Genomic DNA, 63,489 nt, shown 5'->3' with positions numbered 1-63,489 from the left:
ATTTGATCATTATTGATAGTCATTCATTGTTCTTTTTGCTGTTTATAACTACTGCAGCGAGCATCTGTGTACATTACCCTTAGGCATGGGTAAGTCTAGACACCTGTAAGTAGAATTGCTAACTCAAAAGATAGGTGTGTTTAAAATTTTTGGCAGGGGACACCCTGGGGACTCAGTGGAAGAAGCATCTGCCTTCTGCTCAGCTCAAGTCCCACATCCGCTCCTTGCTCAGCAGGGAGCCTGCTTCTCCCTCTGCGGGCCAGTCCCCCTGCTTGTGTGTGTACTCTCTCTGTCTTTGACTAATAAATAAAAACGTCAAAAATCAAATTTTGGGCAGATACTGACAAATTGCCTCCCCCAAAATTTATACTTACCATGAAACATCTTAACAACTGCTATGATAAATTACGATTTTGACTGGTTATTCTTTGGGTCAATGAAATACTACCCACCTTTTAAAGATGAGAAATTCAAATATTGAAATACTGTCATTTATTCAGAGCCACCCAAATACAAGAAGGTGGAATCAGAACTGAAAGACTCTTGGGTTAGCTATGGATTATTAGACTACTGAACAAAGTAATTTCTCTTGAAGTTCTCCATTGGGTGAAAAAGAAACTTCCTACTATTTTGGCGCCCTTCATCCTAAATGGAATTATCTGATCGTTTGATAAGGGTTTGTCTTTTTTTTTACGGCGCGTCAATCTGCAAATGCTGCAGCCAGCAGCTTTGGGAAGCGAGGAGTCTGCAACAAACTGTAGTCAAGAATCATGTGGGCCAGATCCTGAGCATTAGAAGGATGACCTGCTATTTTAAAAAGTGAAATGGATATTGAGAATCTGCCTTAAATGGAATAAACTTGACCACTGCTTCACCTCCTTGCTGGAGAGGGTACTTTAGGAAGAAGGTCATACTCCAAATGCATTTATAAATGCAAGTGTATTAAGAGGCTTTAAAGAGGAATTAAACTTACCCCCGTAGAGTTTCATAGACTCTCTCATTACAGGCTTCACCATATTTTTGTTCATTGGCTTTCAATTAGAGATCATCTTATAAAGGGCTCTGAACCAAACCAGTTAAGAGAATAAAAGTCCTAAATCGAAGTAACTGTTTGGTATGCGAGAATACTCCTACTAAAATTAAAAACAGGAAGCTTAATTACTACACACCCTCGGGTGCCAGTGTAATGCCCAGAAAGTTGTTGTAGAGCTAAGATTAAAGGCAACTCTGAGCCAGGACATCCAGGGCCCTCCTCACTCCCCAATCTGAACTTCAGGGAGACTCAGGCCCTGCTCCGTCATCTGGAGTCGGCTTTCCTGGGATTTGGGCACGGAGAAGGGCTAGGCATGCTCAGGCTAAGAAGCGGGGAGGCAGACCAGAGAAGAGCCCCTTATCACAAGACGACCCAGAGTTGCCATTGCTTTGGGGGCCTTCAACCAAATAAAGCAGAGCACCAGGGCAGGCTCAGAGCACACGAGTGGTAAAAGGCTCCAAGGGCTCCCGTGGTCCCTGGGCACTTTTGCAAAGGAGTGCCAAAGAGGCCCGTAGAGATTCCGCGGCTTGCTCAAGGACCAAGGACCAAAAGCAGCATCCAAACAATCTCGCAGTGCCAAGTTCACCGTAGGTGCAAAAAAATTGTGAGCTCCTTCCCCTTTCCTTTAAGGACCGCAAGAAGCAGCTGGAAGACTTTGTCCCTACTTCCTTTCATGCCTAGGTTCTCCCGCCATGGCTAGAGTTGATATGCAAGCACAGTGAGAGCACTTTTGGCCATCACTGTGGTTCTTCTCAGGACTTCCTCCTGTTTTCTGGGACTCAGAACACTTGCAGATGAAGCAAAACAAAAATCTTGCCAATCATAGGAAGTTAGAGGCTACCTGATTCGAAAGAGCCAGGAAGCATCAAAAGAATGTGTTCTGCTGGTGTGTCCTTGGGATTGCAGCATGATCTTAAACCCAAGTAGGAAAAAGGATTGCAATACACTACGTACTACGATAACTTCCGAAAAACTGTTTACCCTTGTAAATGAAATTCGCCTTCACCGAAAGATAACAAATAAGCAAGAAAATAAAAATGTACAGTTCTACTAGTCAGGCTATTATACTATGTGCCCTTCTAGATTTTTATATATATAAAATGGTATGAATAGATTTAATTTAATATATATAATTATATGTAATTTTACAAACTAAGATGAGACTTATGTGACATAAAATTAACCCTTTTGAAGTGAATGAATCAATGGCATTCAGTACATTCAAAATATTGTGTGACCACCACCTGAGTCTAGGTCCAAACATTTTCATCACCCCAAAAAGAGATCTCCTACCTATTCATTCCTCCCTCCCCTTGAGCCCTTGGCAGAAACCAATCTTCATCATCCTTATGGATTTACCTAGATATATATATATATACCTAGATATATATTCTGGATATATCATATAAATTCAATCACACATGGCCTTTGTGTCTTGCTTCTGTCACTTAGCATAATGTTTTCAAGGTTTGTCCACACTGCAGTATGTGTCAGTATTCCATTCCTTTCTACAGCTGGATAATATTCCCTGGTGTGTATGTATCACAATTCATTTGTCCATTCATCCAGTGATGAACACTTGGCCTGTTGTCCCCTTTTAGCTATTGTGACTAGTGCTGCTATGAGCATACGTGGACACGTATTTGTTTGAATCCCTATTTTCAACTCTTTGGTGTATATAGCTAGGAGTGGAGCTGTTGGATCATACGGTAACTCTAGGTTTAACTTAAGAGGGCCCACCAAACCTTCCACAGTAACTGAGCCATTTTACATACCCTACAGGAATGTGCAAGTGTTGCAATTTCTAAACAACCTCATCAACACTTCCTACGTTTTGGTTGGTCTTATTCTTCCTTCCTCCCTTCCTTCCCTCCCTCCCTCTCACCCATCTTCCTCTTCCTCCCTCCCTCCCTTCCTTCCCCCCTTCCATTCCTCCCTCCCTCTCACCCATCTTCCTCTTCCTCCCTCCCTCCCTTCCTTCCCCCCTTCCATTCCTCCCTCCCTCTTCCTTCATTCCTTCCTTCTTTCCTTCCTCCCTTAATAACAATAACCATCCTAGTGGGTGTGAAGTGATATCATAGAGGCTTTGATTCCAATTTCCCTAATTATTAATGATGTTGAGCATCTCTTCATTGCTTGTTAGCCATTTGTATACCTTCTTTGGAAAACCGTCTAACTCAAGTCCCTTGCCCATTGTTATATTTGGTCATCTTTTGGTTGTTACAGTTATTTTTCTGTTTTACAGAAATGGTGCTATGTTTGCAAGTATTCTATTTATAAACTACTTTTTGTGCGTAACAGTCTTATTAAACAAAAGTTTATGTCATCATATATTCTTATTCTGTACGGCATTATTTTAATGACTGCATGGTATCCCACCAAATGAATGCAAAATACCCTAAATGATACAGTTCATCCCATATTCTTAGGCTCTTGTGTCATTTCCGATTGTTTACTGGCCTGAATAAGGCTAAGATGTCTATCCTTCCTTTATGCCTATACCTTAGTGTCTATGGGTCCTAAACCTATTCCTCAAAGTGAAATTACTGAATCAAAGCATGAGTCCAATTTGGGGGACTTTACCAAGCTCCCTTAGGAAAGTTTTCACCCAAATGTAATAACTTTTTAAAAAGGCTATTCAGGCAGTTTTTACATATAAGGGATACAGAGTATGGTTTCTAAGGTTTTATAAAAGTTCAAGCCTACAGCCATGGGGAAAATTGTGAAAGGGGTAAACCTTCAAAAGCCAGCAGATGAAAAGCCTCGAAACCCTGGCGAGGCATTGGGTTGAAATGTCCATTCCCCCTTACACTTCTGTTATTTTACTACTTTTCAGGTTGAAGATTAACAGGAAGAGCTTTTATATTCAAGTAATTGCAGGACTGTAAAAAGAGAATATGTGGATCCGTTGGAATATGTGAAAAAACTAAAAATTTCACAAAAGCACTAGCGCTTTCTTGCTTTATATTTCATTGTATCACTGTTCTTAAACATAATCGACATAATTTCCAAAACATATTAATCATTTGTATCAGAATTCTTTTCATTAAATAAGGCAAACTGTATTTTCCCATATGATTTAAGACCAACGCATAGATCAACAGTTTTTCTGGGAAGTCCATGTCTTACTGAATAGTGGCCAACAGATCAACACAAAATTGGATTAATTTTTAAAAGTGCATCTTCTAGTCAATCCCATCGGAATCCATTTCATACACTGAGGAGTATTGGACTTTACACTATATAGCTCAAACCTGAAAAATAATATAATTTTCATGTTTCTTTTAAGGGTATTAAGGAGGGCACGTTTTGCATGAAGCACTGGGTGTTACAGGCAAACAATGAATCATGGAACACTACATCAAAATCTAATGATGTACTATATGGTGACTAACATAACATATTAAAAGAATTATTAAAAAAAAAAAAAAAAAGAACCTAGGGGCACCTGGGTGGCTCAGTGGGTTAAAGCCTCTGCCTTCAGCTCAGGTCATGATTGCAGGGTCCTGGGATCAAGCCCCATGTCGAGCTCTCTGCTCAGCGGGGATCCTGCTTCCCTTCCTCTCTCTCTGCCTACCTATGATCTCTGTCTGTCAAATAAATAAATAAAATCTTTTTTAAAAAAAAAGAACCTAAATTTTAGAGATCAACATTCTAAAACTTTATGTCATGAATTTTTATGCACTGAGCTTCTTCTACAGGTAATTATAATGGACCATTAGAAATAAATTAATTTTATTTTTAAAAATTAGAGATATGTTATTGTACAGTACCTCCATTGTAAATATAATACTTGAAGTTGTTTTTTTTTTAAATTAAACAGTAAGGTCCTGAGGGTTTTTAAAGAATTGCAGTTAAGATCAACTAACCAGGAAGAGAGAGAGAGAGAGATACAGTTTCCTTACTATTATTTTTTGCTATGTCTTCATTGTTAGGCCAAATCTAATTTTTTCTCACCTTTAGGACAACTGTTAGCATTTCCTTGATGGATGAGACTTACTGAGCGTCCCACCAAAGCTCTTCCTTTAAGATGGAACAGCCCCTTTGGAGCTCCAGGAAAAGAAAATCTGGAATCAGGTTTGCTAGAGGTAGGCAACCTGCTGTTAGGTTCAGTACGTTGTGATTTCACCACAGTAGACTTCCCAGAGTAACTTCTACTAGTTTTCAGAAATACAAAGAAAGTCCTAAAACTGTTATTCTTCCTCCTGAGGGCTCAGGAATGTGGGTCTCCATAGTTTCTGGTGTCTTTAATTCCAGGGAGGAAAGCAGGCAGGTAAGTAACAGAAATTGTCAGACAACTGTCATTACCTAGATTCTTTTCCAGGACCCAATTTTAGCCAAAAATGTCAAATAAAACCCATCTAGCATCACTCCAGAGAGTTAAGAGGAGAAAGCCTGAAGAGAACTTTTAAGAGAGAAACTAGCAAAATAGCTTCATAATAAAGCCGACCAAAATTATGGTTGCAATCTTAGTTCAAATACGAAGAAGTCTTTCCATTTTTCATAAAGAGATTTAAAAACTCTATTCAACAAAATATGGCCGCTTTAAGTGCATGATGTGGCACCATCAGGGTGTGTGTGATTTTACTCTATGGAGGTGTCCTCTTGCTAACTCGAACAGGCCTAGCATGATTTCTAAACATGATAGAAACAGGGCAAACAATCAAACGCCTTTTCCTTGAGAGGAAGTCTGAGGTATGAAAGAATGTCTCCTGATCTGTAAATTCTGTGAGGAGGTTGACTCTGGTCTCTCCTTTCCACTCAGTATGGTTCCGCTGATCCCTCCAGATCCTTCCTCCCCTGACACAAATCTCCAGAGCAGCAGGTGTCCGTGGGCACTGAGGGAGCTGGTGAGAACCTCAGGCACCTCTAGGGCCTGTGCACATCCCACGGAATTCTCCAAGGGCGTCAACAGCCATGGTAGCCATCCTCCCCTTGCCCCGCCCCGACTTCTGGACTCCAAAAATCTGTAGGCAGTGGTGTTGGAGTCCCTATCTCTAGGCACATTACCTTCAGGCCAAAGTCCTTGGGCACAAGATTTCTATTTCCTAGTTTTTATGAAAAAACCAAGGAGGGAGTAAAAAATGCAATTCCAATACTTAGTTGATTGTGACCTTGTTCAGAGGTGTGGTAATATTTTCAAAAAGGCGGTCATTTTCAGGAGGGCTGGGACGGTTACTGTCTTGCAGAGGGCTGGCTTACCTGTGTAGGTCATAAATAAGAGCATCTACGTGAAGAAACGCTATTTTCTACTCCGTGGCAAACTACAAACTCAAATATTTTGGTGCTAATACTGAACAGACACAAGTCACTTCTAGAAACAGGTTGATATAACCTACCATTCAGTTGCCTGGAAGGATTTGGGAGGAGGATAGCAAAAAATGGGGACAAGTCATTGTAATTATAAAGGAATAGGTGGTGAACTCTGAGATCTTGGGAAGAACGGACACTAATACGTCCACTACATATAATTTTTCAGTGTCTCCAGACTGTGGATATCATCATTCCATATAACTGTCATTTTTGACAAGCCTTCTCTTCTCAGCTGATTTTCTTCTTGAGTGTAAAATATTTAAGTTTAGAGAACATTTGCTTTCAGTGTTAAGACTCCTTCGGTTCCATTAATGAATAAAGGTAATTTCGTTAATGTCATTAAATCTTCCTTCATGGGCTGAATTCTTATTAAATACAACAGAAAATGTTGGATCTGTCACTAAGTCAAATTTGTTGAATTGAATTGAACTGAGTCGTTCTCAATTTTATTTTAATCAAGTTTTAGGTGAAAGTCTTCCTCTCAATGATTGCCCTCCCCAAAAAGTATATATGCAATTTTCTACTGCCTGTGGGTTGCCAGGGGTCATGAGGGGCACAGTCCTCTCCCTCCTGGTTCCACTTGTCTAACTACATCAGTCAAGTATCTGTTTAAGGACTCTTAAAAAATAAGTTTCAAGATTATATTAGTGTCACTTTCTAGTCACCCTAGAATGTAACCTTTTTAAAATGACACGAGATTACATGAAAGAGTGACAAGTGGCACCCCTCACATAAAGACACGGGAAAGACCACTACTATTTAGTCAGATCCCACTCAACTTTACATATTGGAAAATATGTAAGTCCATGAAGAACCAACTTTTTTTTTTTTTAACCCCCCAATAAATCCAGTTTCTCTCCAGAGGTTTCCGAGAACACCTCCCCTTGGGGGGAAGTGGAGAAATCCAACTCCTTTGTGTTAGTAGGCAGCGGGCTCCTCCTGGCCCCATTCATTCATTTACAAACAAGCCAGGCACTGGGTTTGGCAGGAGACAGACCCAGGGCCTCCCTCACCACGTGTCTGCGAGCTTAGAGTTTCCAAGAGAAGACAGACAACCAACAAACAAACTCTAATAGATAAGAAAAGATAATTTCAGATGCTGCTAAGGGTCATGAAGACAGTAAAACAGTGTCAGAGGGTGAATGAGAGAGCTGGCTACCTAGGAGTCTAGAAGGGTCTCTCTGGATATGGTAGCAGAAGGTCAATTCATTTATTTTCCAAACTTCTGTTAGCAGTTCTTCAGTTGTCTAGAGGTGCTCAGTGGCCCCCAGGGGCAGCCCGTCAGGACCCCGCAAGTCCCTGATTCCCAACTTCGCCAGGCCTTTCCCTGGCCCAGGGGGGCCCTACTCGTCCTCCCAGTTTTCCCAGCCCCCCTGCCCAAGGTCTGCTTGTGCGTCTTACTCCCTCAGAGGAGAGGGCTCGGTATCCAGCTCTCAGGATGTGGAGAGCTACAAATAGCACGCATAGTGGCCATTGGAGGTAGCTGCCAGGAAGCCCGCCGGGCCGGCCAAGGGCCTCCTCTTGCCCTTGTGGGCAGCCTAGCAGAACCCGCCAGGATTCAGGCCAACCCACTAGTGTAGATTATGGCTTTTATTTTCCAATTTGTGCATGCGTGATGATGGAAGGCAGGCAAAGGAGAAAAGGAACATGTGCCCTGAAACGATCTCTGTTTATCTTCAACACAGACTCAGAGGTGGCACAGCACCAATGATGACAGCTTTTGTACAAGGTGGAGGGGGACAGGTCTGAGGAGAGCTGATTCACAGGGACCAGGGGATCAAATCCAACCCTCTGTGTTCTTGGTGCATGGTCTTCTCCTCAGGATTCGTCCAGTCTGTTTACATTATCACCTTAAAATATTTTCCACCTGAGTTTTCCGCAAGTTTCAAGACTCACGTTCTCCCCTCGCCATATTCCTAAACTCAAAATTCTAAGTATGATTTATAAGGCATCATGGGAAATTCGTCTTTAAAGAAGGAAGTGCAAAAGGAAATGAAAATAGACCCCCTTGGTCTGCCACACACAGTCAGAGCAGAGATGGGCCCAGTCATGCACAGCCCCAGTCGGCCTGCCCCACAGGAAAGTGGGAGAGGGGACCCTGGGAAGCGGAGCATCATGGGTACCTACCCAGGGGCTTGACTTTCTCCAAGGCTGGGGCACATCTGCACAGGTGTGTAGCTCTGCCCCAAAACAGGAGCACTGAGCTGGACCCTGCCTGACCAGTGTGGGACCTACCTTCGGTGAGGACATGGACCACTTCCTCTGAGACCCTGCCTGGTGCTGGAGGGAGTGCCAGTCCCTTTTGAGGCTCAGGTGCCTTGGCAGGGTGGCAGGAGCCCAGGGTGTGTGCTGTCCGCCCAGTCTGGTTTGGGCAGTGGCATAGTGGGGTGCAGGCTACCTCTGAAGGAGAAATCCTGCTCTCCTGAGGTCAGTGGACTGAAGAAAAAGCACCAGGACTGAGAGATTGGCCCAGATTCTGCTTTGACAGTCGGCCTTGGTCCTGGGGGAGCTTCTCAGGGCAGTTTTAGCTCCTCTCTCCGCTTTAATGTGAAAAGGAGAAATAAGACATAATTCAGAAATGAGTGTACAGCCCCGTAATTGTCACAGGAAACTGATGCGAATGACCGTGACGCTGTGTTGTATTTTCATCTTTCTTTCTTCCTTTTGTTTTGTTTTTCATTATGCAACAAAAAACACTGATGTTTATCATCTAAACGTTAAGCATTTAGTTGCTGGTACTTAATACACGTTCCTTAGGGCACCTACCTCAAAAACCAAACCAAACCAAACCCCAAACAACTTTTTTAAAAAGCCCATGCTGATTGAGCGGAAGCCATGGAAGTTTCTATGAAATAACTAGATTGGCCATGAATGGGAAGTCCCATTACATTCGGACTCTTTCTCAATCAAATTTTAAACACACTTTAGCAAATACATCTGTTTCCTCCAGGTGGGAGTTTTGTTTCAGGTTTCCGCAGGCTGCCTTAAGAGTGCATGAAGTCTGCCCGAGATGCCCCTGAGAAAGCGGGAAATCGCAACGTGGAACGTGAACAGGAACTCTTCTGCCTGGTATGTCCATAAAGCCAGGCCTACCTCTCTTCCAGGGCCGTCAGAAACTGCTTTGGTGCGCTGTTTGGAGAGGCCTCAGCATCCAGAAGCGAAGAAAACTGAAATGACCCCATGCCCCAAAGAGTTAAGACAGTGACATCCAAAGACCTTAAAGAAAAAGAGTTTTAAGGGACTGGTTTTAAAAAAACAATTCAAGCTGAGTCACATGCTGCACAGTGCTGGCCCGCATATGGCCATGTGCCAGTTGGGTATTCCTGGCAAATATTTGACCTCCTGTGCCTCAATTTCCCCATTTGTAAAATGGGCATAATAATTGTATCAATTTCATGAGGCTTCACCAGCACGTGTGAAAATTTGGTAAAAGGATACATGTAGGGGCATCTGGGTGGCTCAGTCGGTTGAGCATCTGCCTTTGGCTCAGGTCATGATCCCAGGGTTCTGGGATTGAGTCCCCCCATCAGGCTCCTTCTCCCTCTGCCTGCTGCTCCCCCCTGCTTGGGCTCACTCTCACACAATCTCTCTCTCTGACAAAAAAAAAAAAAAAAAGAATCCATGTAATACCCCGGCACGGTGCTTGGCACTTAGTTAGAACTCAGTGAATAGTTAGCTATTTAATAATAATAATAACAAAAACAAATATATAATAACGATGATATAATAAATGATATAATAAGAATAATAAGTGATATAATAATAGTAATAAATAATATTTTAAAAATAATATAACAAATGATATAACAAATTATTAGCTTATAAAAAACCACTATTATATTCCTACCTGGTCCCATTCTTTTCCTTCTCCAGTTTGGGCTTCACCCTGAGGTCAAACATAGTGTGGTGACTTCATTAATAATTATTTGAACTTGATATCAGGTCTTCCCCATCACTTGGGTTGCTTACAAAGGTATGGATACGTGCTGCTCACCCTCAAGATTCTGACTTAATTGGTGTGGCCTGGGCTTTGGAAGTTTTAGAAACTCCCCCAAGTGACTCTTTAACATACAGTCAAGTTTGGGAATCAGTGCTTTTTGGTTGGTTCTACTCAAAAAGACAAAGAGATGTGCATAGTCTAAATCAAATTAAAGCAGCATGTCATCTGAGCTAATAATGTGACTCATTTTGCTGCACTAGCCATTCAAATCAGCCCATCAATCCGACTTATTTTTTCACCGAATTCATAAGTTTTGACAGATTTGATGAATTAATTCAGTAAAAAGTTTGATTCATTATAATTATATGGCCATAGCCTCAAGTAAATTGAATTTTCTGGGAACCAGCTATGATTGAGAGGGTATTTGGAAACTTTTAGATGATACATCATCATAGAAGTTCACATTATTTAATTCCATTCTATACATTTGCTAAAATACTAGATATTAAATAAAAATTCTGATAGTTCTGCATTGATCTGACCAACTCATTTAATAAAAATTTGATTTTTCAAACTCCTGTAGCCATAGCCTAAAGAAAATTGGATTTGTTGGGAATGAGCTAGGGTTTTAAGTGTAATTTAGAATATAAATCCCTACAGAAGTACACATTATTTAATTCCATCCTGCACATTTGCTAACCAACTGGATGTTAAATCAAAACGCTGATAGTTGGAACGAGATTAATGTTGTCTCATCCCTTTGATCTCGTCCTGGGGGCCTTTGAAGACATGTAGGTTGCTATTGGATTTGTACACTGCTGTCTGTGTATTATTAACCTCTTTAAAAAATTAATGAGTGTGTTGGTCCACTTAGTGCTTTGGTCATAATGATCCATCAGATGAATCATGAGTGGGGCAGCACTCGCAGCCTCTGTCAACATCCTGTCAACATTTTCCGTTACAGGCACCAAATGCTAGATTCAAAAAAGCCCCTGAATCTCGTACCCCAGAAGTTTTGCGTCTGGCCGTGAACCTGGGGATCATGCTCTCTCAAAATAGCTGGGCAGACCAAACCTCCTTCGGATGTACCCACAGCTGGACAAAACCAAATTCAAAAATCACTTGTCTCGGGGCGCCTGGGTGGCTCAGTGGGTTAAGCCGCTGCCTTCGGCTCAGGTCATGATCTCAGGGTCCTGGAATCCAGTCCCGAGTCGGGCTCTCTGCTCAGCGGGGAGCCTACTTCCTCCTCTCTCTCTCTGCCTGCCTCTCTGTCTACTTGTGATCTCTCTCTGTCAAATAAATAAATAAAATCTTAAAAAAAATTAAAAAAAAAAATCACTTGTCTCCAAGTATTTATATTTAAAAGAGAAAACAATCAAGTTAAAAGTCAGGCAATTTTTTTGTGTATGGGCTCCTTCCCGCACTGCAGAGCAAGGTATTTGCTTGTTAGAGCATTTATTGATAAAGTTCTCGGAAATGACATCACTAGAAAATGAAGGACATAAGAAAAGTCTTTTAAAATTTCCTTTCTTGGGGGGCCCAGGGTGGCTCAGTTGGTTAAGTGTCTGCCTTTGGTTCAGGTCATGATCCAGGGGTGCTGGGATGGAGCCCCAGGCCCCGCATCAGGCTCCCAGCTGGGGGTGGGGCTGCTTCTCCCTCTGCCTCTGCAGCTCTGCCTGCTTGTGCTCTCTCTCTCTCTCTCTCTCTCTCTCTCTGTGTGTGTCAAATAAATAAATAAAATCTTTAATAATATAAATAAATAAATTTCCTTTCTGATAGTTTTATGAAAAAAGGAATTTTGGCTAAAGAGTAAATAAAAGAAAATTCATAGTGGTTAAAAGGGTAGGATGGAATGAGTATTTAGTATATAGTAAGTGCCTATTATGTGCTGGGATCTTTTTGCACATAATCTCCTTTAATCCTTATAACCACTCCTCAGACTAAACCAGTCGGCCCCTGCCCCTTGGCCCTGGGAACACCAGGGTTCTCTCCCTTATTTCCGAAAATAATATATCTGACCATAATATATTGCCAAGTTAATGGCACTTCTAGACAAATTACTATATCCTTAGATCATGTGGGTGAAAGGTTAGCAAATGTTCCTCCTGTAGGGCCTTTTTTTAATTTTGTGGGTCACAGGATCTTTGTCACAACCACTCAATTCCTCCGTTGTAACAGGGAGCAGCCTCGGACAGTACAAACACAGACAGGCAGGGCTTTCCAAGAACACTTTAGTTACTGAAACCAGAGGTGGGCAGGATTTGTCCAGTGGATATTTTGTCCAATCCTGATGTAGATTTTTTGTAAAGAATCCTTTGCGGAGATAATGCATTTCTGAAGAAGAATTATTTCTGGAAGTTACTTTAATTGGGGTAGAGCCCGCGGGCTTTTGGAAGCTGTCTTTGGACCCATATATCGGGCAGTTAGCCATGCCTATTTGCCAGTGATCAAATCTGACTTTTCTGATCCTCCCCTAGAAGCGTGTGGCTATGGGAAGGAGCAGTATGGTATCTCCCATCACAAATTTATTTTTTATTTTTTAAAAGATTTTATTTATTTATTTATCAGAGGGAGATCATAAGGGGCAGGGAGAGGCAAAGGAAGAAGCAGGCTGCCCACTGAACAAGATAAGGGATTCGATCCCAGGACCCCGGATTCCTGACCCAAGCTGAAGGCATACATCCCAGGCGTCCCTCCCATCACAAATTTATAGTCCCTTCCTTGTCATGTTCACTTCTCTGTTGCCTTTTCAGCTTCTATTTCCAAACACCATTTAAAAAGGCATTCCTATTGCACTCATACCATGTAAACTTCAGATACACTCATTTGGGTCAACATAGCCTTTTCTTTTTAATGTGGGCTGGGAAAATATATGAGATTGTTCAATACCGCATGCCCTAAACACAGATATGCCCCAAAGAGGAGAAGTGTAGAACCAACATATCCTCAAATGCAAAAGGAATAGCGGGCATGACTTTAGGAAGTGGGCAGGATAGGGAGGAGATGTAAATTTGGGGGGCAGAGAGCAACTGGGAAGGCTTGGGCTCAGGGTAAGCCATACTGAGAGGCTGCTACATGGGCTAGCTCAGCAGGCAAAGAGGCAGGTGCTCAGCCTTTGGAGACAGTTCAGGGTCCTGAGGAGGATATAACTGTTAAAGCAAAGAAGCCACTGTGTGTTCTCAAGCAGGAGACCACGGACAGTGATCAAAATACCCCTGTAGGCAGGGTGTCCCACTGGTGTCCGCGTAGCTGGAGCCAGGAGACGGGGGCACAGTGTGGCAGTGGAAATGGGCAGAAGGGACAGGGTCCCAAAACATTCCCCAGGAATCAGGAGGATGATGGTAGTGTGACCAATTCCAGAAAAATGGGGAAGAGGGGATGCTCATTTATGAAGATGACTTCAAGTTTTAGCTTGAGAACCTGCGGTATTTTCATGCCTTTTGAATACAACTGTTCTCTGGGCAAGCAGGTGAGAGATCAGGGCTTCCTGTGCAGATTTTTTTTTTTTTTTTTTTAAGTAAGCTCTAATAAATACAGAATGCATTGCGAATTTTCATATCATCTTTGTGCAGGGGCCATGCAATCTTCCCTGTATCATTCCAATTGTAACATAAATGCTGCTAAAGTGAGCACCCTTACAGAGATGACAGCTGAGTCTGGCAAAGGGGTTCCCTATGCTTGCTTTTTTTTTTTTTTTTTTTGGCCATTTATTTCCTTAATGGCCCCTGTGTATGTACACTCTTTTGTGTTTGACCCAAGAGAAACACATTAGAACCATTGTCTCCTCTGACTTCCCCTGGCTGCCCCATACACAAACTTGCAAACAACATGCACATGGGACGCTTCTCCACGAACACTAGGTTCTCCAAATCATGGCTTTAGAGTTAACCCGTAAACTGCCTGAATCACCAGCTCTGGCAAGGGTGGGTTCTGACGAAGGGTTTCCATTACTCAGGCGTTGCTCCATCCTGGCCACACTAGTCGCTGAATTGGTGACCGGTAAGCTCGCCCTTGACTCAGGACAGCTGAATCGAGCTGCTTCTGACCCTAAAAGAGAGTCATTTAAAGATGGTATTACAACGATTAAGAATACATAAACACACACAAAGAATACGTAACTGTGTATTAGACAAATATTTAGATAACGCATGCATTAAGTGAAGCACTATTTGGATTTAATGATAAAAGCAGAATCAACTATGCACCTGAAAGCACTTCGTAATTGTTTAGTTTATCAATTTAACCCCCTAACTTCAATTTTCCAACCTTACACTTGTAAGGAAGGCATTAATATTGAAGATTACAGTGATATCCAGTAGAGGAGAATACAGTAATAAATAATTTAGCTTCTTTATGCTTCAGTCGCTTTCCTAAATTACTTATGAAACAGCAACAAATACTATGGGTGCTATGGGGAAGGCTGACATTATCCATTTCTTATTTAACAATGGAGTCATTAAAAAAAAAGGGAGCGAGAAGGGAAGCTGGGAACGAGAAACTCATTATTACATTAAATACAGATCCTGGTATCCTGAGAAACTGCATGTTTGGTTTGGCTGAGGAATATCCAAAGCCACCAGGCAAGAAAAGGACATTTGTTATAGCCAAAGTAAACAGTTTTTATTTGTTTTCCATATGCAAGCATATGAGTAGAACCCAGCATATTTTATATTTGTACATTTCGGGGAAACATGTAGAATTTTAATCATCATAACATGAACCACGTCCCTTCTGCTACTTAATGTTTCATAACTGGGAGCGCTGCATGAGCAAAACATGTGGAAATTAGGAATCCTATGACATTTCGGTACTCGTGTGCATTTTGGCAGGGCCCAGACTGGAAGAAGCACACCTAAATTGTCTCAGGTATGCGAAAAGTTATTCTATAACTGTTTCCAGAACATGTGATTCAAATATCATAGTGGTTTATCAAATATAACCTACAGTGCCAGGAAAATTTTAATGGAGCCTTATGGACACTTTTTTTTCTGATCCCAGTAGAGATGGCCATGTCTCCCACCCTCCATAAACTCCAAGATTTCCGCCCCCACTCCAAAAGAGGTGAGTTTTTTGGAGACAAAACCCCTACCCCTAGATATGAACGGAGTCAAATGCCTGCATGTCTAAAGAGGTCTTTAGCCAAAGATCAGAAACACTGAGGGTGCTTTTTTGAAATATTATTTCCCACACTCTAACAGTTATGCCTACCAGACAAGATGTTCGCAATAAACTTTATAAACTTCCATATTTTGAGAACCCAATTGTGGGTGTTAAGATGGAAATAGAAGGAATTAATTGAAAGAAGTTGCTGATAATGTAAATAAAACCTTTAACAGTGCTTGGGACATAATATGTGCTCAATAAATATAATGTTAGCTATTTTAACTTTATTTTTTGGGATATTCACAATTAATAAAAAATGGTAGCACGTCTCTACATATTTATAAATGTACATATGGATTTATGTATATAATGGGTATGTATAAACAGAGAAGTGCCTAGCTTTTCTAATTGCCAAAAATAATCTTTGCTTGTGAATTAATTCTTTGCCGTTTGCTGTTTGTTTTCGTGTTGAGAGTTGGAAAGGAGAACACAAGAGGAGGTGTGAAATGGCTTATTTATTTGAGTGAATTATTAACCCAGAAGCCTAGTCACGATTATTCTAGTCAGAGCATTGAAGCAACTCTGGCCATTGAGGAAATACCTAATTAATGAATTAAAAATCACAGAACATGCTGCCCAGTGCCACCTTTATCACAGAATAATAAAACATTAGGATCAGAAAGGCCTTTAGAAAAAAATCATGAACGACTCACAATGGTAGAGCACAGACTGAGGGGCGATGGAGGGATGTGGATGGGCGATGGGCTTGATGGGAGATGGGAATTCAGGAGGGCACTTGGGTGTTCTATGTAAATGATGAACCACTGAACTCCACTAATAAAACCAACACTGAACTCTGTGTCAACTAACTAGAATTTAAATTAAAAAAAGAAAAAAGGAAAAAAAAAAAAAAGAAGGGCCATCAGATATCATCCAGCACAATGCCTTCCTCTTACACGTGAAGAATCTGGGGCCAAAAGAGGTAGGGTGACTGGCCAGAGCACATGGTCAGTTTCAGAGGGGTCATTCCAACAGTGGACTCTTGCCTCCCTATCCAGGCTCTGCTGGCTCTCATCTCTGTAAGGCATTTCTTCCCTTGAAAAACAACAACAAAAACAAGTCTGCCTGATTACATTGAGTCCGTGTGAAGCCATTACAGCTGTATTTGCCTCCTTGGCCTCTTGTAGGTGATGACCTTATAAGCCTCTCAGATAAGGAGAACACAGATTATGATGTAAGATCGTTGAACCGAAGGGGCCCCAACAAGTATCCCTTTAACCTCACCTTTTCTGATCTGCTGTTGTCGATATCCAGGATATACCAGTACACAGTAACATCACCTCACTTTGGAATTAAAATGTCCACTGTTTTACTTTTGTTTTCCAAGTATATTTTTATGTGATATCTTTGAAATAGGTTGCAGGAATCTCTTTCTTAGATCTAGACACAGCATTTTAAAATATTTAATTTAATTTTATTTTATTTTATTAAGTAGGCTCCATACCCAGCACAGAGCCCATTGGGGGGCCTGAACTCACGATCCTGAAATCAACACCTGAGCTGAGATCAAGAGTCAGATGCTTAACTGACTGAGCCACCAAGGCACCCCTAGACACAATGTTCTTAGAATTATTGATGACCTGAAGAGATCACTTTCCCCTGATTCCAATGTTCAGAATGCATGGTCCTGTTGGGAAAATTACCTTAAAATCACACTTGCAGAATCCACAATGGAGTAAGGGCCAGAGGTTCCTAAGGCAGGATTTGGGTCTCCTTCATGGTCATATCTCCAACACTATGCACAGTGCTTGGCACATTGTAGGTGCTCAGTAAAGTTTGTTGGACAAATTAATGAAAGAAGAAGCAAATTAAATCTCTTGTTCTCCAAATTTTCCATGGCAATAGAAGAGTAGTTTCATGTGGGGGCAGGCATTGGTGCTTTTTGAATTTGTGCTTCCCAAGCCTGATGGGCTGGGGGCTACTTTGGTGGGACCAAAAAACCAACAACCAGACAAACAGAAAACCACTCTTTTAAGACTTTTCCATCTGCTTCTGGAAGACACTCCAAAGCATATTTCCATGCCTAAAGGGGCATCCTTGAACTTCAGTGGATTACCTGGGAATCGACCCCAGCACCCCTCTACTCCCTTCAGAATGCCCTGCTATTCAAAAAGGCTGGCATCTGTCTTCTGTTCACAATGGAGACCAGTTGGCCAGCTGCTGGTAGCACCTCACCTTTTTTCAGGCCGAACTATGGCAAAGGCCACATCCAAGTTTCTCACCTTAGTGGGTATGTTTGTAGTATGGTATTCCCAGGGAGAAGAAATGAACACTTGTTTCCTTACTGACATTTTTAACAGTTCCTCTTTGGGGCATCTGGGTGGCTCAGCGGGTTAAGACGTCAACTCTTAGTTTTGGCCTGGGTCTTGATTTCTGTGCCGTGGGACTGAGCCCCACATTGGGCTCCGTGCTTGGCACAGAGTCACCTTGGGACTCTCTCTCCTTCTGCCCCTCCCCCTGTGTGCACGCTCTCTAGCTTTCTTAAAATTAACAAATCTTTTTTAAAAAAGAATTAAACAATTTCTCTTTAATGAAGCTTTTGCCTCTCTGTCATTAGAGTCCCAGCCAGCCCGATTTCTGAGTAAATTTCTCCATGAAGGGGAGGAAGACACTTCACAGTGTATGCTGCTTGAAAGATGGCCATTCAGACAACCATGTGTTGTGAAACTATTTTGTGCATGCGGCCCGCTTGTCGGGAAAGGCATTCCAGCACAGACTATGTGTGTGTCAGCGCTGGCAAGAGACCACGCCAGGGCATGAATATGTATGTTTTAAGGAAGGAGCAACAGTTGAGAACGGACGAAAGACATAGCCTGGGCACCCTCCCAATCCCTATAATTACACCACTAACCCTCCTTTAGGGAAAGCTCAGTTCTGCTCATTTTCAGAGAGGTGAAACTGGCATCTGAAGAACATGTTTTTGAGATTTTGAACACTGAGGTCTCTTTACATAAGCATCGGCAATAAAACAGCTTTATGTTGACCACATTTTCTTTCCCAGAGACGTGAGAAAAGAATAGGACTTGCCTCATAGGCCTAAAAAGAACACTCCGCTTCCTCTCTTAAAACCTTCCACCGTGTTTTTCTACCTCTGGTTTGGAGTTATAGAAAGATGGATATTTTTGTCCCCAAGCCAAGAAGCCTGTATGCCCTGTGTCTTTCACATGGCAGCTGCATTTCACCAAAAAGAAGTGGTTTTTTTTTTACCTGATTTTTCCTGTGGCATTTAAAAAATCTGCCCTGGACTTTGCCACATTCATTTTTTCCGTCCCGAAAGGCACCAGTGTGAGTTGGTGGGAGGAAAAATATTAACTTCACCAAAGCCTGGAGAGAGGTCAGCGGACATGTCCGGAATCACACAGTGACTCAGAATACCTGACTGCCTGGGCACTCTCGGAATCAGCCTGACTGGCCATTTAAACAGCAGGAGATATTTACTCATTCTGGAAGCCTCTCAGGCTGTGCTTCTAAATGGTCACCATCTAGTTTGGAGGGGGGGTGTGGAAATCACTTCATTTTTACTCACTACCCCAAGTCATCAAAGTGAAACTAAAAATACATTCAAAAAAGTTTGTAGAAAGTTTCTCTCATTATAAATCTATGATTTATCTACAATTTATGATAAATCTTATGATTAAGCTAGAAAAGTATTTGAAAGATGTCACCAGCTTTACAAGTTGATTTTAGGGAGTAGGTCTGCACGCTCATGACCAACCCCATCCCCATCCCAACAGTGCCCCTGTGAGCCAAACACCCCGAGAGGTAAGACCCACATCTGAGCCCACTTGACATTTTACGATTTTTCTTACGACTGGGCAAAAGCTGACTTTCCAAGTATCTGGTAGTCACTTTTTTTGGCATTTTCCTAGATGCTTGTACTATGGACAAAATGTTAGAGAATTAACAGAACAAAAAAGCTATTTATTTATTTATTTTTAAAGATTTTTTTTTTTTTTTTCCAGGACAGCGAGAGAGTTCACAGAGGGAGAGGCAGAAGCAGACTCGCCACCAAACAGATAGCCTGATGCCGGACTTGATCCCAGGACCCTGAGGCCATCAGTGGAGCAGAAGGCAGATGCCTAACCGACTGAGCCACCCAGGGGCCCCAGAGAAGGCAATTTAACACCCTCCTTCCACATTCCTGTAGTTTGGGATACCACCTTTAGGCCAGTTTTTGTCAATAAGTCAAGTCACGGCAATTATTGGTTCTAAATTTAAAGTTTCCCCTTTTATGTTCAGCTGTGGTTGAAAATTCCTGTTTTCTTTGAATTTGCACTTCAAGTGGGGCACAATTCTCCTGTCTCCACTTTGCTCTTTGCATGCCAAATAATCCCAATTATCCCAATTTCCTAGCTCCCTCTCCAGCCCACTGTAGAACTCCTCTCTGGGACTGCTGTGAGCTTCCCAACTGGGTTCTCTTGGGTAGTTGGGAATCTCCCCACACCAGTGGCCCTCACCCTCCAAAACAAAAACAAAGCAACTCACATACATTCTCCCAGACTAACAGAAGGTGTGTCTCACCTTTCCTGGTTGGCATATGTTATCTATTTCATATGTATTAGTACATGTAGTCATCTGTGGCTTTCTTCAACCACTTACTGAGCAAACTAAAATCTAAGATAGTCAAAAGTTTAGTAACGTAACCAGAAAACTCCTAGACACCGAATCTGGCAATGAGATGAAAACATGCCTTTCGAGAAGAAATTGGCTATGACAATGACCAGAGAAGAAATCTCTGGAGTCCTTGGCAACGTTGGCAATTTAATGTTGCTCACCAAGACGTGTGGGTTTCCTTTAGCTGATGATAATCACAGGAGCTGGTTCTACTGGATGTAAAAAAAAGAAAAAAAAAAGGAGCTTGAAGGAAAAGTTTCTTTACAAGTTGAAAGTAAAAGAAGCTAGGCTGATAACAATTTCCATAGATTTTAGATAAGAAAAATTATAGATACTGGTTTCAGTTATTAAAAAGCATGAGCATAAGCCTTTTGATGCCTTAATTAAAGTTCTTGTTCAGAAAATGTGTTTAAACACAACCTTTAACAGCTCAATTTTTAAAATAGTATCATAAAAGCAGGAGAGGGAACAAATCTGTATGTAGCCGGACTACAGGAGAAATCTTATCGCCAATTACTAAAGGGAAGGGCAGGAGTCCCAGCGTGCCTGTTAAAGATCTTATTGGAGAGGTACAGGGGAGGAGGGGAGCATGAAAATGTCATTAAGGAGAATGAAAGCCTAGGCATGATTAAAAAAAAAAAAAAGAAAAAAGAAAAATACAGCATTTCAGAGCAGCCTAGCCTTGCCTCCATGTCCTCTGGAGCTGGAGACGCTACTTTTTTTTTTTTTTTTTTGTCTGTGAAGATTGCATTTGTTCCATTCCCTTTTCTAGTGCCCTTGGGGCCCTTTGCGCCTCATCTTCAGTTGCCGCCATCCTTGGCCTAAAGTAGACACCAAGTTACGGTGTGCATTCCAGGTGTCTCGATCACTAAATGTCAGTTCAGGGCAGGGAAACATCCAGTTAAAACAAAAGTGGATTTCTCACAATTATTGTGGCTGGCGTGGATCCAAGTTCAGATTTTTCACCCTTACCCCACATCCCCTCTCAACCTTCACCTTGGAGTGGAGGGATAGGAACAGAAAGGAATGGAGGACGTAATTTCTTTTTTTTTTTTTTTAAAGATTTTATTTATTTATTTGAGAGAGAGACAGTGAGAGAGAGCATGAGCGAGGAGAAGGTCAGAGGGAGAAGCAGACTCCCCATGGAGCTGGGAGCTGGGAGCCCGATGCGGGACTCGATCCCGGGACTCCGGGATCATGACCTGAGCCGAAGGCAGTCGTCCAACCAACTGAGCCACCCAGGCGTCCCGGAGGACGTAATTTCTTTTCTTTCAGGTTCTCTAAGTACACCCTGGGTTTTGGTGGACGGCATGTCAGTATCATGACGTCTGAATTCTCGTTGTATCAGAGTAGCCAGATCTTAAGGGTTTTACTTCTTTTTATTTTTTTTTAAGATTGTATTTATTTATTTGAGAGAGAGAGCATAAGCAGGGAGGAGAGGGAGAAGGAGGCTCCCTGTGAGTAGAGCTCCTGATGTGGGGCTCGATCCTAGGACCCTGGAATTATGACCTGAGCTGAAGGCCGCCGCTTAACAGTCGGAACCACCCAGGCGCCATGAGCTTGAGGTTTTTAAAACTCCAACTGCTCTGATGGGTAGTTCCATCTAGTAATGGCTACTTTCAGTGGTGCATATACACAGACTCTCAAATTAAGTTCTAACATAGCAATTTGGGTGCTCAGCACAGCCACTTGTCTGCCTTTTAGAGTGACCATCCTTGGTTCATCGCGTTTTAACACCACCTGCGTATTCACCAGTTGCATGACTGAAGACTAATGCTATGTCCAAATTAAATCGCTTATCTTGTACTTCACAGCCAAAAGTGAAATCCTCCATGTCTTCATTTGTTCCTCAAAGAATTTCCATTAACCCAGTTCATAGTTCTCAACAGGAAGTCATAGAGACTTGAAAAACGACAAAAGACAGGCAATGGAGAGCCAAAGATGAGAACAGACAGAGGTAAAATATACACATCTATCCACACAAACAGATAGGAATAAGATATTTGAGGGCATTTTCACAAAAAGTTGCCTCTTTAGAGAAGAAATTAAATTTAAACTTCTTTACCTGAATTTTCAGATGTAATGTGCTTCATAGAGTATTTGGAAAACTGAAATTCCCCTCTCATTTTTATGATAAAATTGGACTTATATTCCTCTAAAGCCAGTATTAGACCCAGAGAAGAGCTCAGGAAGAATGCAGCAAAACATATGTCCCCCGCAAAGCACATATTTAAAGGTAAGGTTATCTTTCACTGATAAATTATTGAAATTACTACTCCAACTAAGTTATGGAATATGCATGCTAAGTAGAGTTATTTTTATATTTGGTGTAAGAAGCTTAAAAGGAAAGCAATATTGCAACAGAGCAAAACAAATGAGAGACTGGGGAGTCACTTAGCTTCTGTCAAGTCTGTCCTTAATATTCCCTGAGAAGAGAATATACAGGCTGCATTTTTTTAAAAAAAATTAGCCTGTCTTGGAATTGAATGGTCAATCTTGGTTAAAACCTAGAGGAGATGCAGACACTTTGATTCAAAATACAACAGGGTATCTGAGAGCTCTCCAGCCATAGAGAGCAACGCCACAGAGCAAGGCTTGTGTAGACAGACCGGGGTTGGGCAAGAAGTCCATCTGGCAGGGAGCTAAGGTGAGAGTCAGAACAAACAAGATTGCAGCAAATTTCAGGCTACAGACAGCCATCAAATACACAAGATGTCCAAACAGGTTGTTTATATGGCCTCTCTTCCCCACCACCACCCCCAGAAGAAAAGCTCCACGTATGCAGGGATTTTTAAATTTTGTTCACAATCGTACCCCGAGCTTCTGGAACAGTTCCTGACTCAAATATTTGATGACTGAATGAACATCAACTCAGTTGCCAAAGATAGCTTTGTCAAAGGAAACTAAATTCCACAAATATCTAGTGAGTACCTAAGCAGTGCGATGTGAAGTGTCCGCGTGTGGTAACTGACACACAGAACCTTGATAGGACATGAAAATGCACAGCGCCGCGTGGGAGGAGGACAGGCCGGTGATGGCATCAAGGAGTGTCTTTGGAAAGAATGGCATTGGTACGAAAGGCTGAAACCTGTTCCAGGCCTGGGCTTGGTGCTCAGTTCCCTGAGCTCTGTCCCCTGCACAGAAACCAAGTCATCGACCGTATCCACTGTCACATACCTCGTGCTAGCTCAGTGTTCTAGCAGGTGCTCAGACAATGTGCATTGACTGAGCAGGAAATATGGACACAGGGAGGGTATGTGATCTAGCTGTAGGGTCAGCATGTTGGCCAGGCCCAGCCAGGGAATCGACCCAGGGTTCCCTCCTTGTTTCCTCCACCTCCTTCACTGGAATGACCGTAGCCAGTGCGGATCTCAGATGGTCTGAGTGAAGTCTGAGAACTCCAGTCCTAAAATTAAATATCAAAATGTGAAACCCCAGGGCTCCATTTAAGACTTCCCGAATCAGGAGCACCTGGGTGGCTCAGTCATTAAGCCTCTGCCTTGGGCTCAGGTCATGATCCCAGAGTCCTGGGATCAAGCCCCGCACTGAGCTCCCTGCTTGGCGGGAAGCCTCCTTCTCCCTCTCACACTCCCCCTGCTTGTGTTCCCTGCGTCTGTGTGTGTCTCTCTGTCAAATAAATAAATAAAATCTTTAGGGTGCTTGGATGGCTGAGTGGGTTAAGCCTGTGCCTTCGGTTCAGGTCATGATCTCAGGGTTATGGGATCCAGGCCAGCATTGGGCTCTTGGGCTCTCTGCTCAGCAGGGAGCCTGCTTCTCCCTCTTTCTGCCTGCCTCTCTGCCTACTTGTGATCTCTCTATCAAATAAATAAATACAATCTTTAAAATAAATGAATAAATACATAAATAAATAACATCTTGTGTGTGGGGGGGAAGACTTCCTGAATCACAATCCTGGGTAGGGGACCCAGAAACTAACATTTTAACCAAAGATCCAGGTAAGTCTCCCGCATGTCAAAATCTGGATTCCACTAAAGTAGGATTTTGTAGACAAGTAAAAAGATCTAATAAGAATTCTCTCTCAAGTACCCACATTAGTAACTGAAATCCCAAGGGCAAGAAAAACTAGCATTTTAGGTGGTTACTGTCAACCAGGTACTATTCAAGATGCTGTCACATAGTATAATTCAATATTCAAAAACCCAAAGCAGTAGTGTTACTACATCTATTTTTAAAGAAAGCAGCTCAAGGACAATAAATAACTTGCCTAACATTGCAAAAGTACCTGCGGGAATCCAGACCAGATTTAATTCCTGAGATCACATGCTGCCTGATGTCTTGCTGCATCTTTTGGAAATTCAGGCTCGAGGAAACGGGGACACTGTATGGGATTTGTCTTCAAGAAATGTACATAGAATCAGTTACTGATCGGATGAATCTGTCAAGATGAATTTCTGGACATCAAGATTTGAGGTTTTAACTTAAACAAGCTTTAGGCATGACTAAATTATCTATGACTATAATAATCCCAAGAAAAAGGTGAGCACTGGGTAAAGTGGTTTGTCTGTGGAAGAACCAGAACGAACTCAGGTGCACAGGGCAGATAAGTACCTGAAGAGGCAAGGCAGGGGTGAGGAAGGGTAGAGAGCAGGGGCGATGGTCCCTTCTTACATGTTTGGCTTCAGCCAGCAGACCCCTCCCCAGGGACCAGGTCTCATATTTCAAAGAAAAGCCAAATGTCCAGCTTTGCATGTGAACTCTCCTGATTTTTTTTTTTTTTAATTTATTTGACAGATAGAGATCACAAGTATGCAGAGAGGCAGACAGAGACAGAGAGGAGGAAGCAGGCTCCCTGCTGAGCAGAGAGCCCATGTGGGGCTCGATCCTGGGACCCTGAGATCACGACCTGAGCGGAAGGCAGAGGCTTAACCCACTGAGCCACCCAGGCACCCCTCTCCTGATTTTTAAATACAGATTACTAATTGAAACATTTAAAAAACTTCCAAAACTCAAAGGTCAAACAAACAGGTCTGGAAAACAAAATCTCTGGTCTAGAATATACAAATCCCAGGGAGTTAAGCTACATAGAGTAACTGGGATATTGTTATAGTGTGCAATGGTTTAGATCAGAAACGTTTCGAGAAGCTATATCCTGGCTATCACTACTGCTGGTTTAATGTGATAAAATGTGCATTGCATCATCTTCGGATTTTATATGGGCATATCAGATGTGGCCCGAAGGTCCAAGTTTTGTAATTGGACCTATTAACCTACCATCCTAGGGATGATAACCTTATCATTCCGGTTTGGGGGTGATCGTCAGTTGGCATTGGCCAATTTTAAATTCGTGATCCCCTGGTTTTCCAGCTCATTTTAAAGGACAATGAAGTAAACTCTGGGAGAAGAGCCTTCAGTTTTAGTAAGCACCCCATACTGCATTTGCTTTATGGCAAATGCATTTGTTGATTTCCTAAGCCCAACTTCTCCAGTACCCAAGCATTGATACTGCTCTGTTTCAGAGCAGAAATTCTCTTCCCCATACAGACCTAATAATGAGTGATTTACTACATAGGATATACTTTCTAAAACAGCAACTTTACAGCAACTGAGTTCTCGTCCCTATTATTATTTAATGATTTTATAATGTTAATTTATGAACGACTATGAACAAGCCAATGAGTTTTTGTCGTTTCTAACATATCCACGGTCTTAATATTCCACCCTTTTATGCGGGCATTGCCTTAGCGGACATTTTCTTATCCAATTTATAGCAAAAAGATACCCCTCTCTCGGTGCCTTTCTGCTTGCAACGTGTATGCATTCAGTTTAGGTTATCAAGTGAGGCGATGTTCACCGACCCAGGCAGAAAATCGGCATTAAATCAAGTTCGTACAATGTCACAACGTCACCAGCCTAAGGATGTTAAACGCAGCATAGACGCACGAGCATCAGTGTGAACGGATGAAAAAAAGGACTTACAAGGATGACCCGCAAAGATTCCTAGTTTCAAGACCCAACAAAAAGCCTCCAGGAAGTGAAGTCGGCAGGTTCTAATTTCACTTATTTTCATGGCTATTTTTTTTTTTAATTGTTAATTGTAGTTTTCCACTATAAAAGCAAAGCCATCAGAGGAGTCTGGTGGATTTCTGAGCAGAAAAGCCTCCCCTCTCCCGGAAGTGTGACGGAGTCGAGTTCCCGGAGCCGCGCGGCCGCGGGCCACAGGGAAGCGCCCCCGCCCGCCCCGCGCCTGCAGTCACCGCCCCGGCAGCGGCGGCTACCGCCGGGGCTGCACCGGGCTGGGCGGGGCCGGCGGACTGCTGCGGGGGGAGGCTTTTTCTGCAGTTGCACCAGAGCCCCGCGGTACTCCCCCATCCGGCCGGCCGGCTGCGGGGCTTTAGAAAAACTAGAGAACTTGCTGGGCACGCCCAGATTTTCCAGCAGCGGTGCTCGCAGTCGGGTCCCGGTCCTCCAGCCACCGAGCTGGCTCTGCGCCCTCGCCCTGCTCCAGTTCCCCCCACTCCATCTCCGCCCCGCCCCCTCTTCTTACTCACCCCTTCTTCCGACCGCCCTGGCCCTTCTCCCCACCGCCCTGGCCCTTCTCCCCCCACCCCCACCGCCTCCTTCCTCCAGTTCTGCCCCTCCCGCCCCCTAGCTCCCCTCCACGTCTCCCCCTCCTCCTTGCTGTCGCCTCCTCCTACCTCCTCAACCTCCACCTCCGCCCCTCCCCCACTTCTGACCTCCTTCTTCTTCATTTCTTCCCAGTCCCACTTCCTCGCCCACCCCTTTACTTCCCATGCCCTTCTCCTCCCACTTCCTCCTCCCCCTCCACCCCTCACCCTTTTCTTACCCCTTCTTCCTGTCCCCCCCTTCCTCACCCCATACCTCCTTTCCCTCACTTCTTCCCTCCCCTACCTCCTCCCTCCTCCGCCCTCCTTCTCCCCGCCTTTTCCCTCACTTCTTCCACCTCCTCCCCCCACTTTCCCTGCTTCCCATCTCCTCCTACCCCCACCTCCTCCTTCCTCCATGTTTGCCACTCCCCCACCTCCGTGATCTCACCTCTCACCCTCCCCCACCTCCTCCGGCCTCTCACCCTCCCCCACTTCTTTATTCCACTTCTCCCACCAGTGCCTCCCAACTTCTTCCCTCTTCCACCTCCTCCAACCCTTCCTTCCTCCACCTGTCTCTACCCCTCTTCTTACTCATCCCCTCTTCCTGCTTCCCTGACGTCTTCTTCCAAATCCCCAGATCTCCCACCTCCTTCCTCACTTCTCTCCCTCCCATCTTCTCCTACTTCGACTTCCATTATCCTCCCTTCCGCCCCTCCCCCACCTTTCACCGCATTTCCCACCTCCTGCCACAGAGGCCTCCTCCCCTCTTCCCCTGCCCAGGCCAGCGGCCCCTCCCTCGTTTCGGGGCGAACACAGATTTGTGCTGAACGTGGTCTCGAGGCCGGCAGTCAAGAATTCAGCTGACAAGACTTGACTGGCACGTCCATGGCAGGGGTGCCCCTGGAGGTGGCGTTTCGGCTCCCCTTCTCGTCTGTGCCTCGAAGTTGCCTCGCTTGTATCCCGGCGGATTGTCCCAGCTTGAAGGGCAGTGCCCTCCGCTTTTCTTCGAAGTTTAACGTTGACTCAGCTCTTGAACTTTAGCACAGATAAAAGCGCAGGGGTACTTTTTGTGTTAGGGAAATGAGGGCTCAAGAGGAGTCTGAGAGGGAGGGAGGCCAGGGGAGGCAAGAAAACTGGGGAGTAAATGGGCGCTGGTGTGCTGCTGGATGGGATGCTTTAGAGCGGAGCTTCTTATCTGTACTCCAGCATGGGGGGCTGAAGGAGGGGTAAGTAGATGTAAAGGTAAGGTGGTGGGGGAAGCAGAATCCCATGGAAGGACAGTGTGGTGTTTCCACTGATAGCAGTGATGGCCACACAGTCTTGTTTTGCTTGCCCTCCCATCCTCATCAAGTTCAGTAGATGAGGTGGGCCTCTTTTATTTCCATTTTGCACACAAGGCCACTGAAGCCCCGGATAAGCTAAGTGATTTGGCCATGACCACACAGCTCTTAGTGGCAGAGCCAAGATTCAAACCTACAGCTGTCTGACTCCAAAACCAAAACCTGGCATAGTATTTGCTGGTCTAAGACAGCTTCAGGTTCAGCTTGAACAGAGTGGTCTGGAGGACAGTTACAGAGCTTACAGTTACCGGAGCTTACAGTTCTTCCGGACTTGTGTTTCACAAGGGTCATAATCAGGGCATTTTTACCCCCCAGGATATTCCTGAGGCCTTTCATTAGGGGGAATCTCTGAATTCCCAGACCCTCTTCAGAGTGGGTACTTAAGGAACCGTTGTCTCTAGTTAACCCAAATCTCCTTTTGGCTCATTAGGGAAATTTCTTGGGCCCTAGGCTGGTATCCCAATGCAAAATTATTGGACTCCCCAATAGGATTTTTAACTATCCTCTAAATTCCCAATCTCCTACAAAGGAAATAAAAAGCAGGAGGGGGAGACAACAAGGCAAGTTAAGCTTGAGGGTTTAATGGGGCCTTTGCCACACGTCAGAAATCTCTGTTGGACTATGATAAACACCTTGGGAAAAGCTGGGATTCTCTGTTCCTGTGGTAACTGTGGAAACCGGGTGACATACTCTGGAGACTGAGGAGAGGCTTGCTTGGTGGTGAGGGTGATGGGATCTTTGTGGTTCAGCATGTATGTGTGTTCCTTTCCTGTTTATCCCCAGCAAATATGAAACACACCTGTTTTTGTTAGGCTCCTCTGATGTTTTTTTTTTCTTTTTTTCTTTTTTTTAGGTTTCAAGATACCACGAAGGATGTTTTCTGCTTCAGTTGTATTTTCATTACTAGTTGATACCTATACGGCCATACGTCATTGGAACACACCCTAATCCTCACCCAAAAATGAGATAAAGTTTTGACAAGCCCAGCCTTCCAAGAAAGTCAGTGGGACGACTGGTTCTTCAATATAATGTTCTACACATGTTCCAATGGAGTGCAGAGGGAATTGGTGTTTAAAAGGCTGTGTCGAGGAATAATACCTCAGGGTGCCATCTGATGGTTCATTTATTTCTAAACCTCGTACAGCTACCATATTGATAAATAGATCCCCCACAGGAGCGCTGGGAACTTATCCTCCTGCTTATCCTTCCTCCATTTTTAGAGATTAAGAACCGAAGCCACCAAAAGGAGGCCTACTGCATACAACCCGACTCCCAAGCCTTGTTTCTGGTGGTGCGCGCCTGAGGCAGGAGGTCTGTGGCTCCTTAGACTGACAACAGACTGAAGAGGGAAACCCGTGCCACGGGCCAGCTCTGTGAGGAGGAGTCACGAATCCCTAATCTGGAAGGCGCCTCTGGTCCTACCAGGCAGCTGCTCTGCCACAGAACCAGGCCCTTTTCTCCGGGGTGGCCATCTAGCCCTAATCTTTTTATCACCACAGGCTATGTGGTAGAAGATGAAGCGGAGGTTACCTCTAAGGGCCTCCTCCTTCCACAGGGGCTTAATGTCCTGCTTTCCTAGTACCGAAGATGGAACCATGGAACATGGTCAAAGAACCTTTGCCTTCCCGCAGGACACCCTGAGAAGCAGGGGACACTTGGGCAAGTTGAAATGAAGCAAAGCCTAGGGCAGTGACCGAAGCTGACAGGCCTCCTCCCTCCGCATATGCAGTTGATTTGACTAAGCTGCTCAGCTGGCCCTCTGAGCCCTCTGCTCCTGTGACCCTCCCCTTAGACTCTACTGGCCTGGCCAGTCAGCCACCAGGAGGCCCTGCGCCCCAGACCCCCTCCCAGCACTTGTGCCTCAGCTGGATGCCATTCCAGGTATCATTCCTAGGGAATCCGGAGGCAAGTCTAGGCGAAATGTGCTCCATGAGAAACCATGGGCATGTGTTTGCCATTTGACTGCGACCATCTACAAACAATGCTTGGATGCCAGGTCTGGCTCTGGGGCCAGGGAGCTTCAGGCCTTCCCAGTGGCAGAACAGGGAGGGAGGTACTCTGGGCTTTCAGCGCCTCTTAAATCATCCCAGAGAGAGAGCCACTTACTTCCACACGCACGGGCTGCTGCTGGCTCTGTCACAAGAAGATGAACTACAAGTAATAAAATCAAGATGAAGTTCTGTGTAAATCTTTCCAGCTCACAAAGATTGTAGAAAGTTGAAGATGAAAGGCATATTAAAGACCGTCTAGTTCTATCGCCTCAGCCCGCAGCTGTGAAACCTGAGGCCCAGGCAAGTGCGTGGACCAACCCGCCATCCCAGGGCTGCTGGCGCGCTGCGCCCTTGCCGTCCTGCCAGTCGCTAGTAGCGTGGTAGCTTTTGACTTTCGAAAACGGTTAAGGAGAAATCAGGCCTCCAGGATCTTCACCTCCTTCTCCGTTGATTGTTTCCAGCTGCTAAAAATTGGCACGGTGAAAAGTGGGTCGCCCTGCCAGTCACTGAGGGTCAGCGCTCTGGGGAGTGCTGATTTGGAGGCGCGGAGAACAGGCAGGTGATTGGAAGTGTAATTGCCAGTCTTCTCCCTGGCACCTGGGGATTTCTGTCATTCAGGTCCCTGGGTGTGTGCCTTCAGCAAATACTAACCCACAGAGTCAATTGCCAACTCCAGTCATCTGTACATTTACCCTCTGGGGATGGAAAGCTGGAGGAAATGCGATTTCCTAATCTACTTGGCCTCGGATGGAAAGATGTTTTTGCCTGATGAAAGCCCTCAGAGAGTAAATGCGTATTTAGGACCTAGCTCTCCAGGATCTTTTATGGGACCGGGTTGTAGAGAAAAAATACCTCACAGACAGTTCTGGCTCTCTCTTTGCCTCGGTTGAGACCTTGGTTGCGACAAGGTTAAGACCTTGGTTGAGACAAGGTTGAGACCTTGGTTGTGAGTGATCAGCTCGAGCTGGGTTAGGCAGTATCTCCTGAAGTCCAAGGACAAATGGCTACTAGAAGGCAGGACTCCTTCTCCAGCCTCTGTCTCTGCTTCAGGCCTCTCTCTGCAATCGGCTTTCCTTTCTTCTCTGTGGGCTAACAGCCGGGCTAAAGCTGATAGCTCCGTGGAAGAGATTAGCCACAGGCTGGCCCAGGAGAGAATGTGTGAGTGGCCCAGCCTGGATCAGGTGCACAATCAAGGTGGCCACAGGTAGGGTGCCCTATCTCCTGGGTGGCTGACGGGCAGGGCAGCCCTTCCAGACACAAGAATGAAGTGCGGTGGGCAGACATTTATAAAATGTGACTATCTGAGGCTTCAATCAAATTAGTTATAGATATAGGAAAAGTGGTATGTACGGTGCAGGTGGTAGTTTCGAGGGAGAATTCAGATGCTGGAGCCTAATTTCTTGAGTGATAAATTGTCTGGCATAGAGCTCTATCTTTTAAAATCACAGTTTCCTGGTGACTCAACTCCTATCCTTTGGGCTCTATTAAGAAAGCCCATCAAACAAACATCTTAATCTTTTATGTGACTGTCATGTATATTTTCATTCTGTTGACGTGTGCCAGCTAGCTAGATAAGAACATGAGATAAAAGTGCAGTTTTAAACGTGTGTGTGTTGAGATACATATATGTACACATACATATGTGTTTAGAAACCCAGCCTATTTCCAAAAAGGATTGGAAGCAACCGCTAATAAAAACACAGAAGAGGGGTGCCTGGGTAGCTCAGTGGGTTAAGCCTCTGCTTTGGACTCAGGTCATGATCCCAGGGTCCTGGGATCGAGCCCCACATCAGGCTCTCTGCTCAGTGGGGAGCCTGCTTCCCCCTCTCTCTTTCTGCCTGCCTCTCTGCCTGCTTGTGATTTCTGTCAAATAAATAAATAAAATATTTTTAAATTTAAAAAATTAAAAATAAAAAAAATAAACAACACAGAAGAAATATGACCAAAAGCCATTAACACTAAAAAAAAAAAAAAAAGGAAAAGCTATCTAGCAAACAGCTTGCAGCTGAACAGAGTGACAAAAGTTGGACAGGCTATAATTTTTTACTTCAACTGATTACTAAACCTAGTTCTGAACTTTCTAATATTCAAGAGAATGTTATGAATTAAATTGCTCTTATTTAAACAGTGTAAACCTCTAGGATAATTCTCAAGATACAGTCCGGGGAACATTGTGGCCCTCAAAACCCTTTCTGGGGGCCACAGATCAAAACTTTCTTCCTAACTCTAAGACATTGTTCTGTCATGAGTACCCTGTGAAGTTTTCTAGAAGCTACATGTCATGTAATACTACCACAACAGCATGCAGAAGTAGATAAACAAATCCGACTCTCTTCTACTAAGCCAGACATGCAAGAGATTAGCAAAAATTTAAAACAATGTCACTCTTCTCACTAATTTATTTTTGTTTTGGAAATCTATTTTCACAAAACATTAATTATGTTGGTATATTATGGATTTATTGCTATTATTTTAAATGAATTAGAAAATATTTAATTTTGTTTTAATTTCTAATATGTTACACATTGTGGATGTATTCCAGATAAGCAAAAAACTCAGATTCTCAACAATTTTTTAAGAATGTAAAGGGATTCTGAGACCAAATGTTCAAGAAGTGCTGATCAAGACTTATAATTCTTTATGCATCTAAGATGGTGAGTTTTTTTACCCCCAAAGTTTCTTTCTAGAAGGCATTGGTCATGGCTACATTTGATCCCATGCAAAACTAAAATCACTTTATGAACAGAAGAAGAAGTATCATTTCTTACACATACATTTTTTTTATTCCTCATTTTATCTGCTTAAGAAATATTTATTGAGCTCCTTATTCTGGGAAGATAGGGAAAGGTAAGACAAACACGGATCCCTGTCCTCATGGAGATCTGCAATCTAGTTTGCCAAGGAGAAACGATACCTTGCAAATTCAGGATCAATGTCAAACCAGATGGAATCTGCTTTTGCTTATATTCACATAAACTACCAATTTAAAAAAATACTATTTATTTTACTGAGTCTGAAGACTTGAGGTTGAAAAGTTTCCTGGTAGGAGGACGTCATTTGACAGGTATTTGATTTACTGGTGATTCAAGTTACAACGGCCCTAGTCTGTTATTATGGTGTTTAAAAGTATGATATGTTTTGAGAAAATTCAGTGTAGGTAAACAGAAATCTACATTAGAAAGCATTATACTTGCATTACATAAAGGTTTTTCATTTTGGAAATATTATACAGGACTTATAGAGGGAGTGATCAATAACCTTATTGATGGAATGAACAGTTCATTGTATACTTAAAATTTGATTCACATCAGCACAATTGATTCACAACTTTTCAGTTACATGTATAATACATTTAGGAAGATGAAATTGTATTGTACAGTTACAGTAAATAAGGAGAAAGCAAGCTTCTAGTTATCGCCAGCAACTGATGTTAGTTGAGGCTTAGGTCAAGAGGAAAAGTCCAGAACTGGCAAAAGAGAGGTGCCAAAGAAAATATGAACTGTGAGGTGTAAGTAGAGCTTCACTTTTTTGTTTGACAGCATGGTTGGGCTGGAGGGTCAAGGCAATGCATGTAAATTTCAGCATGGCATTAGACAAAAATCTTTTATAGTGTTCTTGTCAATTCATGGAGAGATGTAGGATAGATGTAGGGCAAATTAGATTGAATTGTAGTTGGTTGAACAATCACTTCCCAAAAGTCTTGAAATGGATCCATTTCAATTTTTTTTTTTTTTTTTTTTTTAGAAAGTTTTTTTTTTTTTTTTTTAAAGATTTTATTTATTTATTTGACAGAGAGAGATCACAAGTAGACGGAGAGGAAGGCAGAGAGAGAGAGAGAGAGGGAAGCAGGCTTCTTGCTGAGCAGAGAGCCCGATGTGGGACTCGATCCCAGGACCCTGAGATCATGACCTGAGCCGAAGGCAGCGGCTTAACCCACTGAGCCACCCAGGCGCCCGGATCCATTTCAATTTTGATGGAGGTCCCTAGTGACTTGCCCCAGGAAACTACATTCAGTCTCAATCAGTACAATATTGATATAAGTGATATCCTGAAGAAGTCTGATCATGACAAATATGGGAGAATAGCTTATACTTTAAGATGCTAGAACCAGGGACGCCTGGGTGGCTAAGTTGGTTAAGCGGCTGCCTTCAGCTCAGGTCATGATCCCAACGTCCTGGGATCGAGTCCCACATTGGGCTCCTTGCTCAGCCGGGAGCCTGCTTCTCTCTCTGTCTCTTCCTGCCACTCTGTCTGCATGTGCTCGCTCTCGCTCTCTCTCTCTGACAAATAAATAAAATCTTAAAAAAAAAAAAAGATGCTAGAACCAGGGTCCACAAATATTTTCAAAGATTGGAACAATGTGTCAAGTCTAATAAGATAGAATTTAATGGGGAAGTATCCCACAGTTATGCACCTAAAAATCATCCAAACAAGTTCAGGATGTTTGGAACCTGGCATGCTTAAATGAAACCAGGATCAGTCAAGTACAAAAATGTACCTGTAAAGATTTTGTTATGATTAGGCCACTACTTGGCATCTAGGATTTTTCCCGAAGCTCCATGATAACAGTAGATTTTAGTCCAGGGAACAGGAAGGTAAGGGTGGAGAAGAAACTTAGTGGGGAGTGTGGTTTAAGACTGCAATATACAAAAGAAAAAAAAAAATGACTTCTTAAAATGCTACATGAGAGGTCTTGAGTTGTATTAATAGAAATATTATGTCCAGTATAGAGGAGGAGATGGTCTGGCTCTACTCTGTCAATTAGGCCTTTCTTGGAATATTGGAGGCAATTCTGGATGACTATCTTTTATGGAGACTTTGACCAGCTAGAATATGTAGAGAAGACAGCAACTCATATGGAAGGGTCTTGAAATGATGTTATGTCCCTGCTCTCAACACTGCAAAGTGTGGCCCTAGACCTTTGAGGCCACATGGCTCCTGGCTACCTCTTAACACTCCCTTCTGATTTCTCTCCCTTCTCCATTTCTGCGTGTCTGGCCTCCTTGATATTTCTCAAACATCAAACATTATCCCTGCAGGATCTTTGCTCTTCCCCCTCACATATTCCCATCGCTCACCCTCTCAGTGCAGTCAAATCTCTGCTCAAATGTCACATCCTCATTTGGACCTCCCTTACCCAGCAATCTAAAGAAACACTCCCCTTTCCCAGTCTCTTTACCTTGCTTTTCCTTCAATATATTTATCAGTACCTAACATTATGTTACAAATTTACTTAACTGTTTCTTTTCTGTCTTCATCAATAGAATGTAAGCCCCAGTGGGCTGCCAGGTGGGCTGAGGCTCTTTGCGTCCCTGATCCATCCTTTGGTCCTTGTTACACTTTAGGTTCCCAGTGAGCCCATTTTGATGAACTCAGAGACCAACTGCAAACCCACAGTAGCCTCTGAGAGCTCCACCAAACACTAGAGGAGCTATTTCGTGGAAGAGGCCTCTTGCACCCACATGACCAGGCTAGAATGATGAGTGGGTGCTCAAGGCAAGGCACTTGGGGACTCTCAGTCTCAATATAAAGAAATATTTCTAAGAGCTGCAAAGTGTGGGCCACTTGGAACCTCCCCGCCATAAGGCGTGTTTCCTCAGGTGTGAGAAAATCACTAGTCAGAGGCATTGTGTGGGACATGAATTCAATGATACCTTGGATTTTTTTCTGTTACAAATTTTATGAGACCGTCACAGGTTAGGCCACCTCTTTCCTGTTGGAACATTTCTGAATTTGGTCTACTGAAATAGTTTTCCTATGTGAACACATTTTCAATGTTTTGAATGTGATAATGGGATTCGATTTGTAGAAACGATGCCCATTTTCTGAAATATGGTTTCGAATATGTGAGATTTAGAGGAGAAAGACGGATCTCCTGTGAATTGTGCATCATTCTGTATTCCCTGACAACATCCCCCAAATGATCAAAATGTACCTAATTTTTCTTATTCACATGCCCAGTGTGCTCACCAGCCTTATAAATAATCACAAATGTTGCTTTTTCAGTATCTTTCTAGATAAGTCATGGCATCTGTCCCAAGGAGAGTGATTTTAGCACTCAATAGCTAAGAAAGGAAATGAATTATCCCATTGTGACTACTGGGGCAATTTAGGTAGTCAGGAATTATCCTGGTATGGACAGGCAGACGAAGAGTAAACAAAACCTTGGTATGCTTTTTCAATGAGGCGAAAGTTTTCTTTTGGAAAATAGCACTAAATGTTTAACACAGAGCTCAGAGAACGCTGAGCACAGAGATCTGTGTATTTTTATAAATTAAAACAAACAGAAAAACAGAACAGGGCTTGCAGAGGACTTTGTGTTTCTCACTTGGGGAAAAAGGGACAAATTATCAGTGTGGAGGGACTCCAGGCATCTTCCAGCTAATATCTCTAGCACTGACTTACTCCCACAGTCCTGAAGCAGGCCAAAACAGATAGAGTTTGAAAGTGTGTCATGGGAATTTGTGACTGTTTCTCTGGCTGCATGATGGGATTTTTTGCTGTCTGTAAATGTCTGAGGTTGGAACCCCACAGCTAGTGTTCTGTTAACCTAAAAAGAAAAAGTCTTTCCTGAAATTCTAAATGTGCAAAACTTATTTCAAAAAGCAAACCAAAAAAGCCCAAACATAATTTCAGCACCTTAAAACAACAACTACTGAGCAGACACAGGGGTCAAACTTCTTTTTCTGCCAATGTCGGTCAGATTCTAGATCATAGTTTTGTGAGGAGGGAAGGGAAGGATACGGATGTGTGACACTGGCTCTTAGCAACTTACCAGGAAATGAATCTGGCCAGAAATGAGGCTAGTGAAGCCAGAGCAGACTCAAGATGAGAAATGGGGATGCTTCCATTCCTCTGTCCTGGGGAGGGGAATACTGGATGTTTTCCCCTGGGCATCAGCACTTGGTCATGGTCTTCTTATGGGACTCTAGGTTGTCTGGGCTGGCTTTTGGGTCCTACCTAGTGCTGCTGGCTGGGCCTCTTCCTGGAGCCTCTGGTGCCTGACAGAGTAAAGCAGTGGAATCAAGACAGCTAGCCAGGGTCGGAAATTCACTGCAATTTTTCTTTATCCTTTACTGTAGGCCTAATGCACGCAGGCAGGGCTGAGCAGTTCCTTAAGGACAGGGATGCCACTTGGGACATCCTATCCCAGTACTTAGCCCATCCCCAGCACCAAACTCAGCTCTCAGGTTTTTTTGTTACAATTAAATGAAGTGGAAAGGTCCAAAGGAATGCATGCCCACATTAACCTCCTTCTAACCAGTGGCACAGATGGCGTATTTTGGTATGTCAGCGCGGTTTTCTTCCTCCACATTGTTTTGGAATCTCCAGTAAGAGACACCTCATACCTCCTGTTCCCTGAAAACTCATTTCTTTGATGGGCTGGGTAGTGAGGGCAGGGTCTGTATCCTTGCTCACCACGGAATCTCCCCTACGGTGAGATCAATGATCAGTAAACATTTGTTAAATAAGTAAAAATACAAAAATTAAAAGAAAGAAAGTGATCGTTTATGCCCCCACTTGCACCTACTGACTACCGGTGGCTGACATTACCCAATAAATGGGCGTCTTTCAAAACACGACATTATTAGGAAACTCAATTTCCCTAAAGGGAAAAGATGTCAGGATAGCAGGCTCTTTTTCCTACTGCTTTTTGGGAAGGTGAGCACAAACATGGGACAAAACTTCCCAGGGTCCTAGTCCCGTACTGACCGATGGCCTTCCAGAGGTGATCGGTTTCACACCCCACCCCCCCTCCCCGGTCTTGCTCATGAAAGCAAAAGTCCCAGAAGGGAGAGCGGGCAGATTCAGAGGCCGAGAAGGCTCGTCGCGTCTGGCCCCCGCCCCTGCCCGCGGCTAGGTAACTGCTCTGGCTCCCGCCAGCTCCCGCCCGCTCCTGAGCGGCCACCTGGGGTCTCAAAGGTGAGGATCCGGAGAAATGCGGCGGGGGCAGAGGGCGGGGCGGCGGTGCACGGGACCCGCGCAGCCCCCGCCTCCCGGGGACTCCATTTGGCGAGTTCACGGTGGGCTGCAGAGCCAGGAGAGAGACACCTGCCGGCGGCACGCGGCAGTGCGGATCCCCGAGAGCCCCGCGGAAGGCCACGCGGGAGGCCCGGCCCTGGGAGGCCCGCGGGGAGGGGGCCGTGCCTGAAGAACCCGGAACGCAGCTCCTTGGCAAGCCATTTCTTGATTCCGTTTCCAAGGACGCAACACTATCTCTTCTCCGGACCTTCTTCGAAAAGACTTGGAAAAGCAGACATATGTTCAGCGATAGGGGAGCCCAAATGTCTCCCTGCCTTGGCCCTTCTGGACATTGTCAGCCCGCCAGCCTCCCCACACCTGTTCCCAGGGCTGCTGGGCCAAGTCAGTACAAGAACGGGCCTCTGTAATCACCGGGTCCTTGAAAGAGAGGGCAAAGTCTCACTAGGCTTTTTTTTTTTTTTTTTTTTTTTAAGTATTTATTTATTTATTTATTTTAATGGTAATCTCTGCACCCAACTTGGTGCTTGAATCCACAACCCGGAGATCAAGAGTCACATGCTTTTCCAACGGAGCCGATCAGACGCTCCTCACTAGGCTTCTTTTAACTTCACCTACATAGGTTAGCCAGGTTGCTCTCTGGGAAACACTTGCCTGGGTTCTGTGAACCTCAGGCTGAGCCCCAAACTAGAGCGCGCGTGTGTGTGTGTGTGTGTGTGTGTGTGTGTGTGTGTGTGTGTGTGTGTGTGTGTGTGTTGCATTCCTGCGTGTGTATGGAAGGGCATGCAAGGTAAAAACTGGATATGCTAGAAGTCACAACGAAAGAAGGGAGCAAAGTGCAGTAAGAACAAATAACTCACTTTGCACAGGCTAGTGGTAAAGAAAGGACTACCTGGCAAATTCTAATCGTCAACTTGGTCAACTTTCATTGCCCACCAAGTACCACAAGAAAGAACTCCATGAAGGCTGTAGAAGGGAAAAGTCTTCTGTAGGCTGCTTTTCTGGAGTGAATTCCTATAGAATGAGGGAGATTTGAGTCCTTGGAAGATATGGAGATGAACAGGGCTTTCCATTTCGGGGTCACAAACAGTGACTTAAGGTGAGATGCTAGTGGCTGAGTGGGTATATGGATAGTCCCACTGCTGGTTCTTGACAGTTCAGGAAGTGCATGGAACCTCTGGAATTCGTCTGTGGAAGCAGTCTGTCTCCCAGAAGTTCAGCCTCACCGGGGAAACCTGTCAGCAATGCAAATTTGAGGGCCCATCCCTAGACCTACTGAATCAAGTCTCTGGGGTTAGGTCCTCAGGATCAGTCTTTAACAAGCCCTGTGGGAAATTCTGATGTTCTCTAGAGTTCGGGAACCCCTGGATTGGGAAATAGAGAAGAAAGGAGCCGACTGGATGGCATCCCAGACACAAGGCTGTGAGCTCCCCGTGTATAAATAAGGGGGGGATAAAGGCATACCATTGACAGAAACAGGATATGGAACAAGGGATTCAGTTTGTGAGAGGGAAAACACTAAGCAAAGGTCATCTGGGGCCTGTTGAGATTAGTGTGAAAGCAGGTAGCCACATCCAAATTCCTCACAGCAGCTGGAAGTCAGGGCCTGCCATGGCGGGGAGAGCAGGGATGTGGTTCCCTGTATACAGTGGATATGAAAGAGGGGTTCAGATCGCTGTGATCAGATAGACAGTGGAGGACAGAGAGTCCAAAAGCCTACAGGGAAGGGGTGGTCAGAGAGGAAGGGGAAAAAAAATCAGTGTGGTGCCACTGAGACAGAGGAAGGAAAGAGATTCAAGAAGGAACAGGCTGAAGGGAGAAGACATTCAATGTCAGCTGGCCTCAGGCAGGGTTTTCTCACCCATTAGAGGGCTGTGAAGCAATATGGCTGTAAAGCCAGCATTTAATATAATAACAGAAAATGTCAGATTGTATCTCACATAGCAAGGATACGGTTTCATGAAACTTCTGTGTAAGATATATTTTGGTGTCAACTATCCTTCAATTTTAAAAAAGATATATTTGGCAGGGGGGTTTACATCATTTCTGTGGCATTCTTGCTAAAAATGCCTAACTTCAGTGCAATCTTGAAAAAATATCAGACAAACTGTAATGGAGCGACATTTGACAAAACAACTGATCGATACTCTTCAAAAGTGTCAAGGTCATTAAAGCCAAAAAAAGACTGATGAACTTTCATTGATTCGGAGAATAAGGAGAAATAATGAAATGCCATGTGAGACACTGAATGGGGTCCTGGGACAGAAAGGGGACATTAGTGGAAAGCGGGAGTCTTTAGTTCGGTTTTTAGTACAGCACCAATGTTCGTTTCCCGGTTTTGACCATTGCACTAGGGGAAGCGGGATGAGGATAGCTTCATCTATTCCAGTGGCTATAACAAAATGCCACAGACTGGGTGGCCTATAAACAGAATTTATGTCTCATAGTTCTGTTGGCTGGAAGTCCAAGATCATGGTGCTGGCAGATTCCGTGCCTGGTGAGGGCCCACTTCGTTTGTCACAGCTGGTATGGTACCTTCTTGCTGGGTCCTCATGGGGTGGAAAGGTCAAGGGAACACCTCTGGAGCCTCCTTTGTAAGGGCCCGAATCCCTTTCATGAGAGCTCCCTCCTCATGATCTTGTCACCTCCCAAGGCACTGCCCCCGATACCATCACTTTGCCCATGAGGATTCCAACCTAGGAATTCTGGGGGGACCCAAGCCTCTGGACCACAGCAAAGGATATATGGAAGTCCTCTGCAGGATTTCTGTAACGTTTTTGAAAGTCCAGAATTAGTTCAGAACACAGCTTAAAAATACAATGTATTTGCGTATTTGTGAACTGGGCGGGGGAGGGGACATGACATAAAATTTCAGGGACGCTTGGTGAAAAAAGTTTGAGAGCCACAATGTCTGGGGTGTGGAGGGAAGGTGCTCCAGGCAGTGCTCCTGCAGCTGCTCCTGCAGCTGAGGTCCTGGAAGGTTCCCCTGCATCAGGTCATGGTCAGAAAGGGGACTGGGCTTATCAGAGTGAGCGCAAGCGGACAGATGCAGGCCTCAGTTCTGCTGGATGGATCCTGTGGCTTCCGGAAGGAGAGTAATTCTGACCTCAGGAAGCCTAAGAGGTGGGTAGGCAATGTGGACGGTAAAGCTCTGATAGCAGTATCCCGTCACCACCCACCAGAGCCACGTAGAGGGGCGTTACGTGCCAGAGACAAGATCCCTTGCTACCCAGGGGAGGGTGGCATTCAATCATCTAAGGTTGTGTTATATCTTGGATTTTTGTTGTTCAGTTTTGGGGGGAGGACCTGATTTCATAGTCTAAGTTTCATAATCAAAGTTATGATCGAAGACCTATTTTATAATTAAAGCGTCTCTGAAATCCTGAAAGCCCTAGGCAGCTCACTGTCCCTCCTTCACCGGGGACATTTCAAGCAACCTGGAGGAAAGGAATATTCTGGTAATTCAGTAGTTTCTAACTGGCTTCTCAAATGTTTTGGGTTAGAGCTATGGTTGTCAGCTGAGAGCAATTTTGCCTTCGGGCATTCCCCGCATTTGGCATTGTCTGGAGCTGGTTTCAGTGGTCACAGTCGTGTGTGTGCACGTGTGCACACTAATGGCATTGGTAGGGAGGCTCAGGATAGTGCTAACTGGGGCATCTGGGTGGCTCAGTCGCTAAGCCTCTGCCTTTGGCTTAGGTCATGGCCCCAAGGTTCTGGGATAGAGCCCAGCATCTGGCTCCCTTGCTCAGTGGGGAGCCTGCTTCTCCCTCTGCTTGTGCTCTCTCTCTCTCACTCTCTGTCAAATAAATGAAAAAAAAAAAAAATTAAAAGAGAGAGAGAGAATATCTATTTAAAAAAAAAAAGGATAGTGCTAACTATCCTATGGTGTGCAAAACAGCCCTTCTACCCCACAACACAGAATTATCCAGAATGTCAATAGTGCCAAAGTTGAGAAACCCTGAATTAGAGGAGATGAAGATCTGAGGTCTGTTTATGGTTAGGAACGTTGCCTGGCTGCTTCTCACAAAGGAAGGGTATTAAACTTCATTTCTTGGCTTCATTTCAAGTGGATAATTATAACCTGCCTAACTAAAATTTACACTTTAATTTTCAATGGGTATCTTTCTTCAGTTCGTGCTTAAACAGGCTTGGGGTGGCTATATTCTTGACAACAGGGCAATATTCTGTGCCTGAGTTGGTTTACAGGTCCGTAGTGGGCGAAACAATTGGTCTTGAAGTGATTTGAAATCTTTGGGCGATAAGCACTAAAACGAGAAACTTAGGACGTTATCATCATCATTAATTATTAGGACTATTACAGCCACTCTCGGGATTCCCACGGGATTGCCATTAGTACTAGGGTCGAGAGCAGATTCATGATCCCGAGGTCTCACCGGACACCACCCAGAATGATTATATTAGCCGTTAGAGGCCGGGAGATCCCCCTCTGCAGGGCCTTGCCGCCTGCTCCCGGCATTTGGGAGAGGCTCGGCACTGGCAACACTGAGCTTCAAAGCAAGTCTTCAATCTTGTATTTGTACTCGCTGTTCCCATATTTAGAACAGAGCAGCACAGAACTTGTCTGTTGCTTCAAGGCAAGAGCGAATTCTGAAGGCATTAAGTAGAGACTCGCTTCAAGCAAACAAAAGAGCCCAAGACAAGTTACGGGCAAGACTTTCCCTCTGTATTTCCTTACACTTTAAAGCTTTATAGTAATAATTCAGGGCAGCAAAACTTAAAATCACAAGTCAGGCTGCTAACTAATTGACACAGCAAACGATTGCCTTTTTATGAAATGCACGGATCAGTTTGTGTAACCTGACTTGGCCTTTTTTTTTGTTTTTAAATAGTATTTTAACATTAAACAAGCCTCGGCAGCTACGGACAGGTAGACAGTAGACAAGAGCAGGTTGGGTGTTCTTTCTTTCGTTTGCAAAGTTGTTTTTTTTAAAAGGTTTATTTATTTTCCCTAGGATTTCTGTCTTTAAAAGATTGTATCAAGCTCATCCTTAGTTTCCTGGAGCTTTGTTTGGCAAAGTATGACTTTTGGGATGATTAATAATGATATAGGGTGCTTCTCTGTTTGATATTTTTAGTAGGTTTGGAATGGAGACTCTCCTGGCACGATTCTTCCTTAAAAATCCATATTATTTCATAATACAAGTACTGCCTTTCGTAAGTGGCTAAGATGCCACTGACTTTAATTTTTTATGAGCTGCCTGTTCCATATACTCTGGTCTAGGTCCTCCAAAACAGGAATTTTGAAGGCGTTGGCTGAGGGGAGAAGCAGAAATTTTATTCAGGGGGGCAGAATCTGTCTTTGCAAAGCAACTAACTGGTGTGTCGTGGACAGAGCCTGAGATCCGACCTCCTGGTGGGAGTAATCAAAACCACATTAAGAGTTCACAGTCCCTGGTTATTTAGTATGGGCCAACCTGAGTCCCAGGTTCTGTTGAGTGACTCATTTCAGCCTTGTCGCAACTCCTTGACCAAGGTGTTACTTAGAGTTTCTATATCCCAGTTGAGGATCCTGAGGCTCGGAGAGGTCAGGGACTTTCCCCAAGGTCATGGAACAGAAAGACTCCCTAGAATTTGCAACAAGCCATTGAGGGGCCTTGCTCTTGACTTTTTCCAACAAACATGATCTTAAAAACCTGAGTAAGATTAGCATGTGGTAATTATATGGTTTGTTTCTGAAATGTTCCAGGCTATCTTCGCATTCATTCCCTCTTTTGCTCAGGAGGCATGATGGTAACTGGGATCCTGGCAGGTGTCTTCTCACGAAGATTAGATTTGAAAACGGGTAGACGAGAGAGAGCACACACACTCCCTTTTCTAACCCAACTTCAATGGGAGGCCTACTTGAGCAAACTGGGTGCCCCAAGAGATCACTTCAGTCTATTTTCCTTCTCCCAAAGATGAATTTAGGTGGTGGGGTATTTGAGGCTGCCTTTCAGTAATGCCTTTCTTTTTCTACACTTTTCTTCAACATGATGCAATTGATACCCCTTTGAAGTTTAATTATACCTCTGGCATTGCCCTGCACGAAGCATTTACTCATGGCTATGTTTTTGGAAGCCAAGCGTATAGCAGGAACGACATATTTATCTTAGAATTGAGACTTGGGAAGCAAGTTCCTCCCTTGAACGTGGCTTAAAATAGATCACCTCCCATCTGGGATTCCAGCCTCAGGTACCAAAGGGAGCAAGCAGTCAAGTTGAAGAAGACATTTTGCATTAATGTAGCTGAAAGCTGATGATGGCAAGTCCAGACATCTATCATTTCTGCAGGGTTTCGGTCCTAGTATGGCCACCCCACTCCACCACCTCCCCATTCACTAGCCCACGCTTATCCTAAAGATAAGAGTGCTTGGCATATCATCGCTCTCAACAGCGTCCATTCTGGCTTAAATATGGCCCTTGTGGCTCAAGCTGAATATGGAACAAGTTGATAGCACACAGACGATTCTGTGCTTATGAGACATGTGGCAGCCTGTTGGCATGACCGAGGAGGACCTTCAGAATTAGTCCCCAACCTGCCTGGCTGGCTGAGTGGGTAGCGCATTTGACGCTTGATCTCCAGGAGCATGAGTTCAAGCCCCACGCTGGGCAGAGAGCTCACTTAAAAATAAATAAATAAGAAAGAATGGAATTAGTCTCCAACCTTCCTTTCTAGATCTAGCACCTGCCATTCCCTACCCTGCAGCTATATGAGATGGCCTGTACCACCTTTTACGTGGGTAAAAGGCCAGTTGAGGCCACATTTCAGAATTCCAAGGTTTGGTTTCCTACTTCCTCTAGGCTGCACCTTTGAGACTTAGAAACAAGAAGAGGATGGGGGATGTGGTCCTAAGATGACCATATTGGGCAGCCCAAACCCACAGAGACAGGGGGAATGAAGTATCTTAATTTTATGCCTCCACGTGTTAATTTAATTCATGTGGATTCCCTCATCCTGGGATGCCTTCCTTCACTTTGACTCTAGAATTATACTCTTCCTTCAGTATCCAAATCATTTTTCGGTGACCCAACCCTCTGATTGAGATGTCCCTTCCATGCGGCCATAATACCCGAGGCTTCCCTGCGTCGTCGTATCACACACTACATGGAGGCCTCTTGCTATTGCTTGGTCTACCTTTCCCACTAAACTATTAATTCATTCTAGCTGATAGCACAGGATCAATATAGTTGTTGAATAAATGAATGACTCTTTCTTTCTGACAGAGCCTATTTGGGAAACAATTCAAGTCAGAAGATTAATTAGTGAATATAGAAGGCCTGGGATGAGCCGAGCCAGAAATGCTGCAAATCCATGTCTGCAGCCAGCTACCCTGTCCCATAACATCACCACTCTGCCAGGTTGCTCCAGATTCTTCAAACTCTCCATTTTTTGATGCTGTGAGCCCCTCTGTCAGCTCTGGTCCTGTCAGAAGGACACCCAGGTAGGTACTAAGGTCTTTGGTTTTAAACTTGGCCAGGACTGCAGCAAAGAAAAAAACCTCAGAAGGCTCTACTTTCCTATATTGAAGAAGTGATGTTGCTTCTCACCTTGGGATTGGGAGTTGAGCTGGATCAGCTTTGTGGAATGTTCCACCTGCCAGTTCTCTCACATCTACCTTTGGGCCCCAACGATGCTGTCTGCCTGCTTTTTGGAGGGGTGCAGAAATGCTCTCGTGCTAGTGGCTACAGAAGACACAGCTATGAGGGAGAGAATTTTCCCTCAGAGGCAGCTCTGCGCGAAGGCAAAGGAGATGACTTCCTGCTGCCAAATCCAAAGTCAGAGGGGCTTAAGGACGTAGGATTCTACTAACCTTTGCTAACACATTAGCACAAATCTGTTGCTCAAGGACAGGAAATCTCCCATAGGAGGCTCTTGACCATTTTAACCATGTAGAAGTCTCCCGAACGATCTGTAAGTGCAGGAAAGATAGAAACTTCTGGGCAGCATGAGAATCTGAGCTTGGACCATCGTCATTCTCTCGGTCATGTTGGAGGCCTCGGTGAGGCTCTCCCTCTGTCATTTTGTCCTGCAGTTTTGCATACCCGCTGGGGCCTGACCAAGTGTAGATACCTTAAAATGCCATCAGAACCTTGGAAGCCCTGGTTAGGTATTACCAGTGACCAACAGAGAATCTGAATGACAAGATTTCATTCTTTTTCTATGGCCAAGTAATAGTCCATTGTGTAGCTATACCACATCTTCTTTATCCATTCTTTTCTCGAAATCTGTCATTCATGATAACATGGATGGAACTAGAGGGCATTATACTAAATGAAATAAGTCAGACAGAGAAAGACAAATACTTTGTGATTTCACTTATATTTGGAACCTAAGAAACAAAACAAACCAATACACAAACAACAACAACAACAACAAGCAGAAACAGATTCATAAACGTAGAGAGTAAACTGGCAGTTGCCAGAGGAGAGGGGTGTAGAATAGGCCGCAGAGATGAAGGGGATTAAGAGGTACAAAAGTCCAGTTACAGAGTAAATAAGTCACACGTGTGGAAGTTACAGCATAGGGAATATAGTCAATAATATTGTAATAACTTCGGTTGGAGATAGATGGTAACTATACTTATCATGGTGAGCATTTCATAATGTATATAATTGTCAAATCATAGGTCAATGATACTCCAATTGCAAAATTTTAAAAAATAGTGAATCAGAGCTCCCCTGAATCTCCCATGCTCAGCACAAGGGCAGCCCTTCCCATCTCCTCAAGTCCCTGAGCTTCTGGGAGGATAGGACCATCTCTTTTATTTGTTTATTCCCCATGGCACTCAACTCAATCAATATTTTACAGTAAGGTGCTCGAGGTATTTTCATGAATTGAATTGAAGGCAACAACAAGGATTTGTAGTTGGTTGAACTACCTTTTTAGATCCCAAAAGATATGGGAACCTGGACAGAGTTCATAGTTTAGCTGGAGTGGTCTGTCCACGGGGAGCCCATGAGACCGGCTACACGCAGCCTGGAATTTTCCCCGATGGCCTTGGATTGAAATAACCTAACTTGCTCTCTGCCTGAGTATACTGTGCAAATCTTATACCAGAAGTTCTTAATTTGGGACCTGAAAAATGTGATTGCCGTGTCTGCGGGACATCCAGAATAACAATAAGAACATAATAATGCCACCCAATAAAGTGAACATTTGTTAAGTGCCAAGCACAGAGCTAAGTAAGCACTCTTCCATGTAGCAATGATCACCAAGGGACCAGGTCCATGAGACGTTAGGCAGTATCTTGATTTATGGCTTTGTCATTCACACATTTTCCCTAAAGAATTTTCAGCCAACCTGAAGCTCTTTATCATGGGCTCAGGATGGGTCTGACCTGATGAAGGAGGAGGCAGGGGCCAAGTTTGCTGGAGAGCTACAGCAGAAGTCCCCCATACAGACCTCTTTTCGTGTTTATGAATCGCCCGTGGAGACCATCAGCAGCTAATACAGACAACAATTTGAGGCCATCCTAACCACCAGCTTTAATTCTTCCAAGGAGGCCTGGGGTCTTTCCCCAGTGAGGATTATCCTTCTTTTCTAGAAGTTCAGTGGACCTTGTTTCAAACTTGGAATTACGAAGTACAAGCTTTATGTAAGAATAGAATATGCTTCTTTGTTTTTGTTTTCCATTTTAAGAATAGAATATTCTTTACAGTTTCCAGCAAGATGCACTAGTCTATTGTCATAAAGCCAGGGAAGAGAACATTTAAAAGCTTGGTGTCTATAATCTTTCCCCTCATTCTTCTTCTCTCATATCCCTCGAAGCCCAACTGTTTTGCTAACTCTCCATCAGGTATTTCCTATGACCTGAAAAATCTGTCTATTAATAGGTGAGAAAAAACTTAACTAGTGCAGGCAAAAAAGTTGATCCCAAATCTTGAACATTTTCCCCAGAGGCAGTGAAAACAGGTTGCGCAACAGAATTTAATCCTTTGTCTTTCTTCTTCCGTGCCACCAAGTCTCTTCCTAACAAATCAAATCAATGGGCTGAAGGGGCTCGGAGAGGATGAGGATGGTCTGAAGGAGGCGGAGCCTCCGCCTCTCTGAGTGTGGACACCACAGAACCAAGGGTAAAGGACAAGAGGGATGGCAGGACGATCCACGTAATTTTATCCCCTTGGACATCAGAAATGGGATAGGATTGGTGGGTAATTCCCAGGGATTCTGCTGAGCCACAGGGCACAACACACAGGGCAAATATTTGAGACTTGCATGAAGCTCTAAAAATGTGCAGGTGATACTGAACACCCTTCAAATCTCATTGTGGCAAAATATACACCACATCAAATTTAACATTAGAAATTTGAAAGTATGTACTTCAGTGACATTAATTACATTTCTGTCTTGTGAATCACCACCATCCATTTCCAGAATTTTTTCCTCTTCCCAAACTGAAACTGTTCCCGTCAAACACTAACCCATCGTTCTCCCCTCTACCTCGCCCCTGACAACCACTATTCTATTTTCTGTCTCTAAGAATCTGATGCCTCTAGGTGCCTCATGTAAATGGAATTATACAGTATCTGTCATTTTATGATGGGTTTCTTAATGTCCCCAAGGTTCACCCATGTTGTAGTACCAGTCAGAATTTCCTTTTTTTCTTTTTAAAGATTTTATTTATTTATTCATTTGACAGAGAGAGAGATCACAAGTCGTCAGAGAGGCAGGCAGAGAGAGGGAGGGAAGCAGGCTCCCCCATGAGTAGGAAGCCTGATGCAAGGCTCGATCCCAGGACCCTGAGATCATGACCTGAGCTGAAGGCAGAGGCTTAACCCACTGAGCCACCCAGGTGCTCCAGAATTTCCTTCCTTTTTTTTTTTTTTTTTTTTTTTTTAGCTGAATAATATTCCGGTGTATGGGTACAGCATATTTTGTTTATCCATTCATCCAAGGACACTTGAGCTGTTTCCACCTTTTGGCCACTATGAACATGGGTGTATGAATATCTGTTTGAGTCCCTGCTTTCAATTCTTCTGGATATAAACCCAGAAGTGGAATTGCTGGGTCCTATGATAATTCTATGCTTAATTTTTTGAGGAACTGCCATATGGTTTTCTGAAGAGGCTGCACCATTCTGATGATCTTGGTAGTATAGATCCTTATAGGAGGCAAACCTGGAGAAGACTTGAATCTTATTTTTGATCCAGGTGTTCTGTATTTTTGATTTTCTAATGCTGGGGGGTGTTATATGCTTCCGCTTTCCCCAGGGGCAGAAGGAAGATGGCGGTTACCACTCCTCTCAGGAAAACAAGGGACTGTGGGAAGTATTATTGAAATTGGTTAGAAGGAACAATTTGGTTTAAAATGCCTTGAGTTCTAGGGCCAGACGTGCCCTTCCTTTCTCCAGCTTGAGCTGCCCCTCCTTCCACTTGCACAGGTCAGCGGTGGCGGTGATTGGGGTGGCCAGGGTCCAATATCCTGCTTATCATACATGGATATCAAGGACCCTCTCTGAGGCCCTGGTGTAAAGGACCATCCTCAGCCACCAGACCATTGTGCCTGTGTTTCTTTTTTTTTTTTTTTTAATTTATTTATTTGAAAGACAGAGATCACAAGTAGGCAGAGAGGCAGGCAGAGAGAGAGAGGTAGGGAAGCAGGCTCCCTGTGCCTGTGTTTCTGACTTTTGTTTCAACTTGGGGCATTCCCTTTCCCTTGGTGAGGTATATAGTTCTGTAGAGAAGACTGTCCACTGAACGATTGTTCATGGAAATCCAATCAAGATTTCATTCAGAACACAAGAGCTCCATTCTTTCTGTCTCTCTCTTCCTGTGCCCTGGTCGGTTCTTATCCAGGATGTCCAAAGCTCTGCCATTTCTAGAACACACTTTCACTCTCTGATCCGCATATCAGGGCTTGTCAAAGAAGGGCAGGCCCCCTGCCCAGCCGTCATCGAGAAACAGAAGAATGAGTATCCTGTCCTTGGGAAGTCTGCCCAAGGTTGTACATCACCACTCTGGCCCTGTGGACGGGCTGGCCTTTCGGGGCTTGATGTCCAAGTTGCTGCGGTGTCCTCAGAAAGGGGTTGGGGCTGTGGAGAAGCAGGGAAGCAGAAGGCACAGATGCTCCCGCTGGAAGTCTTGCAATGAGTTGTCACAGCTCTAGAAGGGAACCCGCCCAAGCAGCTCTGCTGTATTTTGGGCCATGCCGCTGGCAGTCGCCAGCCATCTACACAAAGACTCTTGTCTGTCAGAAAAGGATCAGAAACCGGGAGCAAGGACTCCTCAGGGCTGACTGGAAGATGTCTCAGAAACAAGGTCACACCTGTATCTGCCAGCCAAGATTTACCTCTGTTTCCAAAGCATCAGCTGGCAAATTAATTGGTCTTCAGTGGCCCTGGCATCTGAGTGACGGCTGTAATGCAGAAGAGTGTGCCACTGGCTGTGCCCCCCATCCCCCCAGCCCCGCCTACTGGCCAGGCCAGGCCAGGCCTCCTGCGCTTGGCCCCTTGGAGATGCCTCTCCCTCTCTGGAGTGAGTCCCCTTGGCAGCAGGGATCCGGCTGCCTTGTTCACGGCTGCTTCCTCAGCACCTGGAACAGTGCCAGGCTGGGGAGGCACTCAGTCAGTATTTGTAGAATGAATGAATCTGCAGCTGAAATCTGGCCTGGGCTGGAGAATAGGCCAGCCTCCTGTTCTGGAGACAGACACTGCTGGAAAAGGGACTGCCACCGAGAAGCGCTTTGCAGCGCCATTCAGAGAAGGCCTTGGACTAGAGATAACCAGTGTTATTGTTCCTCCCTGGTCCTTCTCCTGTTCCTGAGTCATCACTGAAGGCTATCCTTAGAGACAGGAGGAAGCAAAATATCGCAGGGCTTCTGCGCCTCCGCGGAGGGTGGGGGGAGTATTACAATGCACTAAGTAAGACTGTCACCTTCTGAGTAGGAGGGGGGTCCCCTTTGAGGCAAATGTCCATATATTTGCATGCCTGTGCCTACCTACACCCTAACCTGCAAAGGGACACCCAGCTCTCCCCACCTATAACAGACTAATCCTCCTGGTTTCTCCTTTGAGGATGTGCTGAATCAAAATTTAACTGCCATGTTCTAGAAATCTTAACGGGGGAAAAAGCCCCACAAAATGAATGTGCCATTTACATTTTAAATTTTTTAAATGTTATTTTTAGTTTACAGATTTTTGTAAGGATAAAAGTGTATTTTGGAGGCTTGCCGGGGAGACAGGGAAACAAAGGTCAAATCAATCTTGGAATCTTCAGTCGCAAAGGGCGTTCATCTCCTGTTTTTGCCTGTTATCTGTGCGCGTGCATTAGGGCTCCTAACCTGGTGCTAATTCGGAAGGCTTGGAGGAACTGGGTCTCTCTATTTTTCAGGATCATCATCCGTTTTCCGAAGGGAACATGGGCTCTCACTTTGGAAAACATAAAACCATGTTTATTCTACGTCCCTTAGAAAACAGCTCCCTGTGCCGGGCGGAGGCAGGCAGGCAGGCAGGGCGCTAGAAGCCAGACCCCAGGGCTGCAGCGCGTTGTGTAACCCGCCTGGGAATCACGTTGCACTGACGAGATCCGCAGGCTTTTAGTGCAATAATAAGCTTGATCTTTTTATTCAAATACAAGGAACAGCCGCAGCCGGCTCCAAGTCACGTGGCCCGGTCACATGGTGCCGAGACACAGAGACCGGCTGGCAATCGTTAACTAATGCTTACTCCCCGGGAGAAAATGCAGGTCTTTAAAGACCCGAGGTCTGTTTTTGTAAAACCAGCAGCCTTAGAAGAGAAGGTGTCCGCGGTGGGTGGGAGTGTCTCGAGCTTGCTGAGGGCTTTCCAAGGAAAGGAAAAGAGCCAGCAGATCCTCCCCCGTGTTGTTCCGCTCTCACTGGACAAACTTGCCCAGGGTCACCCCCTTTCCCTAACCTGGAGGGGCCGCGGGGCCGAGCATCCCGGGGGCGCGCGGAGGGAGGGGCCGGCAGATTGGGCGCGGGGCCCGGGCCTTTGCGAAATGGAGGACAGTTCTGAAATGAACACAAGGCTCCGTTTGCTCTCCCTTGTGCAATTCGTGCTTCCAGGGGTCGGCGGAGTTCGGGTGTGTGGGGGGGGGGTGCGGGGTGGGCAAGGGCAGGGGGAATTTGGGGGCGCTTCTGGCGTTTTCATTAAAACGAAAACCAGCCTCCGGAATGTGGTTCCTTTAAGTCTTCCTGTGGTTAAGAGCAGAACTGCACGGGCTCTGCCTACCTGAATGTTTGCTTGTTCAGTCGTTTGAATTTAGAAAGAAGTTCTTTCACTTTCTCCAACTTGTATAGTGTTACTTTGTGCTTTCAAAAACTAATTAGCCAGCCGAGTTGGTTTGATTTGGGTGTAGAAGCCACAATACTGAGCAGGAATAGGGTTTAGAATCTGCTGGAGGGAAGGGATAGATAAGTACAGATAAAAGATTAGCAGAAACTGACCTTTTTTTTTTTTTTTTTTAAAGCTAGGTGTGTTTTATTTCACATGATAAAAAAGGTACTTTCCCCCAAACAGGGTGCAATATGGACTTGGCCTGGTGAGAGAAGCCACCGGTAGAGTGTGGAGCCTTCTGTACTTACTTTAATCTTTTCAGAAAAAAACAGATACATAAGGAATTTCCAGTTTTCTAGGTTCACTCTCTGACTGAAATACAACTATCTCAGGAAATTTGGTTTGTTAGGGAGTTCAGTGTCTCTGTTCCCCCACTCTACCTTCTTGAAAAAGATAAAAGTATGTGACTTTAAGGGGCGGACCCAGGTTTTGTGGGGCCCGAGAGGCCCTTTTGAAGAGGATAGAAAATTACATACACAAAATTAGGTGTTAAAGTATCCCCAAATTCAGAATAATACATATTGTTCGCTCAGCACATCTCTAATAGCCTTTTTGTCCTCTATTTTGGGGGGCATGTTTCTTAGGCGGTCTCAAACTCATCCTGACCAGTTACCCATTTTAAATATGCCTATAGTTATACAAATTTGATGGTTGGAAGAATTCTTCCCAGGCCAGCTTCTGATTAGTCTGTTCTGGCTGTGTCTATCCCACATCTTGATTTTCCTCCACTGGCCCACATTACCTCTGGTGCCAGATATGGCGGAGCACACTCATAATTTCGATATAACCTCTGGATCTGAGCCTTTGTATCTCCACGCCGGGTGGGTCAGCCCAGTGGGCCATAGGAATATTGCTGGAAACCTTCCCCACTTCAGAGCAGCCAAGAGTAACTAACCTGTCAATATAGTTTATAAATTTATGAATCTCTCCTAACCCAAAGTAAGGGTATCTCTGACTCCAGCTCCTCTTAGCCTGATTCCAAAAATGCCCATGGCTGCTCCAGAGTCACCCAGAAGGAGGGGGAATGTGGCCAAAAGGAAGTCAGAGTAGAAAGAGGCAGCGATCTTAAGCAATCAAGCAATCAAGGTCAGAGTCTCTTACCACCGCCTAGTTTACAAAAGCAAATGGTCATGAATATGTTGCTGGGGCTCCTGTGTGGGTGAGAGGCTTGCAGCTTCCTTTTCATCAGCTTCAAGGTAAATGTGTTTCTGGTGACACAGGGTGTATAATATATACATCTCAGGGAGTCATTTTCTGGGTCCCAGAATCAAAGATCCTTGTTTGCGGCAAGCTTGCTTATCTGGACATCTCGTGGGAATGACTTGTCAAAGTAAATTCCATTAATAAAAAGCTTCTGTTCGTTCTGACTCAGTCCCTTGCCTGCTTCCTTCACCCAACCAGGCTCTCACGGAAAACCGTTCTTCCTCTCCACACGTGCGAGGGAAGAGAGGAGGGGAGGAGCTGGCTCAGGGCATTTATTCCATGTGTATTTTTTCCGCGTGTTTTCTGTGGCTTTGGTCACACACATCACACCTTGTACTTCCCAGGACGGCGCTGTGGAATGGCTGTTGTGATGAGTCCTGCTGCATCGCTGAGACACCCAGGCGCAAGGGAAAGGGTTTTCTGCCTGCAGTCAGTCACATGGCCACAGCATTTCAAAGCAAGAACTCGGAACCGAACAAGGCTGGCTGACTCCCCAGGCTGGTTCTTTCGCGACAGCACTCTGACCTTAAACTTCTCATGAAGAGAATGCAGCACACGTCATGTTTTTGTTTCCATGGTGGGGCTGACTTTATTTGCAGCCGTATCAGGTTATAGCTCCCCTTTCTTTACATCCGTTCTTGCAGAGCGTGATCTCACCGCCTGCTAAAATAATTAGGGAGTGGAGCCAACGGGATTCCTTGACCAGCTTTAAAGTTCCTCTCTTTTCCTCCGATGCTAATATTCTCTCCTTGCCTTACCTGTCCACGCTCCCATAACCTTGGCGATGCCACACAGCACTCTCCCTGTGCCGCCCAGGGACTGCCCATAAAATCTGCCACCTGCCTTTCTTCTGCACAGCCAGAAGAGTCACCTTGTTGAATCACCAGCCTAGCTTGTCAGGACAGTATCTTGAATTTGGAGTGGCTTGCCAACGTGCTGTTTATGGCGGGGAAAGGAGGCTGTCAGTTCAGACAGTCCACAAATGCACTCATTAGCTGGATGGAAAAAAGCCCAAGTGCAGGCTTAGCATCTCTCCTACAGACGGAGATCACCCATCTGATCCACTTTCCCGACCGCAGTCGCAGTGACTTTTTTCATCCCAGGCCGGGCTGGGGCAGGGGGCTTCAGAGCATTGCTGATTCCTTTAGCTCAGGGTCTCTCCCCTTCTATATCATTGACACCTGGGACTGGATTGGCGCTGGGGGCGGGGTGGGGGGGCGGCCAGTAGGCCCATGCCTTGTAGGATGTTTTGTAGCCTCCTTGAATGCTATTTAACACTGCCTCTGCCTGCCCATGGGAGGCACCCCCAGCTGTGGTCATCAATAATATCTTCACCCATTGCCAAATGTCTGGGGGTTGGGGGGGTGGTGACGGAGGGGCGGGCATTGCCGCAGGAGTTGAGAGCCACTTCCTGAGCCCTGTCAACAGATGGCCACCAGGAGCTTCCAGTTGTGTGGGGACAGGAGACAGGGTGGTGTCTGGCTCTCATGGGGAGGTGACTCATGGTGGGAATGTTCTAAGGTGGAATGTTCTAAGGGAATGTTCTAATGCTCATGGCGCCGGCCCTCCTGTATGAGAGTATGGCGAGGGAAAAGGTAAAACCTGTAAGGATAGAAGCGAGCTCATTTCTCCAGTCAGTCAGCCTGAGGTTGAGGTGGTTACCTGGAAAGGGCAGCTCGGGGGCTGGTTCTGTGGTCGGGGACCTCGGTTTGAATCCCATCTTTGTTCTTCGCTAGCAGTGGGACTTTGGATAAGTGACTTTACCTACCCATGTCTCGGTTTCCTTATCTGCGATATGGGAATGAGAATATCCATGTCATAGGGTTGTTTAAAGAATTCCATGAGGTGGGGCGCCTGGGTGGCTCAGTGGGTTAAAGCCTCTGCCTTCAGCTCAGGTCATGGTCTCAGGGTCCTGGGATCGAGTCCCGCATCGGGCTCTCTGCTCAGCAGGGAGCCTGCTTCCTCCTCTCTCTCTCTCTGCCTGCCTCTCTGCCTACTTGTTGATCTCTGTCAAATAAATAAATAAAATATTAAAAAAAAAAAAAAAGAATTCCATGAGGTGATACCTGTGCTTCATGTGACCCACTTTTAAATTTCCAGACCAGTCTTTGATAATAACGATGATGACGATTGTTTTGTTTTAATGTAGATAGGTAGATCTCTGCCCAGATTCTCCAGGTAATGGTGTCAACCCCCTGCTTGGTTGATTCTGGAAACAGTGTACTAATAGCAACTTTAGAGTGTCTTCCTTGCTCTTGTTTTTTAATTTATTTTTTTTATTTTAAGGAGGCTCTGCACCCAACATGGAGCTCGAACTCACGACCCTGAGATCATCCTTCTTGCTCTTTATGGGAAATACAGACACCCTCTCCTTGAGACCTTCGATGGTTTTCAACAAAGCTCTGCTGTCCTGAGAGAGTTAGGCTCACTACCGAAGCCCCATGAGGATTCTTGGCCATGAGCCTCTTGATCTACAGTGTGCTTGCTCTGCTCATGCACAGCCTGAGGTGTTTTGCAAACATTTTTAACCCCATCGTGTCCGTGCAAAGGTTTACTAACATATTCAATTCCAAACAAGAGATAATTTCAAAAAATAAATGGAAATCAGTGAAAACTCATGAATGTTGCCCTTGTGTATGGACTGAGTCATTCAACATTAGAGAAGGTTTGAAAGGACAAAGGGTAATTGTATAATATATATAAAGCTGCCTTGCTTCTTCGGTCAATATCAGCAAGAGGGAGGACAAGCCATAGACAGAAATGAAAGGGTTCAGAGCGTCACGGCTTGGAGGCTCGCGTCAACAAGGAGCCCACCAGCCTCCATCGGGAGCCCGCCAGAAGTTTGAAGACACAGAGGCTGGAGAACTGATGGCGTGCTTGCTGCAGGCCATGGATATTTCCCCTGTACAAGGCCCCCTTTGAATGTTCCTGACTTCAAAGTGCAGCAGGGCGGTGGAGACAAGTGAAGGACAGTCTTACACTATTTGCAGATATTCTCTGTGTGTTTACAGTGCAAGAAAACAAAACAAAACAAAACAGATTTTGGGGGGAAAATACGCCCAAGAGAGCAAGTATCAGTGAAGAGGAGGAGCACGGGCTCGGTTTTAAAACACTCCTGTTTGATGGACACCCATCTGAGGGCCGCCGGTGGAAACCCCTCCTTGGCAACTGGGATGACAAACAGCGCGCTCGGAACAGCCTTTCAGGACCTGACCTGCTTCTACACGGAGGAGCTTCTGGACATGAAGAGTCTTGCAGCTGCCTGCCCGCTGCTTCCTTATTGCCCCACACAGGTGACACGTAAGCTCAGATTTGTAAACATGCGGATGGGTTTTAAAATTCCAAGAGCATCAACAGATGGTATAGCTACAACCAAGACGAGATCCTTCCGCAATCTTTTGGACCCATGAAAGGAGTGGTTTCCTTGGAGGCCGGAGCTCTGCAGAGCGGGAGCAGAAAGCAGCTTAGACGTGCGCAGAAATGGGGGGCCTGGGGGGCTCAGTGGGTTGAGCGTCTCACTTGCGATTTCAGTTCGGATTAAGATCTCAGTGTCCTGGGAATGGAGCCCCGTGTTGGGCTCCCTGATCAGCGGGGAGTCTAGTTGTCTCCCTCTGCCTCTCCCCTTGCTCCTGTGGGCTTTCTTTCTCTCTCTCTCGCTCTCTCAAATAAATAAATAAATATCTTTTAAAAACTTACTTATTTAAAAAATATTTTATTTATTTATTTGGGAGAGAGAAAGAGAGACAGTGAGAGCATGAACAGGGGTAGGGACAGAGGGAGAAGCAGCCTCCCCACTGAGCAGGGATCCCAATGTGGAACTCGATCCCAGCGCCCTGGGATCATGACCTGAACCAAAGGCAGACACTTAACTGACTGAGCCACCTAGGCGCCCCTTAAAATTTTTTTTAAAAAGAGGCGCACAGGAAAGCAGCTTCCATCCCAGGGGCTATTTGCTTCTCTTTCCTCTAACATTTTCTAGTCCAGGAAAGTCCAAGGCCTTGGAATTCTAGCCAAACCTATTGGCCGATGCAGAAAAATGAGCAAAGAGAATTGGCCATCAGCTGGCCCAGGAACGGACTCAGAATCCACCATTGGATTGCATCATTACTGAATTAACCTTAGAAGCTAGTTGAGGTCAGCTGAGGATGTAAAGTGACATCTTTAACATAGTATGTAGTTTTTAAAGTTTTTTATATCTTTTACTTCTTTAAATTTATTTTTTGGGGGGTGGGACAGAGGGAGAGGGCAAGAGAGAATCTTAAGCAGGCTCCATGCCCAGTGCAGAGTAGATGTGGGGCTCCATTTGGGGCTGGATCTCAGGATCCTGACGTCATGACCTCGGCCAAAATCAAGAGTCAGGAGATTAACGACTGAGCCACCCAGGCGCGCCCAAAGTTGTTTTTTGTTGTTGTTGTTGTTGTTTTAATTTATGTACTCTCTACAACCCACATGGGGTTTGAGAATCTTGACCCCAAGATCAAGGGTCACGTGTTCTTCTGACTAAGCAGCCAGGAGCCCCATAATATGTACTTTTTAAAAAACCTTTTTTATTTTTTTTTTAATTTATTTATTTGACAGAGAGAGCGGGATCACAAGTAGGCAGAGAAGCAGGCAGAGAGAGAGGGGGAAGCAGACTCCCTGCTGTGCAGAGAGCCCGATGTGGGGCTCCATCCCAGGACCCTGAGATCATGACCTGAGCTGAAGGCAGAGGCTTAACCCACTGAGCCCCCAGGCACCCCAAAAAAACCTTTTTTAAATTTAATTTTGACAGAGAGAGACACAAAGAGAGAGGGAATTCAAGCAGGAGATGTGGGAGAGGGAGAAGCAGGCTTCCTGCTGAGCAGAGATCCTGAAGTGGAGCTAGATCCCAGGACCCTGGATCATGACCTGAGCTGAAGGCAGACACTTCATGACTGAGCCACCCAGGCGCCCACCCCCCCAAAAAAATCCTTTTATTTTGCAGTTATTTTAGATGTAAAGAAACGTAAAAATAGTATAGAGGATCTTCATTTCTCTCTCACCCAAGTCCCCCTAATATTTATATCTTTTATAATTATAGTACAATGATCAAAACCAAGAAATTGGTACTATGAACTAAAGTATAGGTTTATATGGAGTTTGCCAGTTTTTTCACCAATGCCCCCTTCCCAGCATCCCACATTGCATTTAATTATTTCCGCTTAGTTTCCTCCAATCTGTGACAGTTCCTCCGTCCTTCCTTGTTGTTCATGATTTTGTCACTATTGGGAAAAAAAAATACCAGTCAGTTATTTTGTAGAATGTTCCTCCATTTGGGTTTGCCTGTCGATTTCTCATGAATTTTTAGCAATGACACCACAGAAGTGACAGGCACTTCTCAGTGCATCAGACCAAGAGATTCATGATGTCGATTCCTAGAACTGGTGATGTTTTACCTCAATCGCTAGACTAACGGGCTGGGTTTCTCTGCTGTAAAGTTACTCTTTTTCCTTTTCTTAGTTAATAAATATCTTGAGGGAGATACCGTTAGCTCGTACAAATATGCTGTTTCTTCTCAAATTTTTGCCCACTAACTGTGGCCTCCGCTGGAGAATCTTGCCTGCAGCAATGTTTTCTGTGGTGTTGTAATGGTGATTCTGTATTTTCCTCATTTCCTCTACAATTGTTAATTGGAATTCTTCTGTAAGGAACAGCTACCCCTTTCTCCCTCATTCATTCATTCATACATTCATGTGGTTTTTTTAAAAGACTTTATTTATTTGTTTGACAGAGAGATCATAAGTAGGCAGAGAGACAGGCAGAGAGCGACAGGGAAGCAGGCTCCCTGCTGAGCAGAGAGCCTGATGTGGGGCTTGATTCCAGAACCCTGAGATCATGACCTTAGCAAAGGCTTAAGCCACTGAGCTGTGTATTTATATTAGTATGAACTCATGGGTATTTATTTTATTCTATGGGCTCTAATCTAATTATATTATCATTTATATTGTACCTCAGACTGTTCCAGCTTTGGCCATTGGAAGCACCTTCAGGTTGGTTCCTGTGTTCTTTGAATCCTGTGCCTTCATCCTTCTTTGGGCACTTTCTTACCTTCTGGCATCATAACATACATACCTCATGTCTCCGCTCTCCAAGCTGGATCAACCACTTCTCAAAGAGCCCTCGGGCCCTTTAATAGATCACAGTATTTAAAGACCAACATGTTGGGCGGGAGGGGGGTGGTGCCTGGGTGGCTCAGTCATTAAGCGTCTGCCTTTGATCCAGGTATTAATCCCAGAATCCAGGGATCAAGCCCCGCAAGGGGCTCCCTGCTTGGCAGGAAGCCTCCTTCTCCCTCCCACTCCCCTGCTTGTGTTCCCTCTCTTGCTGTGTCTCTGTCAAATAAATAAATAAAGTCCAAAACTAAACTAAATAAATCCTCCAATTTTCTAAAAAAAAAATAAATAAAGACCAACAATCTTGACACTAGGTGGGCTCACTGATATTGGGGTGTCATGGTTTCTAGGCCTTGAGCAGGCAGAGCTAGGAAATATACGTATGTATGATAAGCCAAGTATATACACATATTTGTTTATTTCTTCATCTGTTGAACTAGATACAGATTTAAAAGAACATGAGCATTTGTACCGAGGCCCCTGACTGCAACCCCGCACCACAGGGTTTGTTCCAGACTTTGCACTTTCCATATCTGTAGCTTCTTTCTCATACGGTGAGAGGCCTGGTTCTCATGATCAACACCATATTCACTGTTCTGTTCAACCCTAGCATACACGTAAAGTAATCTGAAAATTGCTAACCCACAGTCTTCAGAGAAATGAGTTTACGGACTAGAATGCAGTATTTGCGTAGAGTTCTTTTTAGTCTTAAGCCTTACGGTATCCTGTTAAAATACTGTCTTCAAAGTTCCAAAGTTCTTTTCTTCACCCCTCTCAGTGTGGTTACGTTATTCATTTGTAGTACACTTAGGTTAATTTGTTATGGTGCATCTTCCTTTTGCACTCCCTCCCATACCCTAATTCATTTGGCTTTTTAAAATTTACATACAACAAACTTCACACTTCACCACAAAACCGCGGGTCTGCGGTTTTTGTTGTTGTTGTTGTTTGCTTTTTTAAGATTTTATTTATTTGTTTGAGAGAGAGAGAGAGTACACAAGTCGGGCGGGGAAGGGCAGAGAGAGAAGCAGACTCCCCACTTCTTCTTTTTTTTTTTTTTTTAAAGATTTATTTATTTATTTGACAGAGAGATCACAAGCAGGCAGAGAGGCAGGCAGAGAGAGAGAGGAGGAAGCAGGCTCCCTGCTGAGCAGAGAGCCCGATTCGGGGCTCGATCCCAGGACTCTGAGATCATAACTTGAACCAAAGGCAGATGCTTAACTTACTGAGCCACCCAGAGGCCACCCTCCCCGCCTTTTAAAAGATTTTGTTTATTTGTTTGAGAGAGAGAGAGAGACACTGTGGGTTTTGACAAAGACACAGAGTTGCATATCCACCACCAGTCATGACACAGAATAATTCTACCACAAAATTGCCCTCATGCAGTCAGCCCCTCCCTGAACTTCATCCCCTGGCAATCACTGATCTGTTTTCTGTCACTGTAGTGTGCCTCTTTCAGAAAATGCAATGAATGGAATTCTATAACCTTTTGGATCTGGCTTATTTCATTTAGCAAAATGCACTTAAGGGTCAGCCATTCTACTGCATGGACCAATAATTTGTTCCTTCTTCTTGCTGAATAATATTTTACTTATTAGGAACCTCAGGCCGCTACTGCCATTGCTGTCACACTGACTTGAGTCACGGCTGGGTCTTCCAGAAGAAAAAAAATGATGCTCATACGGCTGGTTTGGTGGTACTCTGGAATCTGGTCTCCTTTCTTGATCTGCTTGCTGCCGTTTACTTTTCTGATTCCCCAAACAGATGCTACATCGTTCTGTCCAGGTTTTATAAAGGCAGTCCATGGCAGAGTCTACAGGTAGAGGGTGTGCTCACCATTGTACTCAGAACCAGACCTCTGTCTTTGGTCCTTTTGCTTTTAGAAGTCTGAAGTCAGTGTGTTTCCTGATCTTTGTAATTGATCTGTTTCATCTTCATGGAAACTCATAGGATGATGTTTTGTTCCCAGGGGCTCCCCAGTGGTTAGAAATTGCCCAATGACACCCTTGGACAATTTCCATCCATTCTGTTGGGTACTTGGTGGACCCTTTCATTCTGGAATGGCATGTCCTGTTCTGGGACAACTACTTAAATAATTTTGTCAATGATTCTTCCTTCGCTTTCTCTCTTCTTTCTGAGATTTCTCCTGTTATTTAAATGTCAGACTTCTTGGACTCATCCTCTATTTTCCTCATCTCCTTCATTTTCCATCTCTTCATCTTTTTGCTATAGTTTCTGGGATACTTACCATCAACTTTATTTTCCAATCTCTCTATTTAATTGGTCATCTGTGCAGTCATGTTTTTAGTTCCTAAGAACTCTCTTGGCTATTGTTCTCTATGTGTCTTCTCTTTCTTTCTTTCTTGTTTTTTTTTTTTTTTTTTTTTTAGAGAGAGAGAGAGAGAGAGAGAGAGAGATGGAGTGGGGGAGGGGAGATGGAGCGTAATCCTCATGCAGACTCCCCACTGAGCCCAGAGCCTGATGTGGGGCTCAGTCTCACAACCCTGAGTTCATGACCTGAGCCAAAATCAAGAGTTGGACACTTAACCGACTGAGCCTCCCAGATGCCCTTTCCCTTCTTCTTTTTTATAGCATTCTGGTCTTCTTGCTTAGATCTTCTCTCATCTCTTTGACGATAGTAATGATTTGGGGGAAAGGTTTCTTCTCCCTGTACAGACCCCACGTTGCCTTTTGCTTTTGTTTGTGGTATGGGTATGTCCATGATAGAGTTGAGAACCGACAGGCTAACTTGGAAGCCTTTATAAAGGCTTTATAAAGGCCGGGGTTTGCTGACTGTGAGCTTCACTGTGGGGTGAGCTGGCTGGGTGAGCTCTTTGTTGAGCATTACCTAATTTCAGTATCTTTGGATGGTTTCTCTGGGGCTGGTCAGATTCTCCAGAGCAGAAGTTTAGTCTCCTGCTTGGAAGCTTAACATCTGGTGGCCAAAGTTCTGGGAGCTAAGTTGTGGGAAGAGAGCTGGAGGTTTCAGCTCCGGGCACTCATTGTGTGTAATGTCATGGGATCTTCTAGGTTTTGACACGGTGCATCCAAGTTCACAGACTTCTATTTTACACTCTTAGGAGGGTGAAATCTCTAGATTGTGGTTAGATGGGGTAAAAGTTGTCTCCCCGCGTACAGAGTAGGGACAGGGAGCTAGACATCTGTGTCTCGGGGGACTTTCAGCCAGTCCTCATTTTAGCCACCTGTTTGTGCCTCCATTTCCAAAGGCACCTGGCGCTGTTGGCTTCTGAGTTTTTTGAAGATTCATTACTGTGAAACGAGTTCATTCTTCACTTTATGTACTGCCAACTCACAGCTGGTGAGTCCTTTTTCACCTGCTTCCTAGCTTCTCTCATGTTGTTGCTGTTTTCTCCTCTCTTGTCCCGCCTGCCTGAGTGGAGTGAGTCTTTAAACAATCTCTCTCTTTTTTAAAAAATTTATTTTATTTTATTTATTTGGGAGAGAGACAGAGAGAGAGCATGCGCATGAGAGGGGAGAGGTCAGAGGGAGAAACAGACTCCCACTGAGCAGGGAGCCAGATGTGGGATCCAATCCCCGGACTCCAGGATTGTGACCTGAGCTGAAGGCGGTTACTTGACCGAGTGAGCCACACAGGCGTCCCTAAACAATCTCTTTATTGTAGTTTTAGTGTATTTTGGGAGGGAAGCAAGTTAGATGGGATATTCGCTCTTGCATGCTAAAAAGGAAGCCTAGAATGTATTTTTTAAAAAAATATCAGAAATCATAACTCTTAACACTGAAATGGGACTTGGATGCCATGGTTGCTGGGCCTCTGGTGAACAGGGGACTTGTACCACACAGCTAGTTAGGGAAGAACAGCTTTCAAACCCAGGACCTGAGTTGCCTAATTCTGTTTCTACTGTACTGGTGCGGTGCCCCTTATGATCATTATGAAATAACA

At 44.6% G+C, this 63,489-nt stretch overlaps 1 long non-coding RNA gene and 1 other non-coding gene across 2 annotated transcripts; both read right to left on the bottom strand.

Moving 5' to 3' along the window:
* Positions 1-13,703: 13,703 nt before the first annotated feature.
* On the bottom strand, positions 13,704-26,176 carry LOC125096454 (uncharacterized). The gene is made up of 2 exons (XR_007126192.1): positions 26,001-26,176; positions 13,704-14,333 (listed from the first exon to the last, which is right to left on the bottom strand). It is a non-coding gene; the product is annotated as an uncharacterized LOC125096454 (long non-coding RNA).
* LOC125096594 (U6 spliceosomal RNA) lies at positions 13,814-13,919 on the bottom strand. Its single transcript, XR_007126273.1, has one exon. It is a non-coding gene; the product is annotated as a U6 spliceosomal RNA (small nuclear RNA).
* Positions 26,177-63,489: the final 37,313 nt, after the last annotated feature.

Source organism: Lutra lutra, chromosome 3, assembly GCF_902655055.1.
Source record: "Lutra lutra chromosome 3, mLutLut1.2, whole genome shotgun sequence".
Classification (NCBI taxonomy): Eukaryota; Metazoa; Chordata; class Mammalia; order Carnivora; family Mustelidae; genus Lutra; species Lutra lutra.
This window is presented reverse-complemented; position numbering and strand designations above follow the sequence as displayed.